The following is a 71,505-nucleotide window of genomic DNA, read 5'->3' as shown; positions in this document are numbered from 1 at the left end:
TTTTTAAAAACGGTGTACGAGCTAGAGGAGGATATCCATTCAGGATAGATGTACTCAGAAAGCACTTTTGATAAATATAAGAGCAGCACCTTCACACCGAAAACCATCTTCACTGCTGCTGTTTTTAATTCAAATAAAAAAAATTTAAACGCTGTACTCTTTTAAAAAATTAAATAAATAATCGATCTCTAACATTTTGATAATATACAGAAATAATTATCAAATAAACGGTGAATAAACTTTCTCATCTCATTGAATATTTATGAGGTGCTTAAGTTTTCATTAATAAAGCCTACCAGCTCCGTGTGCGAGTATGATACTGCTGTGTACTTGTGAAAAACGATGTAAATTAATCTAATAAATTAATTACAAATTTTACTAACGTTATCATGTGATTTACGATATGAATCAAGTTACCTGTGTGACTTGTTGTTAATATTTATTATTTAAATAAACATTTAATTATACACTAAACCGCAAAATTAACGCATCACTTATACATTTCCACTTATTTTAATTGTCATCAATTATCATCAATGTAAGCATATATTTTGATATGTAAGCATATATTTGTATCGTATTTTTATGAGTGATAAATATCGCATTAATTATCGTTAAAAATGAATAACGATATTTTTTGAGTTTCGATATTATTCGATACGTTCTGATAAAATATCGTTTTAGTTTCGAAACTTTTTGATGTTTTACAATATTTTTGTGTTAGATATAACTAAATGTTAAGTTAAAAACCTTATTTATGCTTATTTTGCAATATATTATCTTAATCTATTGGTTAAAATACTGATAAAAATTTAAAATCGCCTATTTTCTAACGCCATTTTTTGGACTAAGTTGCTAAAAACGGCTCATCTGGTTAGGGAGACAATTCAACTGCTTGTTTATTTTTTTAAATAAAAACAAAAGCACTCAAGAAATTTTTTTGATTTTTTAAAAATAAAGAGATTTTTTTTCTTTTAATTGTAATAGCAATTGTAGTTAAATTAATTAAAATTCAGTCCACTTTTTTGATCTATAATATGATTCCTACAGAAAAGCTTAACGCTCAATGTCGTTTCGTCATTAGTTACTAGGCTTTGAAAGAGCGCGTTCTCTAAATTAGGGGGGGGGGGGGTCCAAAATTAACAATTTTTTAGATTTTTTGTAGTTTAACAACTTTTTCGTAATAAATTTTTTACGCTGATTTCGAATTTCACTTTTTTTTTACTTCATCATCAACATTTAGCTTTCTACTTCAATTTTTAAAAAAGTGATTATTTTCACTAAAGAATTTACTGTTAATTAAATGAAATCATTATTATTTTCAAATATAAGTGATGTAAAACACATAGTAAATTTTTTTTTCATTTTATTAATAAAATATGTAATCATTATGCCTAGTTATAAGTAACACAAAAAATTAGATATTGCACATCATCAAGATAGTCTAATATTAATAATAATTTGTTTCGATCTCTATTGAAAGTGCAAAATAACTTTGTGGAAGTCATCGTTGCTATGAGTTCCACACTGAAGCTCAAGTTCAATATTATTTGTAACTATTTTATCAACTCCAACAACTTGATTAAAAATGTAATACTCATCAGGTAACCGATCATTGTTTCTTTCTCCAAACCCATAATGCTTTCCTCTTTGTTGTTGAAGAACTATAGCTAAACTTTGCCGAACTTTATTTGCAAGAATAATGCAATCATCAAAGTTCTTTGATGCGTATTTTCGAACTACATCCACAACTTCAAAGCCATAATTTTCTTTAATTTGAGATTTTCAAATAGTCTCTTTGATACTCCTTGAACACATGAATCTTTAAATTCAAAGAATTGTTGATTTATGACATCATTAGATAAGCTTGAATGCATCTTGCTAAAGAATATTTGCAGTTTAGAATGCGTGGTTTTACCTTTAGTTTTACAGAAAAATGGTGAAATGGCTTGCATTCCAAAAGCTGCTACCACGACTAAAGTAACTATAATGTAATCGAAATTCATAGAATCTCGGACTAAACAAGCAAGTTTATTTGTAATATATTCATGTTGGTCTAAAAACTCCTTAAACTCATCCCAGTGAAAGCAAACAGTAGAAGAACATTTCGAAAGACATTCAAATCGAACATCTTTAAATTCAAAAAGAAAAATATCTTTGTTTTTACGCTGCATAAAAGTTTTAAATTCTTTATGATAATTCCATGGTTTTTGAATCAACAAGTGATACCACCAAACAAGTTTAGTACCCGTGAGAGAAAGGCTAAGGACAACGTTTCCGTACTTTTTATAATAAATATATCTAACAGAAAGCCTTTGAAAAGGTTATCCATATTCATTTCATTTTCAATTTGATTTAGAACTTTTTCATAAGCTCTGTCAAAACCTAAAGCTGTATGTGAAGTGCAAAACAGTTGACCAGCAGGAATTTCTCTGTCGAGTATATCAGCTGTGATTTTAGATATTCCTATATTATGAACAGTACTGTCAGTCATATGAACATCTACCTTCTGGTATAGTTCTTCTGAGGTGTATTTTGAGGCTTCCTGTAACATTTCGAATGTTGTTTTTATTCCATCTGCAATATTTGCTGTAGTTTCTAAAGCAATTGCTAACGTAGGCAAAGGAAAATAATATTCTCGGTTAATATGTAAACCAGAAGGTGCAAAGGAGACTTTCTAAAGGAGTTTGTTTATTTTGATTTAAAACTAGTTTGTTATTACGTCTTGTTACAATTTTTTTCATTTTAATTGATATCTAAATTTAGTTAACAATAATAAGCTATTTTTTAAGTTTATATAAGTTTAACGTTTTAACAAAAAAATTTTATTACTTTTTTTTTAAAACGCAACTATTATTCATTTTAATTCAAATTTATCCAATCAAAATTTAAAATGCATAAATTTTAAAATAAAGTTGCGTAACTTAATACGCAAAAAAACCGCTGCAAAGATTTTTCTTTTATGTTTTTTTTTTATGTATCTTTAAAAATATTTAAATAGGAGTAGAAGGCCAACCACAAAAAATAGAAAAAACTGAATTATTTTTCAAACTTTTCTAAAAAAATTAATTAAAAATAACTGGTTAAACAAAATATATGGAATTTTGGACCCCCCCCCCCCCCTTATCTAAATGCACGCCAATGATATATATTAACAAGATGTCTGAACTTCACATAACTTCCGTAAGAAAATGTGAAGCAAGTTTTTGAAGGTTATAAAGCCGGTAGCCGTATCAAAGAAGAAAATTTTCTGGCGATGTTAACTTTAAACATTGGTTATATTAATATTGAACATATTTATTAAATGTAGGTTAAAAGTAATATCAGTTACTTTTAACCTACATTTATAAAGTTATCCAATACTAAAGCATTCCACAAAATTATTCCAATTTGACTAAATTTTTGCACACGTTTATTGTTTGCATATATGCTTTTTTGATATGTATGTGTATGTGGTAATGAGTGCTTTATAGTTGTTTTATCAATGTGTTTTTATAATAATGTTTTTTTATTGTTTGTGTATGTGTTAATATGTGTTATATAATTGTTTTAAACATGTATATAAATTATATATTTTACCTTATATACATATTTAAATACATTTATTGTGTTTATAGTTGGTACATATGTTTACATTATGTTGTTTCCGTGTTTTCAAAGTGCTGTGACTTGGTAAACATCTACCTGAAAATCAAATAGTGTATTTTAGAGAAGTAGAAGAACAAATGGCTTTAGATTGTGCAGCTCAACGTGATACCCACCTAACGGCATGGTTTAAGTTAAATACTGAAAAAGAAAGAGCACATTGCTATTCATATGTAGACATTCTTTATCACTTTATATTTGATGATAAACATTGTAAATGGAAGGTTAGACAAAGAGGTGGTAATAAGGTGTTAGTAAGAATGTATAAATTGATCCACTTTTATTCTATTTTAACTTTCCACCATTTTTCTAACGTTTTGAACAGCTTCCCCTGCAACAATAAAAAGAGAGCGGCTGAATCTTTTTCAATCGTGAACACTGCTTGTCTCTTTCCGGATTTCGCTTTCACATGAGGTAAATGTTTGGCAAATAAAGTAGAACGCATTAAGAGTTCTATTTTAATAAACTTCATAAAGCTCGACTTAAATTAAAAACTTTTGTAGAAGCTTCTACTTTAATCGCAATTATTCCTTGTTAACGGAAAAACCAAATATTGAAGCTTACATTGGGAGCTTTCATTTCCTTCTCAAGTGTTTATATCTTTTTAAAAAAGCGGTTTTTTAAGCTTTGAGAAACACACCAATCAGGGCAGTGAATCAGTTTCTCTTTTAACTATTTATTTTTTAACTAAATATTTGATAAGAAGTGACATCTTTTTTATTTAAAAGGGAAATCAAACTGCGCACATTTTGGTCTTTGTTGAACTATTTGGTTCCAATCACAGATTATTAACACAGATTTAAAATTAGCTGAGCCAATTCAAGATTGTGAGTTTTCTAAAGTTCTGAACTTAAATCATTAGATGCTTTTAAAAATGAAATAAGTTATAAATATTAATTGCTAGTTTCCTTAGCTGCCAAAGATGATTATATGTTGCCTGATTTCTAGAACAGGGTGCTTTGCGCCTTTATACCGATTTGATTTCTATACAAATCGATTTCATTACTTAAAACCTCTTCTGTATATAATTCGTAATTTTCTTCACACTCTTTACTCGTGCGGGATTCTCTAATAGTCTAAAAGAACACTTCAAACTCTTACACGTTTCGCTGAACAACTTCATATCGTTACCAGTTTTCCCATCACCCAATTTAAGAGATGATAAACTGCGATTTAAATGGTGCTTGAAATAGTTTTTCTCGTCAAAAAACTGAGTTGATTGATCTTGAAAATAAATTACGTTCAACTGAACGTCCTCTAATCGCACGTGAGATTATGTTTAACTTTATTTTTTTTAAATGGTGTCGTTGGAGATAAACAGATCCTAATAGCTTCACGAATAATTGATTTATCTTCTCGGTAAGTTGCTTATTCAGTTACTTATAAAAAGTTAAATTGTTTAAAATAATAATATTGAAAAAATAGATTGCACTCAGGTATTGGTACCGATCGGCCTTTTTAGGTGATCTTCGCAGGTTCTACGTACTTTATATCCATTATTGGAAATTTCCAAACGATAATGTAAAGCAATTACTCATTGAGAACTTATTTTTTAAAAAGTAAGTTTGCGCTAAAAAACGTTTCTTTGAAATCAAGCTTCTGTAATATTGACGTCTTCAAAAGTTTTTATAGCCAATGGAATTAAATGTTACAATTCTTGATGTATCCTGATAAACAGTTTTAGTTTCTGAATATGAAATTACTCATTAAACAAAATTAAAAGGAAGGGTTCATTTACTGCTTATACATAAATCAGAACGTAAAATGAAATGTTTATGATTGAAGATTTAAGTTTATAATTGAAGATTTAAAACGGGCCTAAACTGATTTTTCATTAAAATTTTTGACGCTGTGAATAGAGATTTTGCTTTTTTCCTTTTATGGTAAAATGCTGACCTTGGATTTTTGCTGATACTTTTTAGTTTTGCTTTTTTCAGTGAAGAATTTTATTTTAAAAAAAAACTTGTAATTTTTTTGTAACTCTGTTAACTCTGTAACTCTGTAATTTTTTTTATTTGCATAAACTACATTTCATTTACAATGAAAATTTTAAATAAAAACTGCTATTTTGTTGTTTAAAGAAAAAAAACTTTTTGTAATCGAAAAAAATAAAATAACGTTAAGTTAAAAACAAAAAAGAAAAAAAAAAATTGAAAAGAATTGTCGTATACATTTCTGTGTAAGACATAAAGTTAAAATAAAATAAGTTAAAGTTATTGTAATATTTGAACGATATCAATTTTATCTCCATGCCGAGTTTACCCGCCCTAACCTAAAGGTTTCACAAGTTTCATCAAAAACATGAAACATGCTTAATTAGTTTGGAGTAAAAATTGAATCCATCGAAGGTTTACTGAAGAGCTGTAGCGAGCTCCTTCAACTGAAGTTGGATACATCTTGTCGTCGCATTGGTATGACCACCAATTGTTACATGAAAGAAACTTTGCTCCTTGCGCATAAAATCTATCGAACTCGTAGGCTAAAGGGAAAAAAAAAAAGAAAAATACTTTAAACTTTTATTGAATAATATAAAAATGCGCAAGTTTAACAAAGATGCCTGAGTATCTTTCTAATAAGATATGCATATTTATCCTTTTCTTGTAAAACAAAACAAAACAAAAATCTTTTGTTCTGATAATTATAGATTTTTATTTTACAACACGATAACTTTATTTAGTGGTTTTCATACAATAAAAAGACTCCTGTAAGAGTTGCGGTATTCGCTGAGCTGTGTTCAAAAATATGTGTAGTTTAAATTAAAACTCATTAAGTTTATCTTATATTTATTTTTTAACAAATTGTAGGCCTAGATGCTTACTTACATACGTACTGACTATTTATTATTATCGGCCTGGTTATTGTCTATATAATTAAGATAATTAAGTGGTTAATACTATATGCTTATCTTGTTTTCAATTTCAGTTTATGTAATTCAAAGTAAATATTTGATAAAGAAAATGTCACTAATTAAACCAAAGAAAAATGACATTGAACAAACCAAATTAAAAAAGTCGGTAAAAAAGAAATACTTGAAAGTATTGAAGTCAACTAATAAAACATGGTTGGTTGGATATCCGTTAGAAGATTTAAAAACAAGCTCTTTGCCCACTACCAGGAATGTTTATAAATTTTTCAGGTTAGGCTTAATACTGTATTAAGACTGAAGTTATAACTTTATGTTTTTGAAAGTTTATTTAAAGTTTTAAATTATTTGCATCATCCATTTCAAGGTATCACTTGCAAGTTATTGATAGCTCTTATGAAGAGTTTACTAAAGTTAGGGAGGCATTAGTTAGCTCCATTGCTTACTATCAAATCAGTTTTGGGATAAGGCTGGCATTCCTTATAAACAAGACAAGTACAGTATTGACATTATTTTAAGGCTACATGACAAATGGGGGTTGCTTGCAAAATCTAAAAATAGGATTTCTAATACGAAGAGTTTACTTGAACAAAACTTTATTCAATCATTAGATGGCATTTTTGATATTAGTTCTCCTAGTTGGAAAGATGACATTAGAAAAACCAGATCAGCTAAGGATGCAGATGAAGATATTGCCTGGTTTACAGCTCTTAAAAATGGAATAAAAACTGGAGGAATTGGTGTAAAAGATAGTTTGCTACATTCTAATGTTAGGAGAGAAAAAGAAAGAATCGAAAAGAAATAGGTGGCAACTGAAAAAGAAAAAAGAAGAAAAATAGATGATGAAGAAACTGTTAAGTTGGTTGGTTATAGTAGTGACTCAGATGAATATTCTCATATCACTAAATCTAGTCATTCTATGAGTTCTGCATCTCCAAACTCTCCTAAAAGTGATCCTGAGTTTAATATTTCTAAAAAGCAGCAAGGAGAAAAAAAAGATGCCGGATCAGATAATATCACACTGTTTTAGCCAAAAAACTTCATTTCTCACCCAATGATAACAGCAACTCCAGATAGAACTAAGTTATCAAATCCTCAGCTGATAATGAATACTTCTGCAATTCTAGTTTTAGGTTCGTTTTTTATTAATAAATGAACAAGATTATTGTATACAAATTTAAAAAGAAATATATATTTTTTAATTTTATACAAGTGGTGTTAAACCTGACGATGTTAGCCTTTCAATAAATACTATAAGAAGATCAAGAAAGCTAAATAGGCAAGTAATGGCAAGGAAAATAATAACAGAATTTCAAAATAAGATAAAATCAGATTATTTGACACTTCATTGGGATGGAAAACTTTTAAAACAAATCTCAGGGCAAAGGTTTGAGTATTTAACTGTTTTAGTCAGTGGTTTTCCTAATTGCGTTGAAGGAAAGATATTATCAATAAAACCTATAGTCTTACAGGACTTTCTATTTGCAAAGACTTTCTATTTGCAAGGTACAGGACTTTCTATTTGCAAAGACTTTCTATTTGCAAGGTACAGGACTTTCTATTTGCAAAGGAATCTTGGAAGACTTAGAGAAATGGGATTTCAAAGCCAACATTGTTGCGCAGGTTTTTGATACGACTGCATGTAATACAGGAGTTAAAAATGGAGCTGCAACTCTTTTAGAGGATTGTAAATCAATGAAAACTCTTCTTTGGCTGGCTTGTCGCCATCACATTTAAGAATTGATCTTGGGAGCATTTTGGAACTCCTTATTTAAAAACGAAAAAAAAGCTAATTATAATATAGATTTCAAAAATTTTCAGCAAGAATGGATTTGCGCAGAGAAGGCTCCACTAAAAAAACTAAACAGGTTTATAAATCTTGAAAATTCATTCCTTAAAATGAAAGCAGACGAAACTCTTGTGTTCTTAGAGAAACAAGTAAAATGTAAGCATCGCCGAGGTGGTTATAAGGAAGCTGCAGAGTTAGCACTTTATCTTTTAGGCGGACCAGAGCCTAAAATCTGGAAACCTGTGGAGCAAATTATCATGCCAGATGGATGGCACACTTGTTATATGCACAAAAGATGTTCATCTTTAAAGAAGATTTACTCGATTCTGATGTAGCAAAGTTAAAAATCTTTTTGACTTTCAGCTCAGTTTTATATGTTAAAGCTTGGTTAGAAGCAACAAAAGGCTCTGATGCACCAATTAAAGATATTCATTTATACAATGATCTAGGCGTTCTGGGGCAGATCTCAGGCTTCTCTAATGCAGCTCAGAAAGCTCAAGAAGTTCTTAACAGGCACTCATGGTATCTAACTGAGGAGGTGTCAGTCTTCAGTCTCTTTTCTAATAAGGTTTCTGCTAAAGAAAAGACTAATAATGCGTTAAAAATGATAAAGCCACTTGCTATCAACTTTGGAAAACCTAATCTTTCATCTGTTCACAAGAACTCAGAAATATTGTCATATATTGGGAAAAGATCTTCGTTGCTCTTTCATAACTTAAACGATAACGGTAAATGGCTCAAACTTCCTCCTTCAGAATGGGAGGAAGATGGAAACTTTTTAAAGATGAAACATTTTATTAAAACAGTCAAGGTTATAAACGATGTTGCAGAGCGAGGAATCAAGTTATGTTCGGATTATCTTCAGATACTCACAAAGGTGAGACAAAGGTATTTTAAAAAAGTATTTAAAATTTTATTCAAATGTTTTATACAGAATGTTTGGCTAATTTTTGGATGAGGAAGTACGAAACGAAATAATAGAAGTCGTTGAAAATCATAGAAAACTTGTAGGTAATTTAAATAAGAAAGAGTTACTCTCTAACTTTGTTCAATTCAAATAACAATTTCCGTTAACCATGCATCACTGCACCAGATAGCACCTTGGTTATATAGAATAAATGATTCGTTTTTTAATGTTAAAATATATTTTGTGTGATAATTAAAGCATTTTAAACATTTGGAATAGATGTTAAATGTTTCCCAATCCCACATCACCTAAATATTTGTAGCGATATTTTTGCTTAAAAGCACGAATCTTTAAATAAAATGCGGCAGTACTTAGAAACATCCTATAAAACTTTTTTTTTTGCAATAATAATTTTTATATGGTAAGGAACAACTTTTTATGCAGCCACAGGTAATTTTCAAATTTTTTAGATTTTGGCCAACCCTAATATATATATATATATATATATATATATATATATATATATATATATATATATATATATATATATATATATACATATCTGTACCTCGGAGGGATACAACACTATGTCCATTATTTTCCATATTGACTTTATTACAATGTTAAAATCAGCTTTTCTCATATTTCTTAGAGGAATAGAGCACTATGTCCAAAACCAGTTAAAACCGGATATAGCATGTTTTAAAACAACACCAAGTCCACTTTCATTTAGAGGGATAGAAAAAAAAAGTTTAAAACTCCTCTCCTGTAAAGTTGTGAAAATGGACATAGTGTTGTATCCCTCCGAGGTAAAGATATATATATATATATACAGTACTGTGAATAAGTTTTAGCCCATTATAATTATTTTTGATTTTATCGTAAAAATATGAAGGACTTATGAAGTAAAAAAAAATCAAGTTTATAGACACATATATTAGAAACAAAAATATCTAGAAATAATTTGATAAAATATGACACAAAAAGAAAGAACAATTAATACTTCGTATGTCCGCCTTTTGCGTTGATCACAGAAGCGAATCTCCTGGGAATTGATTCATATAAATTTGTAATGAAATTTTGTGGAATATTGTCCCGCTCTCTTTTTAACATTCGAAAACATTCTTCGACATTTTTGGGGTTATATTCAGCCTTTTTTTTATCCAAATAATCCCAAACATGTTCAATAATGTTCAAATCTGGACTTTGAGGAGGCCAGTTCATTACTTCGAGAACTCCCTCCTCACACATGTCCTGTAAATAATTTTTGGCCACTTGGGAACAATGTTTGGGATCATTGTCTTGCTGTAGAATGAAATTAAGACCAATTAGTCTCATTTCAGATGGCATTGCATGATGTCTTAAAATTTCTTTATACTGTTCTCCTGTCAGTTTGCCATCAGTTCTGATTAAATCACCTACTCTAGATGATGAAATACAACCCCAAACTAAAACAGAACCTCTCCCATGCTTGATTGTTGGATGAAGACAATCAGGGCGATAAGCTTCTCCTACCCTTCTCCTTACATACTGTCGTCTTCTGCTACCGAACAATTCAAATTTTGATTCATCTGAGTATAGTACACGGTTAAACATTCCTTGGGTCCAATTATTATTCTGTTTCGCATATTTAAGTCTTTTTTTTATTGCCACGACGTAGTAAAGGCTTTCTAACTGCAACACACCCTCTTAACCCAGCTTTTAGCAGAAGGTCGTCGAATGCAAGATGAGGAAACATTTGTCCCAGTCGTAGCCTAAATGTTTTGGGCTTGTTCACTGGAGGCTTTATTCCGATTTTGCAGAGACACATTTTTAAAATACTTTATGTCATGTTTTGTAAGCTTTGGAGGTCTTCCACTTCGAATTTTATCCTCAAGAGATCCCGTGCTGTTAAATTTTTTTATAATTTCTCTAATGGCTGTCCTTAAATATTTTGTTTTTTGGACAATTTGTCGTTGAGAATAACCTTCTTCATGAAGCACGATAATTTTTTTACGTTCCAGTAGTGGAATTTTACCCATTTTATTACTTAATAATAAAAATAATAATACAAAAGAAAAAAAAAAACAAAAACAAACGTAAATAAGAAGTTTCGCTTTTAGAAAAACAAAAAATAATGTTAAACACACAGTATCTATGAAATATCTTTGTAAACTGTACTATCATCTAATATGAAGCCTTCACAGCAATAAATAAACAAAAATGCAAGAGCCAACTAAAAACAAATGAGCTGATACGAATTGGGTTCAGAACAGCATACAATAAAAATAAACACGTTAGATATATAACTACAAAAATCTATGTAAAATTTTGATAAATATTGCTTTTGCTTTTTAAAATAGTGTTTAGTATTGTTTGAAGTTAGACATTATTTTATATAAAGAAATAATATGAAGCTATTATTCAAAATCCGTTAAATAAACATGAGTTTTAATAAGTGGGCTACAACTTATTCACAGTACTGTATATATATATATATATATATATATATATATATATATATATATATATATATATATTCAATTAAGCATATATTTATGTATGTTATAAGTATGATTTGTGTTTACATAATTTTTTCTTCGCTATCTTTGAAAATCTATCTCTTTATTTCGTAAAATTTCCTTTTTTTTTGGTTTATAAAAATAGTCCAAAGAGGACGTTAACAAAGTATTATATTAAAGAATATTTACTTGAGTTAACAAATTTAAGCTTTAATCGGCTTCGTAAAACTAAACCTGAGTTATTCTGGTGTGACAAGAATAACTCAGGTTTATAACTCAGGTTAAAAAAGGTTTAAACAGAAACCGTTTTAAAAGCGAGTGTTATTAAAACTCGGTTTTGTTGGCGTGAATGGGGTATTACTGTGTTTCATTTGAGACCAGTTTAAGGCAACTTTAAGACGTCTTAAATGATGCAATTTGAAGACTTTTTAAATAAGATATATATATATATATATATATATATATATATATATATATATATATATATATATATATATATATATATATATATAAAGAGAGAGAGAGAGAGAGAGAGAGAGAGAGAGAGAGAGCTTGAAAGAACAGCGTGACATGACAGGACATTTGGATTAAAATTTGTTTCATGCTGCTCTTTCTAACTTTAAGAGATATTTTCTTTACCAATATTATTGTTCAATTTTATTCAGATCATCAGTTGATTATTAAAGAAAACATTGTTTGCGTAAAGAAGTTTTGGAAATAAAGTTTAAAAAAACAGCAACTTTTAAATGTCTCAGTTTTCCAAAATAAGTGTTTTTTTAATAAAACTTTTGAACTTTAAAAACAAAAGCTACATTTAAATCTCAACGTTTGCGATCTGGTTTCAAATTTTTACTTCGTTGCTCATGAAAAATGATGAGAAGAAAAAAAAGTTTCTTATGTGAAATTTAAAATGAATCAAACTTACATCCTCTTGCGTCAAAACTCGCATAAGAGAATTGGTAGAGATTCTCTTTAGTGTCAACTTTTATATCATTATAGATTGTGCTCTCAGTAATACCATCTATAAAAGAATAATCTACTCGCATGTTCGTTTTAAACACACTAGTTATTTTATAAAGGTTTTCCAAACCGATCCATTGTTGATTAACAAGACCAAATCCACTAATGTAAGCTTCGTAGCTTTTGTTCCAAATATCATTTTCCCAACTGGAATATCGAGTCATCATTGGAATCCAAACTAAAAACAAAAGCCTCTTATAGTTGTGGAAGCGCCACGTCTTATAATACTCTCCTTGAAAAAAAAGAAGTCAACCAAAAAAAAAATAAATGTTACACTCTTGCGGAAAGTGTGGAGTTTTCCTCCACACTTCCGTCCACATTAGTGTGTAGTCTTCACTCCTACACAGAAATGTGGACTTATTTTACACAGTTGTTGAATTTTTATTTCTCCACAATAATGTGGAATTAATTCTATTTAATAAGAGAACGGCTATTAAACTGCTTGTGGGTTTGCTCGACAAAAGTTTTTTTTTTTATGCATTACTGTTTGTTTTTTTTTTACGTATTTTTGTGATTTTTACACAATAATTTGCATTTCGTTCAAAGAGTCGATTTTTGCAAGTTTCTGTTAAGTCTTTTTTTACACATTATTGTGATTTTTATGCATTATTGTGTATTATGCATTTTAAGTTTCTTTAAATATTTTGAAGATTTTTTAATATTTAAAACTTTTTACTACAGTATATCGTAATTTATTGATTTTAATTTTTTTTAGCATTACGGAATTTAAAAGATGGGTTAACATTTTAAAGTCATAATATTAAATTACTGTCAATTCAACTGAAACAATTGATACATTCAGATGGTAACAAAAATCTAAAAACCGCAAATCTAAAAAGGCAAACAATTATAATCAATTATTAAATTAAAAAATAAATATAAATAGTTATCTCCAAATAAGAAATATACCGATAAAAGATCTCATCAATTAAAAAACAAAACAAATAAGTTGTCTTTAAATCCAACTGGGATTTAAATTCGTCATAAATTTCGAAGAAAAGTTATTTTGGTAAACAAATCAGCAACGGTTGCACTTTTTACAGTAATATTAAGTCCCATGACTTTCTCTAAAAAGCCATAAAAAAATCTTAATTCGGTCGGATATTCGACGGCGAAAACATAAAAAGACATAAATAAAAACTCTAATGCCTCCATAAAACAGCTGCAAAAAGCAAGTGATATAACTGTATTATCTGCTTTAATATAATATCCATTAGATATGCGCAACAGCATCGGTTGTTTGACTCCACGATCTTCCAGTGCTTTTAGTGCACAGTCAATTGTATCATCCTGCAATATGTATAAAAATATTTTTTTACATGTTTAAGTAACAGATAATAATATTAGCAATGAAAATAAACTAAAAAACTGGAAACGAGTTCTTTAAAAACATTAGTTAACAAAAAACAATACCTTGAAGTCAAAGAAAAGATTTTCCATGACCACATTTGGTAGCAAACGAGCCTTTTTAACTGATTTTTGTGGTGGGGTAGGAAGAAGCCAAACAAGACATTCAACCGCAAGCTCACTTTTCTTGTCTAACATTATATAAGAAAAAAGTGAAAAAAAGATAGACTGATATTTATTTGCAAGATTTGCAACTTTTTCAAATAAAAAATATGAGCACAAAAAGATTTTTATAATTTTTATTCAGGTAGAATATAATTTAAAATAGTGTTAAAAATAGTAAAAACTTGAATATATTAGTAAAGCATAATTTAATTTAAAAGTTAAATTACCAGTTAAAAATTTTGAACTGATTTTGAACTGATTTAAACGATTTTCAGAAAATAAGTATATTCGAACTAAAACCTATTACTCTGCTACTAAGTTTTCTAAATTTATTACAATTTTTAACTGGTAAAAGTTCATAATTTACCTTCATCTAATTCATTTGTTAAAGAAAACATTAGAGTATGCAATGACGGCTTTGATTTGGCATATTCCAAAATTTTAGGTTTGTATTTCTGCCACTCAACATGCAATCTTGTTTCTAAACAATTGATACTTTGGAATTCTTTAAGAATCTAATAAGAGTATATATTTACACACACACACATATACACAGAATAATTTTAATTATAATTTCATTATTTAATAAACAGTTTATAATTTCATTTTAATTTAACTGTTATTAGAAACAAAATAACTCATGTACTTTAAATATCAATATATAAGTTTTATTAAATAAATTTAAATATACTGATTCTGGCATGTCTAGTAGTCGCGGGTACTGGTTAACAATTTCCGTAATCGATGGGAACGATGTGTTAATCCATGATCGTCGATGGTTTCTTGTCATCTCCATGAGTTTATTTAGCTCTTCTTTGTTTTGAGCATTTGGTCGTTGTTCACGTAGTAATCGAATGGCACTTTCAATATCATCACTTGTTGTGAGACCTATTCTATTAGTAGCATGACTACCATAAAAAAAATTATTTAAATTTGAAACAAAGGGCTGACAACTATTATAACGACTTATTATCACCATTGTCATTTATTAAACGAAAGAACAGATCTAATATTTACCTATTTGATGGTGAATGTTTCCACAGTGTAGTTATATCTCTACAATCAGAACGCCTGCTACGAACAAAGTATTCCAACTTTCCACTAAATGATTTTCTATCAAAGAAGTATCCCTAAAGATAACACAAAAAATAACACACAAAGTTTAAAATAGCAGTTAATTAATAAATATATTACTCACATAGCCACTCGCTGTTCCATCGTGTAAGATAGGAAAACAGTCAATAATTGACTTTGATAAGTCCTGCTTCTCAGTAACATTTGGCCTGTCTTTTCTGAAATAAGGAAATAGAAACATTATTCTAACTAATTAAAATCCTATTAAATTTTTCATTATATTTATACTTACTGAGCACAGTTGTTCATCAGATATCGCCCACAAACTTTTGTTAGAAATAACATTTCTGATTTTTCAATCGGCACTCCTGACTTCAACTTTTGTGTTAATAGCTTACCACAAATAGGTCCATGCTGCTGCCTTTGCTCTGATATAATATTATCGATTCGCAGATTCTAATAAAATTAATGGAATCAGCATGTAACTAACATAATTTCATATTATTTCATTTTAGAATATAAGTACAATACAAAATATACCATGTCATCATTATTACTATTATTAATATTATAATTATTTTTTATTGTGACTTGTCTATATTATTTATGTCATTTTTGCCATTTCAGCAATCATATCTTAAGTGTTTGAAAACTAACCTTGAAACTGATTACACTAGTTGTGGTGCAGCTACTGATTCTGGGGGAGGCATTAACTGACTCACCAATACTCGGCAAACACTGTGGGGTAGCATTAACAACTGGAACATTAACAAGTGTTTGACCCCTAATCCATTCCTGCAGTAACCTTCTTTCTGCCATCCTAAATCCTAATTGAATAAGGTCTGCTTCTGTGGCTAATAAAAATGACCTTAGTGTAAAACCAGATTCTAAAATAAAACAAAATAATAAATAAAAATATTTTTATATGTGTATTGATTTATTAAAATTTGATTAATTTTATAATTTTTCTTAACAAAATAGTTTTTTGTTTAGAGTTTAATTAAATCATTTATATTAGGTGTGTTTATTTCAAGAGAAACTCAACATCTTTTAAAAGATACACATATTAAAAGAGGGAAACTCATACCCAATAAAGCATGTTGAATTTCATCAGGAAGAATGGATAACTCCAATACAGTGGCGAGTGTGTTGCTTAGACTCATGGTTTAAAAATATATAAACTAAATATAATCAAAATAATAATTCCAAATAAAAAAATCAAAAAATCCCAATAAAAAAATAATTAAGTTTTAAAAAACGCTTTTACTTAATTATTTGAACAAATGTAAAATTTTGAAGAAATATATTTTTACAATTTTTTTTAGATTTGCTATAAACAAAACATTGAAGAAACTTTAACCTTTATATTATTAAAAAAACCAAAACCCAAATAATAAAACCTTGCTATTGAATGATCTATATAAAGCAACTTAAGTTTATACTATTTACACAAGATATTACAAATTAAAAAACATGATAGGGCAATCGAACAAAGTGCTTCTTTTCAGTAGTTGCGAGCAAACTATGACAATAAAGTGGATGATAATCAACAAAATTAGAAAGCTTGAAAATCTGATATTCTGGTTGACAAAGAAATATTACTTCATAAGAATGAAGGTGATAAGTGAAATTGTTTGTCCTCACAATTTCTAAGACAAAATACCACTCCTCTCCTCTGTTCATATTAATTTGATTATCATTTGGGGTTGAAATAAAACATACAATTTTTCCAAAGTTTGGCAAGCCAGACTCCTTATCTATATTAATTGCAATGAAATGTCCTTGCTTGTATTCAACACTTCCTGCATGTAATGTTTTTGCAATAGCAATTACTTCACATGATTTAAAACACAGTGTATTACGTATAGCATTATAAAAAGGAAGCAAATTAGTAGATTCAATACTATATTTTACCGCTGTAATAATTTTGCGAATGTGTTTGTTACAGAGTTGTGACTCCAAAGCCTGCTGCTGATGTCTATGTGCTAGAGTGTGACAAATATTGGTAAAATTGCATACAATATGAGCACACCTTTTGAAAAATGAATTTTTTAATTCGTATGGCATACAACTCATGCCAACAAGTGGACCGGACTTTGTTATAATGTTGGGCAAATGGATAAGAAAATGATGCTTTGGACGTAACCTTACTTCATTGTTGCAGTATAACTTGCTAAACATAGATAAATGATCACTAATAACATGCTTCATATAAACAATCATTTCATGTGTAAAACATGGTGCAAAAATCAAATCAATTAAATGAGACAAGTGAAGCAGAAATTTCCAGTTTTTATTCTTTAGAGGGACAATTTTTCCTACAGCCATTGGTAAATACTTGAGCAGAGCCCACCATTGTACTGCTTTCATAGAGGGTGCAAGTACATGCCCTGGTTCTTGTATTTTGAAAATTTCTGCAGGTTTATGAGTCTTTTCAATAGTTATTTTTCCCCATAGTAAACAAATAGCTTTATTAATATCTGATAGAGTTAGGCACTTATCTAATATGACCAAACCATGAAGTATACAACCTAATTCTGTAAGCACAACTCCTTCTAAGAGAGTATGCATAATATCTATACACCAATTATCTGTCACATGATAACCTTTTATTTTATTGAGTGGACATTCAGTCTTTACACCTCTGTAGTGATTTTTCAATTTATAATTGTTCTTATTGCTTGCCCTACTTGCTTCTAAATTAATTAGATCTGTTTTGTAGCTATGCACAGTACGCATCTGAAACAGTTCATCTTCAAATTTATTTTGAACATCAGTTTTTGTTGCATAGCAAATTGTACAAAAATGACTGCCAGAGAAAGACTCAAGAAATCCAAGCAAGCCATTAAGAGCCAAGTTATCACAAGTAACTTGGCAAAGACTTGCATAAATTGTACAACTACCTAAAACTGGAAATACTCCTTGTAATCCAAGAGTGCTTAACTCCTGTATCTCATCAACAAATTTGCTTAAAATTGGTCCATGACCATAAATTGCAATATCATGTGTGTAACCCATTGCTAACAAGTGCACATTGCCAAAACAAGAGTTAAATGCGTGTGGAAGATTTTTTATAGTATAATAAAAGACACCAATGTTATGAACTGAGCCTTGACTTCTCAACGGATTGGTTACACCTAAACCATCATAAAACAATTGGATCATTAGGGAAATTTTAGAGACATCACTAAAGAGGTAATGTTCTTTAAAACGACTTCCGTCTGAGAAGTCTGTTAATACACCAGGTCTACACTTTTTCTCGAGAATTGCTTTTACATAGGCCTCATTCTGTAACAAATTAAATAAAGTTTTTTTGATAGAAACATATTGGAACTGATTATATACAAATTTGCTATGCCCACAATGAGACTCTAATCGTGGCATATAACAAATACCTTCAGGTTGAACCATAAGAGGATGCCCTGCAAAATAAGAGTCAATGCGATAACGCGTTGATAAAAAATCAAGAGGATTATTGCATAGTTCCAATTTGGGTTGCATTTCTTGAAAAATTTGGTCAATAACTGCACGATCAATACCAGCTAATAATAAACTTTTATTAAATTCTTCTTTAAAATAACATGATAGTGATCCAGCCATATTATTATATGACTGGACAATTGTCGGTATGATACCATAAGGTATGCTACTATTTGCACGAAGTTGTGTTACAAGTGATGCTCCTTCAGCTTTAACATCCTGCAAAAAATCTAAACTATTTACCGACGAAACAACATCTAGATTAGGAGATGAATCTTGTATACGATTAATAGAAGGAGAGTAATTATCACATACAAATAAACTTTCTGGTGTTTCTTCTATTAACGCAGCTGCATCACTAACTCTCACTGTATTTGTTTGGTGATACGAATTTAAATGTCTAATAAAATTAAACAAAACCGAAAACGAACTTTTGCACTTATCCTGACGACAACATATTGGTATAGATAATTGTTGGTTGTCTTTATGTCGTTGCAAATGAACCCTTAACTCAGAAATATTATTATAATCATTATTGCAAAGATAACATATAAACATTCTTAAAATATGCAAATTTTTTGAAAATAACTATTACTTTTGTAACTATAAATGCTTGAAATGGCGGCTTAAATTATATCACGCGTTTCTTGCGCATTAATTTACTCCACATTAATGTGCAATGTTTCAGTTTTTAAAGAATTTACACTCGACTAGCTTTTTATGAAATAATAACTCCACAAAATTGTGCAAATTACGGCCTCTACACTTAGTGTGGAGTTTTATGTCCACACTTTCCGCGAGAGTGTACCAACAAAGAGAACCATTTCTTATTCGGCATATAATACAGCGGCATGTATAGATGATTGTATATGTTAGGGTGTCCGTTGGAACCCTGATAATATAACTATAGATATACCTAAACTGCTGGACATGGTTGGTGAAGGACTCAACGGTTGAAAAATGCACGAAATGTATCTAGATTCTACACCTGTAACATATTGATAATTTGAATAGCCTAAAACACATTCGCACCATATGTTTTGAGGTACCGTATTTACTCCAAGTAAGTAGTAATTGTAGTATATATTATATTGATTGTCTGTAAATCTAAATTTACATTTCTCAACGCATAGCTCTTTTGAATAATGTTGTGCGCTAACAGTGATTCCAGTTACCGTATAACTATCTGTTTCATATTTGCAATGATACTGCTGACCGTTTGAATCTGTAAAATATTTAAATTGAACCTGTACAAATCAAACCACTTTTTACATTTTAAACAAGAGATTTAAATATGACTTTAATTTTACGATGATTTTTTAATATCTATAAATAGATATTTAAAAATTGCTGAAGATCCCATTCAATTGAATAAATTAAAAAATATTGAAGTTGAATAAATGAATAGTTGAAGGACTTTGAAGTCGAAACAAGGAAATCTCTATATTCCCTTAAACTTTTCGTGGTTTTACTCAAAACTTTGTAAAATCAAAAAAAAGGTTATTAAAAAAACTTTATTTCAGAGAAGAAATTCTTCTATATTTTCAAATTCATGAAATTTTCTAATGCTCTTTATTCTCTACGATAAGATTAATAAATAAAAGATTGGTTGCCCAAAATTCGTATATAGAATCTACGTTTTAGCGAAATGCTTTTTAAACGTATATAAAATTGTTTAATATATATATTTAAATATGTTTGATAACCACCAACTCTTGCTCAATGATATAGTAAAACAAAAAAATTGGATTTGCATTTGGCTATTGGTAAAAAGAGAGTTTTATTGGAGCATGAGATTTTTCCCATTCATTAAGTTTGTCTCATTGAATGGGGAAAACATAAAAGAATTAAAAATGAACGTGTTTAATTCAATCATTTTTCAAATAAGTTTATTAATTGTAAATGTAGTTAAGTATATAGATACATACATAAAGACCGCACAAAAATATTTTTTAGTTTAAACTTTTTAACTCTAACTAAATTTCAATCAAAGTAGAACTTTCTCAATTTAGAATATTATATTTAGTTATTTTTATTTAAGTGAAATATTGCAGTATAAAAGTGTGTAAATAATACCCATTACCCATGGGGGTAAAAATAAGGGACTGCAGCATCCCTCTGCTGAGCTGTAAATACTACTTTATTAAATTCATTCAATAAGTAGTATTTTTTCCGATTCAATATGCGCATCACTTTATCCAAAAATGATTAGTCACACCACAAACGCCATTATTTAAGCTTCAATGTTTTACACACTGTAGTACTAGAAACTGCTATCTATTTAAACAAAGAATTTTATTTTCCATAACTTCAAAAATTGCTGCAAAATTAGAAAAACAAAAACATTTTTAAAAATTACTTTTTACATCCAAAAACACCTTAACATCCAATGTCATTACAGTCATAGCGCAATTAGCGAATTTTTCCGTTGTTCGTCTTTTCAATAATCAACTTTTTTATCAAGATTAATAATTAACTGCAGAAGTGTTGCATAATGTTCCTAAGTTGAATGAAATTTATGCAAGATTTTTCACTTTAATTGCCTTTACTTGTTGGTTTCGTTCTTTTTGCTAAGTTTTAAATTATTTTGCTAAATCTCTTCCACGCATTTTGTTTTGTAAAACGGTTAAGTTTGATGATGACATCATAAAGAAAAGTTATTTTTAAAAATCAGGGTGTAGAAGACACATCTTTTTTTTCTGTTGAACATTCTCTTTTTTTATTTATTTTTCTAAGTTAACAGATGGTGACGCTGCTTAAAGTCTTCTTATTTTTGAATTATTAGGTTGAGGTACAAAAAGTCAATAGAAATAATCGCACATTTTACCAAATATTCGATTTTTTTGTATCGTTTAAGAATTTTGCTTTTGGTTTGTCATGAAGAATGATTTCTGACAAATTAAAAGATAAAACTTAAAACATTTATTCTTAATAACAAAAGAAAAGTATACCAAGTCTGCAGAACGTCATGTAAATTGAATTTTGATTGCCGATTGATCCTTTAATGCATTCACAGTTGCCATATATCATTTTAGCTATGTTAATTTCACTTTTCCCGCTATAAATTTCATTCCTACAAAACGTGGTGCAGTCATCCATGAAGTAAAAAAGATTAAAGCTATGATAATCACTACCGTGTACAACTTGGGAGTTGACAAACGGACACGCTGACACTAAATAAATAAACGTTGATTAATACCGAGTAACTTATTCAAACTTATTTCCTCGATAACATGGATTTTTACATGATGTAACCTTTTTTTACCTGCAATTTGTGACTGGTTTTTGTTCATTTCGCACAATGTTGAAATTGAAGCATTGCCGGTAGGATTTATTAGGTAGATTCCTGTTCGGTTAAATCCACTTTGATAGTGGCTTTGACAACTCTTTTTCTCTCCAGCAGCTTAAAAGAAGTTGTTACAAGCAGTTTTTCTTCTTACGTGCTATGTTTTAAAACATAACATGGAAGAAAAAAGTTTACTACTATTTGGTCTAGGAATTAATTCGTGCGGTTTGACAAGGGATTACGAAACTAGCTTGTCTCAGCGTTTCGTTTAGCCACGCATGCGTGCGAAGATCACTGTTATTGCGCATCATTTTCATTATAAATCATTTGATTTAAGCGTAAACAACACTATTTTTAATTTAACTGATAATGTCGATTTTTGTTCCTGATAAAGTGTTTTTGCGGGGGATTCTTCTTTATTACTTTAACATGAAGAAAAGTGCTACCGAAAGTCATCGTATTTTGGTTGAAGTTTATGGTGACCATGCTCTAGCTGAGCGAACGTGTCAGAAGTGGTTTGCACGGTTTAAAAGTGGTGATTTTTGTTTGGAAGACCAAGAGCGACCAGGCCAGCCGAAAAAATTTGAAGATGCAGAATTGGCAGCATTGCTCGATCAGGATTCTTGTCAAACGCAAGAGGACCTTGCAAAATCGTTAGGAGTTGAGCAATCAACAGTTTCCAGACGCCTCAAAGCCCTGGGTATGATTCAAAAAATGTCTCATTGGGTTCCACATAAATTGAAAGACAGAGACGTGGAAAGAAGAAATACCATTTGTGAATTGCTGCTTGAAAGACAGAAAAGAAAGAGATTTTTGCATCGTATCGTTACTGGTGATGAGAAATGGATTAATTACGAGAATCCTAAACGAAAAAAGACCTGGGTAAAGCCAGGTGAACCAGGTCCATCACAACCCAAACGGAATATTCACTGTGCAAAGTTTATGCTGAGTATATGGTGGGATATGAAAGTTGTGGTGTACCATGAGCTTCTGACACCTGGTGAAACTATTAATGGAGAACGTTATCGACGACAATTAATGCATTTGAAGCAAGCTCTGGTCATAAAACGACCAGATTGGGGTAACCGACATGATAAACTCATTTTTCAGCATGATAACGCTCGACCACATGTCGCAAAACCTGTCAAAAACTATTTGGAAAATGTCGGATAGGAAGTGTTACCCCACTCGCCGTATTCTCTGGACATTGCTCCTTCTGACTACTACTTGTTCGATTGCATGAATAACGATTTGATTGGACAGCGCTTCACTTCTTCAGAAAATATCGAAAAATGGGTCTCTGATTGGATCACTTCTAAGGATGAAGCATTTTTTCGACACGGAATTCGTAAATTGCCGGAAAGATGGGCAAAAGTAGTGACTAGCGATGGACACTATTTTCATTAATGTATTCATCCATTTAGTTTTTGAAATAAACCTTCAATTTTTAATTAAATACCGCACGAATTAATTCCTAGACCAAATAGAATAACAGCAAACAAATTTTTTTGTAACATATTTCCTTATACTTTATGTTTTTTCCGACATAAAAACTCTATTTTTAATTTAACCTCGGATCCTCATGAAATCGTTTGAAGTTCAAGATTTAGAGAATAAATAAAAAACCTTCGGTGCAGTTACAAATATGCTGCCTTCTATTTCTTCCAGAACATGACAGCTGGCATTTACACTTTCCGCAAGCATCTTTTTTTAAATTGCAGCTTTGAGAACAGCGAGCCTAAAGGTATTCATACTTTTAAGTCGATAGAAATGAAATTAAACTGTATAAAAAGTTAATGAAGAGTTGGATTTTCAAACTTACTGCTTTTTTTGTGACAAAGAAGTATCCACTTTGCTTTATTGTTGTAGGTGAGTCTTGAGAATATCTTTTACAATCGATTGTTTTGTTGTCGATGATCTGAAGACCAACTGATTTGCAGGAAGAGTCCGTTTTTGGGCAACTCTGTATGCAGTCCTCAAAAGAGTGCAGAGTTGTGCTAGATATGTAGTTAGTGTCCGACACTCTTGTATTTTTAAAAACGGTGTACGAGCTAGAGGAGGATATCCATTCAGGATAGATGTACTCAGAAAGCACTTTTGACAAATATAAGAGCAGCACCTTTACACCGAAAACCATCTTCACTGCTGCTGTTTTTAACACAAACAAAATAATTTAAACGCTATACTCTTTTAAAAAATTAAATAAATAATCGATCTCAAACATTTTGATAATATCCAGAAATTAGTGTCAAATAAACGGTGAATAAACTTTCTCATCTCACTGAATATTCATGAGGTGTTTAAGTTTTCATTAATAAAGCCTGCCAGCTCCATGTGCAAGTATGATACTGCTGAGCACTTTTGAAAAATGCTGTAAGTTAATCAAATAAATAAATTACAAGTATTACTAAATTAGACATGTGATTTACGATATGAATCAAGTAGGCTGTGTGATTTCTTATTAATATTTATCATTTAAATAAGCATTTAGATATACACTTAACCGCAAAGTTAAGGCATCACTTATACATTTCCACTTATTTTAATTGTCATCAATGTTACCATATATTTTGATATATGTTTCGGTATAATTTCATATTTTTGTATCGTATTGTTGTTAGCGATAAATATCGCATTAATTATCGTTAAAAATAAATAACGAAATTTTTTGAGTTTCGATATGATTCGATACGTTCTTACAAAATATCGTTTTGGTTTCGAAACTTTTTGATGTTTTACAATATTTTGTATTGGATATTTCAAAATGTTAATTTAAAAACCTTACTTTTACTTACTTTGCTATATATTTTCTTAATCTATTTATTAAAATATTGACAAAAATTAAAAATTGCCTATTTTTTTAACGCCATTTTTTAGACTAAGTTGCTAAAAACGGCATAGCCGGTTAGGAGAACAATTCAACTGTTCGTTTATTTTTTTTAAATAAAATCAAAAGCACTCAAAATTTTTCTTAATTTTCTAAAAACTAAAAAGTTTTTTTTCTTAAATTAGTTATAACCATGTAGTTAATTCAATTAAAATTCAGGTAAGTCCTTTTTTTTGATAATGATAAATACTTGTAATGAAATTAAAACATAGTCTAGCTAAAATATTGCCACTTAATGTAGAGAACGAAAATTTTCGGCTTCGGCATCGGTTTTGGCCGAGACCGAATCAGAAATTTGTGCTTCAACAACCTTTTTTCTTTGGATATATAAGAGATGGACGTGCTACAAGATTGTTTTTTTTGCAACCAATGCTCGTTGCGTATTATTACAAATCTTTTGTTTTAAACAATACAAACTAAATTATATTAAAGTCTGTCAGATTTGTCGAAAAGTTTTGGCCTCGCCTAACCATTCACATCAACTTCCTTTTAGTTTCTTAAGATAACAGCAATAGAACTAAGTTTTAAGTTTAATTTTAAATAGATAGACATTCTTAATATTTTAAGAAATAATATAGAAATTGAGATCATTTACTTAACTACTTTAGTACATGTATAACTAGAGATATAATAAATAATACAAAATATCAAATAATTTTTTAGCTACCTAAAGCACAATGGTTTCCTGTCCAGGGAACTTCTCCATCTACTATATTGCTGTAGACTTCTAGTTTACGAATATTATATAATTTTCTATTTTTATCTTTAACAGCAGAAATATATACAGTTAAGGATAAATAACTTATGCATAAAATGAATGTAAATACAATAAAGAAAAAAATAATTGGTCACAGTTTTGAACATTTTTAGCAAGGTGGGGCAGTTCCCCCCCCCCCCCCCTGGAAAAGCAAAATAACAAATTTTGATATTCACAAAATTTCTTTTTAATGTTTTTTTCGATATCTTATCAATTTAACTCATTTATAGTTTACTCACCGTAATGTAAATGACAACAGTTAAAATGAAATATTACTATCAAATGCAATGACTTCCACGATGGCGGAAGCTTTTTATAAAGGGATATTTTATATTTTTAAAAAAAGATGTTTGAATGAAAGTTTTTAAAAAAATATGATAGAAATAGATCATAGAAAAATAAAAAAGGAATAAATAGAAAAAAACAATCGATAAAGGAGAACTATAGAAAACAAAAAGAAGAGAGGAAGAAAAAAAAGGAAAATAAAGGAAATAATAAAAAAAAGAAGTCAAATTGCAATAACAAAGTTCTTACGCAAACAAATAAACTTCGAACTAACGAAGAAAGAATTGGATGCAGTGATCAAATTTTTTAAATTATTTTTTAATGTGTCAGTTTCATTTACTTTTTTATGCTGTTGTTTTTTTGTTTGTTGGCAAAATGTTTCTTGTTTGTATTGTATTCCTATTTATTTTTTTCCTATTTATTGTGTTATATTCATTTTAATAATACTATTACCTTATGTTTTCTGCTAGCTAAATGTTGATTATTATAATTGTATATATTTAATTTGATTAACTTGAATTAACCTGCTGCATTTTAATTTTTGTTTTGTTTTTTGGAATATGTCTAATTTGTATTTAATAAATCAATGTTTTTTAACTAATCATTATATTATTATATAATTTAGCATTACTTGGTATAATTTAGCATTAATTAGCATTTTGAGCGTTTGTCTGGGCTTTGCATGCTGAGCGTGCATCGTGAAAAAATACGCTCCAGAAAATCTGACTTTATGGAACAAATTATAAATAAGTTTGGCAGTGAACGCAGAGGACAACAATTTCTATTTACTGAATAACAATGATTTAACTCTTGTGTTTTTATTTTTACATTTTCTTTAATTTTCTGTTGTCACTGGTCTAATAAAATGACTTGATTAATTGATACATTTTTGTAGTTTTTGAAATATCACTTTTGAATTTTATTTTACTCCCCCTTGAAAAAAATCCTCCCAGCGCCCATGCATTTACATAACATGATTTACCAGCTATATATAAACCAAATTTAGTGTCACAAAAACTAATGGGTTGTTATGTGCTTTTTATGACAAATGAAGCAGTGTACGAAATATGAAAAGCGAAAACATGAAATATCTGGCCCCATTTTACAAGATAAATATAAATTTGAATAACTTTTTAAAAGGTTTTGCTTTATCAAATGAATTATAAAAAAGCCAATTAGAAAATACATCTATAAAAAATAATGCATAGTGGAATATATCTTTGGTCCCCGGTAAAAAGGGCATAAGTCAATTTGACCAACTTTTTGAGACAGCAGTATCAATATTTGAAAATTCCTACGAGTAAGTTCATTACATCCTTACATATTTAAGGTATTTTTATATTGTATATATTATATTTTTAATACATGTAGCCATTAAAATTCTTGAAATTCTTTGAATATTTAACGAGATAACTGTAGTTATGTCCTTTTGATCTCACTAGTTTTGACTTAAGCCCTTTCTACCCGGGACCAAAGATATATTATGCAGCTTATAGAGTAGTCGAGGCAAAAAATGGCGACATTTCGGAAAAAATATTAAATATATACACAAAGTTAAGGTTGGTGAATGAAGGACCAAGGAATTGAATGAATCCAGATCTTGACAAAAAAGTTTGTTTAGCCTTTTTTATATTTCGCTATACTTTTTTTAGCCATTTTAAAATTATCTTTACTGGTCTATTTTATCATTGACAGACTTTGTTTACACGAAATAAGTTCCCGAATTTACAAATGTTCATCTTGAAAAAATGATGAAAGTCTGTTCGTGCCGACAACTAATTCCCTTTACCTCGGCGTAATTTGTTTAGTAAATTGTCATCGCGTGAATTAGTTACTTTATCCTGAACAGTCTTATTAAACAAATGCTATAAAAGTTTAAACTTATACCACGTAATCAGAGTTTCTATTTTAAATCTGTGGGCAGCCATTTTGATAAATTTTTTTGTTGACGGGTGAAAATTTAGAGTTTGTCGGAAACTCGCATGGCTCGCTGATTTCTGCTGCCTCTTTGATGTTAAACAATGAGTTGCACGTCCATCTCTTATACGTCCATCTCTTATACGTCCATTCTTCAGTAAGACGTCTTTAAACAGTCTTGATTAAAACGTCTTTTCGACGGACAACGTAGACCTTTTTAAGATATCTTTAAATAGCTGCAAAATATGTTGCAAAATAAGTAAACGTAAGGTTTTTAACTTAACATTTAGTTATATCTAATACAAAATGAAAATTTGTGTGAGATCAGTCCTTTATATGCAAACATTGAAGAAACACATAGATATTAAATGTAAAAAAAAAAACAAAGATTCCTTTAAGAACAGTAACGCAAAATAAGAACCAGAGGCAGTCGATTATACGAAAAATGTAGAAATCACGATTGGATAATTGATGATGAATCTTATTTCACTTTGAAGCATAGCACCATTAACGGAAACCAAAGTTTCTACTAAAGTAACACTGCTTTGACACCGCCAAGCGTAAAACATGATCCAGTTGAAAAATACGAGCAAAAAGTGTTGGTCTAGATTTGCGTTTAAGCTAAAGGTATTTCTATACCTTTTTTTGTACCTTCTAAGCAATCAAACAAGCAAGAATTATATCTGAGCGAGTGCATCAAAAAAAGACTTGTTCTTATTTTGTTATATTACCTTCTGTTAAGTAATATATAGCCATCAGAAAATACCATGCTGGTTTTAGCTCTTTGACATGATTTTGGCATTGTAAATGTTATATATCATTAGACCTGCCTTCATAGCAGATAAGTGTTATATCCTAATACTTTGCCAACGACAAATTTTTTCAACTGCTAATTGCACTCTTAAAAAAGTTCCGGTAAAATCACGGAAATTTCAGGCAAAATTCCTGAACTACTTCGTGCTGTATGAAACCAGACGAATATTTAGGTGAAATACCTGAACCTGAACTGGTTCAAGATTTTTACCTGAACCTGAACTGTTTCGGTTCCGGTATTATGCCTGAACCTGAACCAGTTCAGCTAAAATACCTAAACCAGAACCAGTTCATGTTCAGGTTTTTTACCTGAATGTTCGTCTGGTTCCATACGGTACGAAGTAGTTGAGGTATTTTGCCTGAAAAGAATAAACATTCAGTAAAATTCCAAATCGCGATTCTAAATTATCTTGGTTTAGGCATAAATTCGAAATTAGATTTTATTAGGCCTGAAGATATTAAATATTCAGTAAAATGCCAAACTGTGATTATAAATGAACTCGGTTTAGACGTAAAAACGATATTTGATTTTCAGAAAGTCAATATATTTAAACTTATAATTATTACAAATTTACGCTTAACAAAGCACTTTAGGGAATAGTTATTAAAATATAAATGTTTCAGCACTTTAAAATTAATTAAGTCTCTTTTGTCTATGGTAAAGCGACAAGTCAATGGCTCCTCTCGATAGATGCGTTTCATCTTGGTAACCTAACACGGTATGTTGCAAAAAGTACAATATATGGCTAAATTGTTCTGCATACTCCATGTTCATTAAAAAATAAAGTTTAATTAACATCGGTATCATGGTTTACCGAGAACTTCGCTTAACTCGAAATAATCTTAAGTCAGAATATCTTTGTATTCCCCTTCCTTTGATAGTCCGATCTCAACGGGGCATTTTTCTGTATAGCAATGTTAATAACATGTAAAGATATTAAATATAGAGTACAAATTTTTTGGTCAGTATTTATTATGAATCGGTCAGTATTTTTTGAAATAAATGTTCAGTATTTTTTGGTCAGTATATATAATTTTGGGTCAGTATTTTAAAAAAATGGTCAGTATTTCATTTTAGTTTTGTCAGTATAAAAATAAAATTGGACAGTATAAAAATAAAATTGGTCAGTATAAATATTAAAATTGGTCAGTATGAATATTAAAATTGGTCAGCATAAAAATTAAATTTGGTCAGTAAAAACAGAAGTTGGTTTGTAAAAACTTTATTTATACAGTTTTGAAAAATATTTGATCTCCAAATATTTAACATTATGAAAATGTGATCAGTCTCTTAGTAATGCTTTAGTAGTTTTTTTTTGGTCTCCCAAGTTTTCTTTTTTTTAACAATAGGAACATCTTTTGCTGCCAGTGGGGATTTACAATACTTCATTCGAATTGCAAAACCAACAATATGTTTGCACATTAATTTCTTAAAGAAATCTGGACAATTACATACATTATGTGACCAATTTTCTTCATTGTTGATCATAGTTAAAGTCCAGACCTTAAAAGCTTTTTGTTTAAACTGATTAAAAGTCTTCCATTTCATTTCTTTAATGAAATCTATTTCTGTCTGAGTAGTTTTTATTTCATCATTTGCAGGTAAATAATATTCAGTTGATTCACCTATTTGCTTGGATGAAATTGATTTGTTGTTCTGGCCCACTGATAAACTTTTCTCCACAAATTTAGTGTAATTGTTGGTTCTTGGCTGTATTTTTTCATGTTTGTTGAATATTCATTAGACCATTTTGCAACCATCTCAAACGCAACCTCTTTAAATCTTGAGAATGGAAGCCTTTCCCTTAAGGTATCTTCATCTTTCACCACCCTAATTAATGATTCAAGAGCATTATTAGTACTTGGTGTGAAATGTCTAAAGCCTTCATACCAAGTTTGATGAGAATTCAACCATTCTGCTTCAAAGTACCTAGAAAATTCTGGTTCAAGTGTTTTCCATTTTTTTTAAAAACAAACCTGAAGCTTTTTTAAAGATCTCTTTATTCTAACATTTTTGCAATATGTCTATATTCTCAATAAGTTTATCTTGATGGCTTTTGTTCACCATTGCCTCAGCCTTTTTATTAACATTCCGATGCATATGCGCCCAACACATCACCATACCCTTTTTGCCGAAAACATTAGAAAATGTATTTCGAATTGAATCAGCACCATCTGAGAGTAATACTTCAGGTTCATACCCTCCCTTGTTGATTTTTGCCAATTCATAAGAAAAGCTTTCAAATGTAAACTTGAAATCTGCAGTTTTTTCATTAGAACACATGGCTATTCTTAATACATGAAAATGGCAATCCATATCAGTGGTCCCAACTAGTAGCACAGGGAACCCTTGCCAATTTAATTTGTACGTAGCATCAGCATGTAATTTATCTTTTCCTGAAACTTGACAGAAGAGTCTTTTTGTTGATACAAAAATTCGAAATTTCGAATTGTCTTGGAAATCATCATTTTCTTTTTCGACATCTGAACCATCAGAGTAAACTATTTTGTAGTTTACTATGAAAGGTTCATCCTAACTTTTGGGAACATTACTATTGTTTATGCACCATCGTTCTAATTCACCAAGAAAAATTGATGTACTGCCATATTTTTTCTTTTTGTAAGCAGTTATATAGTTTTGAAGTTGTTTCATTTGGATTTGGTGGCTATTATCAACAAGGATCTTAAAATTCTTTTTGGTTTCATAAGCAAGTCACACATTTTGTTGATTTCAGTCTTTAGAACGTTTGGAATGACTTCTTTGGACATGTTGTTACAGTCATGTTCATGTCCAATTTTAGTTCTGTAAATGATTACATTGTAACTTGCTGAATCAAATAACAGATAAAATGCAGCATCACATTGCTCTTTGCGTCTTTGAATGGATTTACAACTATAGTATGATTTTTTCCATAGTTAGTGTAATTGGAATAATGATAACTCCAATGATCTTCTGCTGTTATTGCTAAAAAAATATTTGAGAAGAAGTAAATAAAAAGAAGAGGAGGAAGAAAGAGGGAGAAAGAGAAGAAAAGGAAAAGAGAGTTATAGGAGAGAGGAAAGAGGGGAGAGAGCAAAACAAATCTCCTCTCTTTCTTCTCTCTCCAAATGCGCAATGAATCTATGTTTGTAGACCTAAATGGCTTTTAAGCCTAAAATTTGTTGACCTAACTGTAAGGGACCTAACTGTCTGAGACCTAGCTCTCTGATGACTTAAAAACTGTTTACCTGTAATTGCATCTTTCTTATTCGGGTATGTTTCACATCTTATCCATTCACGTTTTCGTTTCTATTTCCTTGATTTCAATGATGTTTGCTCTTCTATTGTCTCAATTTCTTCTTCACTAGAGGACTTGTATTCTGGAATAAAGTTTTCCATTTTTTTAAACTTTCTTTGTTCAGTGCTCAGATAGAGATGGCAGTCTTATTTGTAAACTTTATCTAATTACTTTGGTCAAAATTCATAATACTTTAGTTAAGTTACAGATCATTTTATATAAGTTATAGATCATTAAATATTAGTTTAAAATACAGATCGTTTAATTTAAAGTACAGATCATTTTAATTAAAATACAGATCATTTTAATTAAAATACAGATCGTTTAATTTAAAGTACAAATCATTTTAATTAAAATAGAGATCATTTAATTTAAAATACAGATCATTTTACTTAAAATACAAATCATTTTAATTAAATAACTGACCTCTTGGTTAAATTACTGACCATTTAATTAAAAACTGATAGCTAAACTAATTAACTGACAGTTAATATATAATACTGACCATTTAGTTAAAATACTGACCATCTCAATAAAATACTGAAAATTAAAAAATACTGACCGATTCATTGAAAATACTGACCCATTAAATGTCACCCTTAAATATATATTATTGGGCATATTACTACAAACTTAATATTATACTTAATATATTAGAAATAATATTAAGTTTGTATGCACAATAATATATTTAATAACTTTGCATGTTATTCAAATTGTTATACAGAAAAATGTATATGTATAAATTTATATCTACTAAAAATCTATTATTCCTAGGGATTCCAATCCCGGAGGTCTTTTTCAATCCCGGGATTTCGGGATTGAATAACATCAATCCCGGGATTGAAAAGCAGATCCAACATCTATACAATATTAAGCAGAATAAAAACAGTACATTTAATTAAAAATATATTTATTAAATGAATTTAATTTAACATATTAATTAAATTTCACAAGATAATTAATGTTAAACAATTGTTAGAAATAAGGAGATACGTATTTTGTGCTTCTAAATGCGACTTCAGGAACCATAACGCGTCCAAAGTTTCATCGCCCAAACGGTTACGAATTTTTGTATTGAACAGTCCAGCGGAAGAAAATGCCGGCTCAGTCTCGACACTTGTCGGTTTCACGGTCATTAGAAAAGAATAAACTCTTTCTAAATAATCGTCACGTGTTCCCCTATTTTCAAATAGTGTCATTTCTTTTTGAATTTTTGATGACAATGTTTCATGTCTAAATGGTTGTATTGGTGATTGTCCTTCTTTAATAACAAGATAAGTTCCTCTTCAGTACTTAAAGTATTACTTTAAGACTCAGGTACCATTTCAGGTTCCTCAATCAAATCCAGCATGTCAGACTCAACTGATGCTCTTACTAGAGCAGGATTGGAAGCATTTAATCTTTCTAGCAATTTTACCGAAAGTTTTCGACATTTAAATGAAGAAGGCACTGTAATTATTTCTTCATCAACTTCAACGGGGCTTCGACCGTTATGCAGGTATTGCAGAAGTCCAATCATATCGGTTCGGCGTTCATGCATACGAAACATTGTTTGCATTATTGTCAGCATCTTTTAATTTTGTAAGCATGAAATAAACAGCAACGTCGGCTGTAAATAGGTTAGAATATCGACGACCTACTGCTTCAACCGTTGCTTTAATGGGAACTAAAGTTGTAGTAATCTCTAATAACATTGTCACTTCATCATCTAACAGAGCTATAGAATTATCTTCCACTGAGTAAATATCAATTAATGACTTTTGTATACAATTTTTTACTTTGTAAAATCGTTTAAGCATTAACAGAAGGCTGTTCCACCGTGTCTTGCAGTCCATTATTAAAGACAGCTGTTTTCCAAATTCAGCCTTAATGTATTTTTGTAAGATATCGTTCTTGGTAGGTGATCGTCTAAATTTGAGTATTAGTTTGCATACTTTTTTAATGACTGGCCCATAATGAACTTCATTTAGTTCAATTTTAGGTCTTACATTTTCATGATTGTAGTCCAACAAATCTTCCTCAATGTCCTCATTCTCGGATGAATCACTGTCAGAAAATTCATTGTTAAAATCTGGCTGATTTGCATCGAATTCTCTCTTTTTACAAAGAACATCAATTACAGCAAGTTGTATGCCGTGAGCAAAGTATAATTGTTGGTTAGCGGGCAGCTTTTTTCATAACACTAGCTCTTTCGGTCATTATAGCCACAATGTCGCAGTATAGATCAAGACTATGGTCTTTAAGTCTTTTTTCTAATAGCTCAATTCACTTTTCTGCTGGTATTAAATCTGTTATTCGCACTAAACCTAAACTCAAGAACTGAGAGTTTTGTCCATGAATGTTAATATTCATGTAGCGACAATTTCGAAGTGACGTCCATTCATCAAAAGACAAAGAAAATCTCTCTCCTAAACCGAATTCCGTTTTCTTGCGCACTTCAATTTGATGAACTAAACCAACTAAACCTAATTTAATTTTTTTCCTGTACTCTACTACATGATTACGAATTGTGTTTACTGACGTTGGTAGATTTCTGAATCCCATAGCAGTTAGAGCGGTACGTAAGTCTGTTGAAGAACAAACCACATTAAATGAAAGCCCGTCAGACGCCGTTAAACGAGCAAGTGTAGCACGAAGTGTTTTATCTTCCCTTTCATAAATCGAAAAGTATTCTGTTAGTGGTTTAGATTTCTTTTTTGGTGGTTTATTTGGTGTGCATTCTCCGGTAATATTAGGTTGGGTTGGAATTTCGACCTTCACATTATTCACCGACAACATGTGTGTATGAAGTTCTTTTGTTGACCCACCACCAATTTTTAAAATCTTTTTGCAGTTTCGCAATTTACACATGGCTGTTTGGTCTTTTTCATGCCGTAGAAAATATTTCTAAACAGCTCAGTTACTTTTAATTGTAAAATCCACATACGACATGCTGATTTAATTTTTAATTTTAAGATTCTACCTTACAAGAAACGCGCTTTTCTTCGGTTTGAAAAAACTGACAATAGTAAATAAGCTATTAAAAATTATTAACAATAGTAACTAAGGTATTAAAAAATCTAACTAATTTAACGCGAATATTTTAAAAGTGTTTACGTAAATAACTTTTTAGAAGCAACGTAAATTTGTATTATATAACGAATTATTGTAAAGTAAATATAAACCGTAATATATGATACAAAGTCTGGGTATCACAAGCAGGCATATTATAATAATATTTTTGATTTTTTACAAATCTATTATTTAAATTAGATCGTATTCAATTTTTAAATAGTGTATATGCTAACCAACATGACATAGTGCGAACATTTTCACTTTTGTTTTCTCTAAATCAATGCTTTTCGATTTAGTATTTTATTGTACAACTGAAAATACAATACTTTTTACAATTTTATACTAAATAAAAATTATTTTATTGATAGGCAAAATTGTTGTTATTTTTATATATTCTTTCATAACGCTTTGTTTTGTTCGATCTTATGGGAAATCCCAGGATTGATGTTAAACAATCCCGGGATTTCGGGATCATAAAAAAGGCCGGGATCCCGGGATTTCGGGATCCCGGGATTGCAATCGCTAATTATTCCAATATACCGGATAAAATTGAATGAAATGTTCTGCAACTTCAGCAGCTGATGCACAACTTTTATTCTTTGATGGCACTTTAATTATAAAGGGGAGTAATAAGAATACAAAATCCATTTCAATTCCTGTTTTAAAAAAACAAATTTGTTAGTAAAATCCTTTTATTCATTTATAAAATATTATAATGATTTTACATATCAAATACACCCTGCCATATTGTTTTATAACACTAAGATACCTTAGAAGGGTTGTCTTGCATATCAAGCTCAGCTAGAATCTGCTTCACCGTCAAATTTGTCTTTTGCCTTGCCCAAGAGATAACATGTGGCTTTATTTGCTCCCAATGAGCCAAAAAAATCATTTGACTCTGGGAAATTGCAACAGAAATCCTTCTGAAACTAAGATAAGAATATAGTATAAGACTGCTTGTAAAATCATTTTCTTTAATTTTACTTTAGCAAAACCTAAGAATACTTTAGCCAAACCTATATGACAAAATAATATTTAAAAGTTACAAGATCATCTTGTCATTTTTAAATATTTTTTTATCGTATAGGTTTTGCATGTATCTTGTAATTTAAAAGATGTATCTTGTAATTCATACAAGATGCATCTTAGATATATCTTGTATGAATTACAATAAATTTAATTTTTGTGATTGAATAATTTTAAATATTTTTTGATGAAAAATTTTAATGATAATAGGGTGATTTTTATTCTTACGTGTATGGGTAGATCTTTTAATGGCGGAAATGTTTTGAGTAAATTATTAAATGTTGGCCTACAATTCACAATTCATTTTCGATGAGAGCATGAAGTTTTTTCCATATAGTCCAACTTTCTTTCATAGCCTAAGTCATCAAATCTCAACTCTCCTATCATACTTAGTTCTTCTTTGGAGAAAGGTGCTATACAAAAAATATACGTATTATTTATAACACCTAAATTTAATTTGATAAATTTAAAAAATTGTTTTTCAATATTTATATAGATATAAAATGTTTATTTTAGCTGATTGGAATATGCATACAATATCATTAACATTGAGAAATACAGACAGTTCTTTACAGCTCGTCATCTATGATTTTTGATTCTAATGCAAGTAATAAACTATTTCTAACATTTCTTAAAGGAGCCATTTTTAAATTTTTTTTGTTTATTTCAAGATGTTTTCTTTTTTTTGAAGCAGAAATTCCTAACTAATTTTATTGGAATACCGCAACTGCAAGTCGCAACCGCTCGATCCAGACCTTTGTCGTCTCCGTTGCCGTTGCAGTTTTCAGATCGTAAGCTCTCTAATAACTCTCTTTCGACGAGCTTGTACATGAACACCAACATTTTTACGCATAGTTTTCAGTCTCTCTTCTATGTGGCCATGAGGAGTGACCTTCTTTTTCTTATTACCCACTATATACTCTGTATATGGGCTATATTAGTTTTTTTTTTATAACATTAGATTTTATTAATTCATAGACAACTCAACTTATAATTAACAAATTGTGAAGATACTACTACTAATAAATATTATTCCTTGACTGAAGTAGCTTCTTTGGTGTTAGTGAGAAAAAAAAGGAAGGAAAAAAAAAATTAATAAAATGTCTCAAATAGTCTCACATATCCAAGTTTTCCACCAGAATGTAGCTTTGGAAAGGCAGTGATAATAGCTTTTGCAAGATTAGATTTGGTTTTTGTGGAAGGATACCTAAAACATATATTTAAAGGAAATATTTGTATTGCCAAATTTATATTCAGCAAATGTTTGATAAATTTTCATAAATAACTTTATAAATAATTTTTATTCAACAAAAATTGCCAAAACAAGCTTACCTGTTTGATGTTCATCAAGCAAACTACGTATGTTCTACATAAAAAGAAGGTCTTAATTTATATAAGTTGAAAGTTTAATTTTTTTTTTTTTAATTATAAAAGGAACTTATTGCTGCAAAAAATGTCGGGGAATCCTGGTTTATTATAATTTGTTTAAAATAATGAACAAAACACTTTGAAAAATTACTTTTAAGGTATACTTACAAAGTCAATGTTATCCAATCTTAAAGCAACCTGTAAATCAAAAGTAGAAACATTTAATTTAACCTTTCTTGACTCATTTAAAACGTCAGGTGAAGATTGAATTGTCGATTATAATGTCGGTGACAAAGCCAACTCATCAGAGCTGTTTAAAGTTTCAGTTAAACTGAAAGTTGTAGATGTTATATCATTTTTCTACAAAAAAAAAAAAAAAAAAAAAAAATCAGTTTATATTTACTTCTCAAGCTGTTTATTAAAGGAGTAAAAATGTACTTGTTCAAAACAACAAATGTGTGTGCGTGTATATATATATATATATATATACACACACACATTTGTTGTTTTGAACAAGTATACATATATATATATATATATATATATATATATATATATATATATATATATATATATATATATATATTATATATATATATATATATATATATATATATATTTATATATATATATATATTTATATATATACATTTATTGTTTTGGACAAGTTATAGTGGGTTATAAATACTTTTACATTTAGTTTAGCAAACTACTTATATTATCAACTCAATAATAATCTTTTCTTTAACTGCTATCATAAGAATTTACATTTAAGCAAAATATACAAATTATTAAAAAATAAAAAATCATTTTAATACATTGCAATGATACAAATAGTGACGCAAAATAATATGCTCGTATATACATGTAGGTTTATTAACAATGAACAGCATCAAAAGGTTTATAATCTGCTAAGTCACTTGGTTTCAAACATATATGCTCTGAATCAAGAGAACAACAATACGATAGAGTTAGATGACAATACATGTGGACATGCCACTTAAGTCCAATGAAATAAATTACATTTTGATGAACATATATTTGTTCAATTTTAACAAATGACGGTTCACCTTCATCACTAATAGAGTGAAGTACAGACATCTTAGTTTGGTACTTTTGACCAAAAATGACTACTTTTTTAGTCATAAACACATCTATTTTTTCACCAATAAGAGGTAAAATTTATGACTTATCCCTAATATCTGATGATAAAATAATTGTACCATTTCCAACAACTGAAATCCCTTTTAATGGACATCTAGTCATCCAAACAAAAGAATGAGAAAGATGGTGTCTCCTTGCAAGAGAAAACGCTATATTTTTAAAGTTACAAACGATATGAGCAAGATGCTTAGAAAACTTATGCTTTGCTTCAAACCGCATTACCATCCTATGTAAAAGTGGTCCACTATTTTCTATTATAGTACCATAGTGAACCATTCTGTGATGTTTATATAAAAGTCTTTTATCAGGATAACAAATTTTAAATAACTCATGATGCTCTGATACAAGATCTTTTAGGTGTAAAACATGTGACAGTACAGACTTCAAACGGAATTACACCTTCGAATAAATCATGCATTAAATCGGCTGAGTCATTACAAGCATGATGGTCATAGTTCAAATTTTTTAAAGTTGATAGCTGCTTGATGCCACACTCTTTACATGAAATGGTACCATTTTTAAGCTGCTCAATATGTTGCTTATATGATTGTTGTGTCCTCATTGTAAGAGAATATTCACAAAATACTTTTTGCATCTCATCCTGAGTCGCCATACAAAAGTCGCAAGCAAATAAAGCACTGCTAAAATTTTACATGTATCCAAGTATTGCATGCAGCCCTAAATTATCACCAACAATTTGTGTTAAAAAACAACGAATATCTCTTTTCCATCACAAAAAACTGTAAAAGCCTCATTGTGTAAGTCTTTTAACTGTTGAACAATAACTTCCATAAAAGGATCAGTGGTGTACCATTTAATGTCTTCCGAATGTGCTAAGGCCAACAAATGAATATTGCTTAACGCAGAATTTACAGCTGGTGGAAAGTTTTTTATTGTAAAATAAAATGCACCTAACTTGTGTATTCTAGTTTTAGATCCAAGGGGATTTGTTGTCTCAACCTCATCAAAATAAATTTGAATAAATACATGAATACTGTTAGGAAAATAATGTTTGGCATATGTTTTTAGCTGTCTGCCATGCTTATTATCTAACCAATCATTTGCTATATCATTTGCTGACTCATTCTCTCTTTTTAAAATTTTCCAAGTCTCAGGTTGTTTCAAAACCAATTTCAAGGTTTTCTCAATTGCTATAAGGTAAAATTTATATTTCACACACACCTGCATTTGTTGCTTTGTTGATCTGTCTCGCTTAACATCCCACCGATCTCCTATTGAATGCGCTTCAGGTTCAACATAGAGACCTTTTAGTTTAAGATAATTCAACAGTTTATAATGAGTATCAATGCCCTTAAAAGGATTTTTCCAGGTGTTAAATTCTTCTGAAAGAGCATTAAGTGTTGCGGTACCGCATCTGTATGTTTTTAACATAACATCTGTCTTGGTAAGCAGATAATTAATAATATCATTTAGCAACTCATTTAAACTATTCATTATGAACTGAGATGTGCTTAGAGAAATGGAACTAGAAGATTGCAGAGACATCAAAAATTTTAATGCTGCCTGTGAAATACCATTCTCGCCAACAATAGGTGCAACAAAAACACTTTCTTTTGTAACGCTTTCTTTTGTTAAATTTTCAAAATATGAAACCTAATTGTAATCTTCGGCTAAGTATTCGTTTTCTGTATTTTGCATAGTTATATCTGAATGGTTAAAAACTTCTTTCAAAGTATCATGACACACGAGTTTTTTTAATGAGTTTACGTAACACTTTATAAAGTCTGAATGTGCGAATGCAACCATTAAGATTGTATCGTAAAAAACAAGGTTCAAACAACAGGTGCGTGTTTCGTAAATGATAAGTATAATCATAGGTGGTTTGAAAAAATTTCGTGCACAAGTAACAACTCAGTTGTAAAAAACCCTATAAAATATCATGTAAAATATAAAAATAATGTTCACTTTAATTATCATAATTTATATATATAACTAAAATAATATTTTTAATAAAAACTAAAAAAAAATTTTTTCTGCGGTCTATATTTTATTATAATCATATTTTATTAAATTGTTAACCTTTTTTTCCTCAATTATGGCTTGAATTTTAATGGCCTGGCCCATTTTGATGCCCATTGCATGCAGCAATAATGCGTTTAACTTCAAAAAAGCTAACTCATCAATTTCTTCACCTAAAATAATAATCAATAGTATATTTAATATAAAAACTAAGCATTTGTATTTCAATAGAGTTAAGAAACCTTTTCGTCTTATTATGGTTTATAACAATTATTTTAATCAACAATTTAATAAAATAGCAGGATTGTACATCTATTACTTATTTACTTTAATTATTTACTTTTTTTACAAATTTAAACTTAGTTGAACTAAGTTAGACTTTGTAAATTTAATTGTATGAGCACCTTTTTATTTATAAAGTTTTTAGATTATACACATCACATACCACATAACTTATATAATGAACACCATATAAAATGTGATGTGTAAACATCACATTCTATATGGTGTTTATTATAAAAGTTATATGATATGTGATGTGTATAATCTATAAACTATTTTTAATTAAAAAATATATGTTAATAATAAAGATATCAATATAGTATATCGATATGATAAATATATATATATATATATAAATATATATATATATATATATATATATATATATCTATATATATATATATATATATATATATGTATATATATATGTGTGTGTGTGTGTGTGTGTGTAAGTTTTACACCCATTTTTCCATAAAAGTGTAGTTTGGATGGTTCTTCATAATGACATATGAAAGAGTTGAAGTAATGTTTTACAACCGGATGCCCTTCCTGACATTAACATGAAGCAGGTTGTACTGGATTACATGTTACCAGTAGCCTGCTAATGGTAACCTTACTTGACATAAGGATAACCTGACCTGACAATATTGGTAAGTCCCTTTTCAATATTATTCTTTTTTGAGCTATTTCATATATCATACATATACATATATCCATATATATCATACATCCAGATATATCATGATATATCATAATACGATATAATTTATTATATATGCTATGATATACTATGATATAGTAGATTATATATACTATGATATTTTATATCATAATATGATATAGTATTATAATACAGTATATTATAATATTTTATATTATACTATATCATATTATGACATAGATTATCATAGTATATATAATATACTATATCATAGTATTTCATAGTATATATAACATACTATATCATATTATAATACATCATAATATGATGACTATATTATGGTGTTTATCATATAGACTATATTATAGTGTATATCATAATTTTATGATATATAGTATATCATGTTATTAATATGATATACTATATCATATACATATATCTTGACTTCTTTATATCTATACACTCATACATATATGAATATAATTCAAATACGTATACTGTCTTGTAAACAAGAGATGTTTATATCAGCGTGGTCCAGATTTGTGTGGCAAAAATTCAAAATATGTCTAAATTCTCTCCACAAGCCTAATTTTGTTCGACTATGCTTAGAGAAGAACCATACAAAAAATTGGACCAATCTGAACAGTTTTAGAGGTCGCTATTTTTTCATCATTTTTTCGACAATACTCAATTTTTAAGAATTTATACAAATTTTTGTGTAATTTTTGCATAATTGAAGATCTATCTCAACATTGGTAAATAAATTGATCAGATGATCTATATTCATTAGATACTTTGCAAGCATTCATATTTACCTGATTTAAATTGTTAGTTTCTTTAATTTTTAAATTTGATATTAGATAATAGTAAAAACTTAATTTTTTTGATTTTTTATCAGTGTTCAAAAAGTCAAAATTTATAGCAACCCCTAGATATTATCAGATTTGCTTCAAATTTGGCTACAATATTGCAAATATTAATAGGAACAAAGGCAGCCTTGTGGAGAAAGGAATTTCAATAGTTTATAATTTTGGACCACCCTAGTGTATATACATTGTGTATATATACATGTGTATAATTACATATGTATATATTACATTTACATACATATATTCGTCGATTGAGAATTATAGGGTTCTATGTGATGTTTTTTTAGTATAGAGAAAATCGACTTTAAACTTTTGTATCCTCTTCCCATGGAAACATTAATAGAATTTCGGACAAATTTTTGTCCAAAATGATTGTATACTTTCTCTAATACTATAACTAAGTTAAAAAGGAATTAGACGAAATATTTTGTAAACTAAGCAATACTTTCGATTTCAATTAGAACGTTTTCTACAATAGTAACCTATTTTTTGTTTGAATTAAAAGGTTCTAAAAGAATTATTTGTGGGATATAGGCCATATTTAAGAAAAAAAATAAAGCAAGAGACAACATTAAAAAACTAAAACATTGAATATTTTGTTAATAATAAGAAAAAATAAGAACATCTGAAAAAATAAAGTTTAAGTATCTAAATATTTTAACAAATATTTATAACATTTCATAATATTCCTTATCTTGTAAAGACATAAACTTTAGCATGTCTTTCAGATCATTCTTTTATTTTCTGTAATGACACTTTGATTAAACTTGAAAAAAATACCTGGTTTAGGCAAAGTAAACATAATATTCTTTTTAACTTCTTTATCTTTTTTTCTAGTATATTTCTCAGGTGGTTCTACATTGGTTGTATGAAACATTTTATTTGAATAAGAAACTTTATACCCAACAAGAGGTGCACATTTAATTTGGAGTGATGTTATATTTGAAAATGGCACTTTTTTAAATAAAAATTTGTTTGCAACATTTTGGAAATCTTTAAAATCCTCTGACTGCATTTGAATAATTGTGAATGGTTTTTTCCTGTTTACTGTAAGTAAAAGTCTCATTAATGAAATTGGTGAGTAAAATTCAGAAGACTGCAGCTTTTTTCAATTTGATTGTGCATGTTATCAACGTCCTGAACTGCAGAATGCCCTGGTACACTGCACTTCATTGTAATATCTTCAACTAGTCGGTGCTGAGTCAGAAAATAAATCATGGCAGTTGTCATAATTGAGATGCGGTTTTGAGGAACACAACTATCACTCCAAGTAATGTAATGTTTAGCTTCAGGAAATGTTTTTGCAACATCATCAAAAACTTTAATAAGTCCGCTTGCAAGATCATTACCTGTTCTTCCTGAAGTTACTTCTGGCCAAACAACACAGTACTTCTTAATAGTTTTGTTAGATTTAACATGTGCTGTCAGATTGTAAACATTTAGTTTTCTTTTGTAGAAAAAGCTACTTATTTCAGCTTTCGGACACTGAACAACATTTTGAAGATCAAAACTAATTACTACTAAATCAACCAGCTCATTGTTATGGTCATATGTTTTTTCTTCACGCATTGCTATTTTTTCCTGCAAATGAACATGCTGTACCTCTTCCATAGTGTTATCAAGTTTATTATTTTCTTTTGCTACTTTATAGGCTTCACAAGCATCACACCTGTCCTTTTTTGGTTTATGGAAACTTAAATTAAACTGAGTATTAAATATAAATCTAAAGTAAGACTCTTTAACTTTTTTGGTTTCTTCCTCACTATTCGTTTCGATGTACAGCTGATACATCTTTTTTAAATTCAAATTTGAGGGTAAGTACTGTCAAGTGCTTGAAGACCTGCAATAGTGACTATCAACTGTTGGAAATGAACTTTTGAAGTGAATTACTTTATTTTTTATTTCATCTGTAACCACTCTTTTAGTATGCTTACCCCTCATATCTGCTTTTGGCGCACCAGTCAACGGATCCTTCTTTTCATGCACACTGTAAATAATTTTTTGACTAATTCATAGTGTTTGTATCCAAAAAGTTTTGCAAACTCAAATTTCTTCATTTGCTACAACAAAAAAATATTGAAAAGAATATTGTCTTTTTGAAAAACCTTCTTTAGTCTGACGAGCTGTTATATTATGTCTTGTAGAACTTAAAATGAAAAAGTTTTGCCTATCTTTGTCCATATTGTAGTATGACTGTTTAATAAAAATTCTCTGCTCAAAGGTAAGTTTAGCGTTGCATTTATACTTGCAGTTTTCTTTACATGTTTTTAAAATCTTTTTTGATGAAATTATCTTTTTAGTACTGCTAACATAAGACTCTCCAGACTGGCATAATTTCTTACGTTTACTCATTTTCCATTTTTCTGGTTGTCTTGATCTCTTTTTATTTGATTTTTTACTACTTGTTACGAGAAGGCCATCTTTACCAAATCTATAAAAGATATCATAATGTAGAAAAGACAAAATTTTGAAAATTAACTAAACATTGAGATTATAAAAAGTAACCTTTGCAATCAAGAAAACATAATTTTGACAATAATCTTGAGTATTAAGTTATAAATTACACATAAATGACAAAAACACAATATAAAAATACCAATATAGTAATACACCAGATAAAATTGTTATGGGAAAGGTGTACTCTTAATGATTCTTTTTATTTTAACTTACCTTGCTTTTTCCGTCTGATTATTTGGATGCTGCGGAGACAAAGAAGATTCCAGAGAACAAGCAACGGTGTTGAACAAAATACCTCTACTGTATAACAGAATGACATACAGTTAATGACTATAGAAAAAAAATAAAACTTAAAAACAGTACAAAAAAAAATAAATTTGTACTTTATTCGGTAAAAAATTATAAGATTATTCAAATTTAAGCATTTGTGGTCTAAATTCGATCTCTTTTTATTTATAAGTAAACGCTGTAATTAAATTAAATTTATAAAAACTTTACTCATTTGACTCTTCAATATTGCAATTTTCATCATTTGAATCATCATTGATATTGGATGAAAAATTCTGATTAAAGTCTTCATTAATTGCATTTAAAACATCTTGCAAAGATAATTTCTTATTTTTGCGAGCAGCCATCTTTTATTTAAAACTTGAAATAAATTGGTTGTTTATGCCAATAGAACCTTCTAGCACAAACAATTTCTGAGGAACTTTATAATCCTGAACGATTGCTACAACGATTACTATTTTTTTCCTAAATGTCAGTTAGAACCCTATAACTCTCAATCGACGATATGTGTGTATATTTTTTGTGAATGTACGTAAAAGAGATGTGTTTATTATAGATACATCTCTTTTACATACATTGGCAAAATATATATATACATTTATATATATGTAAATGTAATATATATATATATATATATATATATATATATATGTATGTATGTATGTATGTATGTATGTATGTATGTATGTATGTATGTATGTATGTATGTATGTATGTATGTATGTATGTATGTATGTATGTATGTATGTATGTATGTATGTATGCATGTATGTATGTATGTATCTATGTAAATATACATATATAAATATGTAAATATACTATATACACATCTCTTTTACGTACGTTTGCAAAAAATATGAAAAGATAGCTTACTTTTAAGCTTTTCTGTAGCATCATAGATATTTCTTTTGATAATAAATATTCTCCCAGATTTGACTCTGACAACTTTTTTATGCTCATTTTTAATAAAAAATTTTAAAATAAGAGAAAGCAAGCACATGCGACCTTTTATTGTTGTTGACGCGGAAAAATAATTTTGCTGTTGCTGTTGACGCGGAAAAATAATTTCATATTTTCAGGCGATTTACTTGATGTTTCCGGTAAAACAAATGGGGTCACTACTATAAAACTCATTCCGATCGGAATTCACGACCCTTTTATCTGAAACCCGCTGAAATGAGCGGATTGTTACTATAAATATATTTTTCTGTAATTTCCGCTAATTTCAGCGTAAAAACCACTGATCTCTATAATAACTGGATAGCGCAACTCCGTGCAAAACTTCTTATTTTTTGACGCCAAAATCGCCATATTGGAAAGCCCCAAAAATTTTAATCCCGTAAGCTTTAAGTTCTGTTTTTCGGCTTATCGCTTTATCGCTTTATCGCACATATCAGATTTCATTGTTCTGGGGCTTTCCAATATGGCGATTTTGGCGTCAATTTTGATATTAGAGATGCGCTATCCAGTTATTATAGAGATCAGTGGTAAAAACCCAATTAAAGTTTACGCGATCTTTGTGTAGCGGAAATCGTAAATCCGATAATTTGAGCTAGCTTTTTTTTTTTTTTTTAACCAGTTTCTTGTTTTGAAAACAAAAACAGAAATCAAACTCAATTTCTAACATTTCTCATTGACAAAATTAGAATAATAAGTTCTACATTTCATTTTTCACTGTCCACCTCGACAACAGATAATCAACAATGGGTAAGAAATTTAAAATATGAACTTGGGCACGAATAAATTTCTTACTTTTTTCAGACCAAACTCTATTTTTATATGAATTTCTCCACAAATATCAAACACCAAGGTTATCATTAAATATTATTTGCAAAAATAGAGACTATTAAGGTTAGTGTCACTAATAATGAAAGAAACTGCTTTGCCAATTACAAATACTTTTATCTAGATTTCTTTATATTACAGCAGAACACACTGAATTTGAATGTAAAAACTTAGAATTTAATTCTAGAATAGTTGTACTATATTCTATAAAACTATTTGAGTCTAATGTCAAAAACAATTTCATCCAGTGGTATTAGCTTTTGACTCCACATACTACTTTTGTTAGAATCTGTCACCTTCTTTGTAGTCACTTGTTTGATGTTGTCCCAGAAGTCCTACATAGTTAAATAATACATTTTAAGTTTGTAACATTTTACAACATTGATTACATTCTATACTATGATATTGCATTATTGCAGTGTTTTGCACCGTCTAGGAACCATTTACACCTTGGGCAATAGGTCACTTTTACTATATTAAAATATTGTCAGGTAACTAAAACTGATGCCTGGCAATTTTTATTTTAGTAAAAATGACACAAATTTTTCAACATACAAAATGTGTAAATGGCATCTAAGGGTCAACATAGACAGGTGAAACTAAAGCAATACTTTTTATAAATGAAAAATTATCAAGGATGTGATAACCACCGACTTTCACTAAATAATTAAAAAGAGAATTAAACTTTTCAGGAGGCAACAAATAAAGTTTTCGATTGGTCAGAGCAACCTTGATTATTACTTTAATTTCTCCTAAAAAAAATTTTAAATAAATGGAATTGAATTGTTCAATTTTAGTTTGCTAGATCAACTTTTAGGATACTTTTTTATGCTTTTTAAAGGTATTTACTGTTATTTATAGTGTAATAGAAGTGGCGAAGGCTTCCTTTTAAGGGCTTATAATAAGTTGCATTTAAGACCAATACATTTTGTCTGGTCAAAATGGATCCTGCTTCTAACAAACCAAACTAACATCTAATGTGAATAAAACTTGGTAATCTAGTTTTAAACTTGGTTATACTAGGGAATACTTTTGGAAATGTAAAAAAATTATTACATGTCTTAGGTAGTAGATGTTTGGAATTGGGAGTCCTTTTGCAACAGCTTTAGAATAGGTAGCCTCAGATGCCCAGGTTTTTTTCAAGATTGGTAACCTTTGGTGTTTTTGAGCCATCTGTGACTTTTCACCAAATCTTCTCATTAAAACATCTTTAAATTGTTTAATACAGTCTGTAAACATTTTGTGACAAACTCAATGACACTCCAGCTGTGTAGGCATCTTTTTTCTGTACCCTTAAATAAAAAACATTAAAGCACATTAAATATAATGAACTATGAGTGAGAATAGTATTATGTATAGGGTCAACACAAACAGGCAACAATAACATTAAAGAATAACTTTGATGTAATCTGATGAAAATTATTTAACATGACATAATAATTTCACTACTTTAAGATTACTGTTTAATTGTGGCTGTGTGCCTGTTTTTTGTTACGCCTTAGAAAAAATTTTTTTTTTATTTGAAGTTTTATGACATATAATTATTGCCTTTGTGGTATGTCTATAACATAGGAAAATTACAGTGAAAAAATTACTTATAACTATTTAATCGTTTTAATCGTTTAACAAAATATTGATTAGCTGGCCTTGTAAATTGAAAAAAAACGTCTTAAAACTCCTAAAAAATATGAACGTAGGACTGTGGTAGTTGCACAGAAAAATTCATAATTGGAAATAATTATAATATACATTTAAGATAAGGATATTGGGTTTACTTACATTTCTTTTTTAAAATTTATTTTTCTTGCGGCATTTAGTTGAAAGTTTGCACAACTGTCCATAATATAAACAAAACAAAATGTAAAAAAACAATGGATAAACTAGATAATCTTTTTGTTTTTCATGAATCCGCTAACATTTTCGTCGGAAAGTTTTTACGATACGAAAAAAAATGTTTATAGTAGAGGCAATGGGGTTTACAATTTTTTTAGTTCCGATCGGAATGAGTTTTATAGTAGTGACCCCAGGTAAATTTGTCGACCTGAACCATTCCGGACAGAGTTTGCCTGAACTTTTTTAAGAGTGTGGAATGCTAATGAAAAAATAAATATTACGAAATTATACCAATATGCTTTTAAAATGACAAAGATGAAAAAATCTTTTTATAAATGTTAATTTTTTGTACGAATTCGGCATTTGAATTTTAATTATGATACTTCATTTGTAACACGAATGCCACTTCATTCGACGATTAATTGTTAATTTTTCGTTATTGCAAACTTAATAAGTAACCCAGCTAGCCAGCCCATAAGGTACCCGGGTGGTTCCCCGCCGGGCCGCAAGACGGGGCCCGTACTGGTAATCTAGACGTAACCCGCCGTTTTTTGTCCGCGGGATCCAGACGGAGCCCGTCCGGGATTCCCGCCAGAAAACACAAACGGTTTTTTAGTTGGTTTTTCCGGACTAATTCGATTTTTGATTAAAAAGATATAAAACCGATAGTTTTTGATATTTGAAACTCTAAGTCTGATATATCAGTTTATCTTTTTTAGGGGTTACATACATTTTTAGTCTCCAACTTATATTTTCATGTTAAATAAAAAAGGAAATAACAAAAGTATTTTATTATAAATAAAAGTAAAATAAATACTCCAGAGGTTCCATTCCCCTCAAATGCAGAATGAAGGTTCTGATGCTAAAATAGGTTTTTAACAATATGTGGCTATGAGAATAGCTGTTTAAAAGTTGCTTATCAATTATAGCTGCACGATTTAATGATGTTCCTTGATTTCTTTTCTTAATACGAACCGTTACTCTTTGACTTCCTAAATTTATTTAACAACAAACATTAAAATTTTAAAAAGTTTTGTTATTGTAATAAATAGTATAGTTTAAGATAAACACTATTTATTATAGAAACTATCTATCAAATTCTAATTCTAATAATTATACATCCAAGAAAAAACTGTATTCACTGTAATAAATGTATATAATTGAAATATAATTAAAATTTTCATTCTAAACATGTCTCAGCAGTCCTTATGTGGAGCAACATTTAATATTTACAACAAGCCTTTAAGAATTGCACTATGCATCACTAAGTAGAAATAGGACTTTAAACACATCTTTGAAGAAAACAAAAATATGGCAAAATTGAGTCAATTTGAGGCCAATTGATGCAATTTTTCCTCAAACATAAAAGTTTGGGATTCTTATGTTTCAACTTTTCTAACAATTAGCTGTTTTGTTTTTTTTTCGAGCATAAAAAAACATACTGTGTTGATTATGTGAAAAGATTTCAGAAATATTAGATTGGCTACCACCAGCACCTAAAATGTATCATTAATAAAATTAAACAATACCATTAAATATTTAAATTTAAAGATACACATAGCTTTCTCCAATATTTACCTTAAGAACAGTTGTCAGCTTAATCTTCTTGCAGTATAGCTTTGTACCTCTTGCATTTTGTTCTTCTTATAGTATAGGTACATGTCAGATGCCATAAATAAATAATTAGCTGTATCCCTAGTATTTTTAGCAAAAGAAGTTAAACATGCATGACCTACTCGTGCAGGCTTTTTTCCTGGCTTCAATGGCACTCTCAGACAAAGAACCTATTGAATACTTAAAATATTTAATAAAAGAAACACCATGAACTACCATTCTATGCAAAGACTGTGACATTGGAATGGTTTTTAAAAACTGATCATCAGAAATGAGACCAAACAGACATTCAGATTTCTGCTTGAAAATTTTCACTCTTGCGGTTGTACTATTCATATCAATGAGCAAGTCCCTTAATAGTTTGATCATAGTGGTATTCAAATTTAAAATTCTTCCAGTCACAGATGGATTACTAAAGAATTTTTATGCAACATTTCCAGTTTGATGTAACACTTCCCTTCCTGACAAAAGATACCCTTATTTTTAATTTTATTTTGAATAAGTGCTGGAATTTTTTTTGTTTTCAATAAATTCTTGGCTATTTTTGGCTGGAATTTTTCTTCCTTGTTTCACTGCTGGAAGTTTGCAAGCAATATTAAAAAAACCCACTCCATGCTGCATAACCATAAATGAAGACTACAAATTCCAAAAGTCAATATATTCTTGTCTACATTTTTATCTTTATTCCAAATGGTTTCCAAATTAAACTCCTTAGGACTTGCTTGGCATACATGACAGCACTGAGATGCTATATTTTTTAAAAGCATTTTTGATATTACAGCATTAAGTGTTTTACCAACATTCATTGTGGTATAAATAGTTGACAAACTTGAATTTATAACAAAAGTATTGTCATGAAGTGTAAACTTAATATTCTCTAAAGACAAAATTTTATTTTGTAAATGTTCAAACTTCTCTTGAATAAAACTAGCAGTCTTTTTGGAAAAACAAAACATAAGATGATGGGTTGCATCTGGACTATTTGGATTACAATTTTTCCATAGTATCTTTTTTCTACTTCAACTCTCCAACAGTACAAACACTTAAATATTCACAGTGTGTTCATCCACACCTCTCTTCATAGTTTCTGCATTCTGAAACTCAGATTGGTCACTCTGAACATCACCACCGACTTTGCAAATAATATACATGTTATCACGTTCCTCCTGTGCTAAAACTTTAATAGAATTATCTTCATCCTCCAAAAGATACTCAAACTCTCTAGAAACTGAATGTTTGATCATATTGAAGAGACTACATTTTAATTCAGTTTCTAAATATTTCACCTGCTCTGAAAATGTATGTGTTAAAAGTTGACGAAGAGTGCATTTGCCATTTTGATAATTTTAAAAGACCATCGCAATAATCCGGTCAAAATAAACATTTCAATTTACAATAATTCGCATAAAGCTGAAAATTGGTACATACCTTTAGGATATTATTACAAATAAAATATTAAAAGTCCCCACCGATCCCAATCTGCAAAAAAAGTTATTAAAGGTTAAAGGTTAAAAAAAATAGTTTTTTCTTTTTTTCCAATTAATAATAAGTTTTATCATAATAAAGATCTAACAAAAGTATTGCATCATGAAAGTATTTAATAAAATTGCCTTTATACATTTTTATAAGAATCGTTATTCCTGAGATATTGCAATGCTTGCGAAAATATATTGCGAGAAGATATTGCAAGAATATATTGCGAGAAAATATATAGCGAAAATATATTAAGTATATGGCGATTTTATATAAGATACATTGCTAGAAAAGACATTGCAATTCTTGTGAAATTACGAAATTAATATTCATATAATATAATATCAATATTACAAAATTAATATACATATAAATAATATATATATAATATTTGCATTTATTATATATTATTAAATGCATATTATGTATTATATATTCGTATTATTGTGATATATTATATACATTTTCTTCGCTTTCTTCTTCTTCGTAGTCATCTTCTTTTTCAAGGTGGATATGTGAAAAAGATACATCAATTGTCTCCTCATTGATAGCATCAAAATCATCATTTATTTATTTGATCCAACGTTGGAGCAAGACTGGCGTCGGCAATTAGTACACACCGATGAACATAATAACCTGACTTTTTTACAGCTACATTTTGCATTACAACCCTTTTTGCAATTGCAGAAGAGGGTGTTGAGAAGTCTTTCCGGAGCTGGTGGAAGTAAAGTGTCCATCGGCTCTAATGTATTATCTACTAATTTCCAACCCCAGTCAGATGGGTTGATTGCCTAGCCATACTTGAACTTGATAATATACTCGATACAAGTGTTGACTTGAAGAAGCAGATGTTGTAGGTTTATGATTATCCTCATACATCAAAGTGTCATTGTAGGATGCGCATAAACCAAAAGACGAAAAGATTTGTATAACAAGTTTGGAACCGTCGATGGAAAAATACTGAGAGACCCAATTGCAATTTTGATTTAAAACAGACATAATGCTGTGGCTGATACTTGTACAAACTAATTTTAAATGTTCTAATTTAGATCGTTTATTTTTCAAAATAACTTGCTCTAAAAAATAAGTCAATGACTCTGGAATATCGCTGTTAATATCTTCAAACATTTGACTAGGCAAGGGATAATTGGTATTATCAAATACCAATGATTGAATGTCCTCTCAAATCATTGCTGCCGCAGTTTTTAAAATTCGAAATCGTTCTTCTTCTTTATTTTGGCTTTTCTTCTCATACCAAGCTTGGTTAAGAATATCGCTTTGATTGTCAAAAAAAAAAACAGATAAACGCTAATTTTCCCGGTTTTTCAGTGATAATAATTTTATTACCGAACTTCAACTTTAATCGTGTCTTAATTGTTCTGTTATCTAAATGTGGATTTTTGGAAATATTTTTTAGTTCTTCTAATTAAAACTGGCAGTCATCGCTATTTTCAATGTATTTAAATAGTTCTTCCATCGCAACATTTGTAGATTCATCTTGAGGACGACCGATTTTACACCCATTGGTTGGTCTCAAGAAAGAATTATAACAGGTATTATGATATTTAGCCTCAGCAGCAACTAAATCAAATTCATATTCAATGCGTGCAGTAACCTTTTTTGCTTCTTCGTCAAAACGACTCCATGCTACCTTCAGAATTGATTCTTTAAGTTCAAGTCGCAACTTTATGAATTTTACGCCGAACTTTATGAATTTTTACGTTGAACTTTCTTCGCTTTCTTCTTCTCGGCCTCCTCGTTTGCTTCATCGCCGCAAAATAAGCAACATCTTTTTAAACAAAAAAGTGATTCACTTACGCGCGCTCTGGTACGAGGTGGACTATTTTCAGATGTGCTGACTTGATCTATATCTTGCTGTCTTTTTATTGCAACAATAGTACTCTTCCGAGTATACTTTTTACGGCACACCACATGAATCATTACAGACTTCAGATCTTTCAGGTATTCATAAAAACCGTCACTTCTTTTAACACTTGTATGAATCAAAGTCTTCATTCCACGTACAACAACAACAGTTTCACTTGCTATTAAAAGTTTACTACATATAAAACATAGTTGCGACATTTTAATAAAAGTATTAAACGGTTCCAATCGTTATAAAAAATACTGCTCGATACTCTTAACTGCAATGGAACGTTCAACGCTAAAAGTATTTCATCGTTCGTAACTTTGTTCCAAGAATTTTGGGAAGTCAGACGAGAAAAATCAGTTGAAAAAACTAGTTGAAAAAAGCATTTTTCATTGTTCTTATACAAGTTCAAAGAAAAGCCGACGAAACAGTTTATTCAAAAATGCGTTTAAATGCTGTTCGCTTTTGTTTGATCTATTTTTATGATAAAAACTTTTCTTTTTTTTTTTAAAAAAAAAAACAAATTTTTTTATACCTTAAACCTTGAATAACTTTTTTTGCAGATATGGGATCGATGGGGACTTTTAATACTTTATTTGTAATAGTGTGCTCAAGATATGTACAAATTTTCAGCTCTATGCGAATTATTGCAAATCTACCACTATTTTTATGTCTATTTTGACCGGATTACAAGGTAAAACTTAATTAAATAAAAACTTACCGTATGTTATTGAACTACGGAATTTTCATTTACCTCACAGAATTTAGTCGGTATTTGAAGAAAACTCACAGTAGTAAAAATGATTTTTAAGCATGAGGTCACAGAGGTCGCCTCAATTTTTTTCCATGGCAGTAAAGTCGATTCGCAGTAGCTATATTTTATTCAAAAAAAAACGAGGCGACCTCTGAGACCACATGCTTAAATCAATCAATGTTTAAGAAATCAAAAAATCAGCAAAAAAATGCTATTGAAAAATCTTTTTTTTTCCAATTTTTGTTTTACATTCAATTAAATACATTATTATTTTAATTTTGCATAAAAATAATATAGAAATTTAACTCTTATCATATACTTTGAAAGGATTTTAACAAAAATGCGAGTTTTTTAAAACCTTAAAAAAAACCCTTAAGATGTCAAAAGTTTTAAAAAAACTAAAAATAATTTTTTTTTTATAGAGAATTAAAAACTGAATGCAAAAAAAAAACTTAAAAAGTTTAAATATGAAAAATCACTAAAAATTATGTACAAAATCCTATTTCCGCTAAGCGATGCATAGTGCCACGTAGAAAATTACCTCTCAAACATCTCCTTGGTTGTGTCCCTAGTGGCAAAGTTTTGTTTAGCAGCACCTAAATACATATAAAACAATTATGTTGATGCCGCAGTATACATGTTAAATTATTTTTATTATTATACCATTTAGCAAGTATTACTTTTCTGGGCTAAATGTTGTGATCTAAATATATAACTCAAGATTAATATGTTGCTGTTAAATGTGGGCATACAATTTTGAAGTGAATACTTACTAAACAAAATCTGAAAGCGTTGCAGTGCTCAAAATTTAATTTTGCTTCGTTGGCCAATCAAGTTACACTGTCGCGCTTGCTTGGATCTCATTAAATAGGCCATGTTTTGCTTGATAAATTGTGCCTCCACCATTACTGACAAGAACTAGGAAAGACAATGCTACCTTCAAGTTCTACAATCGAATCAAGAATTGGCCAGAGAGAAATGTTTGAGCTGTTAAATAATCATCATACCATCAATATTTATGTGAATCGTAACACCATCGGAATTGGAATCGGAATACCATCAATATTTCATCAGAATACTATCAATACTTATGTGAATCGTAAGCTGTGTAATATCAGATAAAATTGAAGATTTATTTAGGAAGCAATATCAGTTCTAAGAAGTGTTCTTGCATCTTTAGGCAAACCTAAATTTGATTTCTGCAAATTCTAAAGCAAATTATTTATAGCACTATGAGATGTTAAATGCAATCGTCCGTTGCTTTAATTCATCTGATACACTTTCATTCACTTTTGTTACGCAATTATTGTCATCAATATCATCACTGTCTAAATTATCATGCAAACAAGCTTTCCATTCGATGTTATCACAAGATTCTTCAAAACTAATGATAGAGTTAGTAAAAGGTAAATTTATATTGTCATCCGACCAGCATTAATTTTCGGGAATTTTAGGAGAAGACTCGGGTAACAAAGTATTTTTTTGCAATTGGACACATAAGCGTAGAGCGCGCTGGGGCTCGGACTTTTGCATGCTACTCAAACTACGCGCAGACGATCCTCTGGAACTGAAGAAATGGTTGAATCGTCCTGAGAAGCAGAAGTGTCTCTCGCCTGAAATTGAAAACAAAATCCTACAAGACTTTGCTCACACAACGCTTCGTAAGCTATGCAAAAGTATAAGGGAACCACAATTCTATAGTTTGATGGCCGATGAAACAACGGATATGTCCGCGAAAGAACAAGTTTCGATCTGCATTCGAAGTGTTAATTAATAATTTAAAATTGAGGAGCTTTTAATGGGATTTTAGCAAACCGAGAACCTCAAGAACTGTTTAATGGACGTTTTGTGTCGATTTAGCCTGTTGATTCAAAATTTTCGAGGCCATTTACCCGTGGATCTCCAAAACGATTGGTATGTTTCAATAAATTTTGAAATGTAGAGGATCTAGAAAGCGGAACATCACTGCGGCCATTCTGTCCCACTCGATGGATCCTTAGAAAACCGTCCATTATATCTATTAAGAGTAACTATTCCGCCATTTTCAACTGGTTAGAGGATTTTGAAAATCATTCTGATAATTCAGCCTAATTTTTGCGAAGCAAGAAATATAATCAACACGCTTAAGGGGGTGTTAAAAGAAGCCGGGGATGATACTCGCTTCAAAGTCTTATGGGATGCAGCCGTTTTAGCAGCAGAATGTAGTTTACTTGACAAACCAGAGATGCCACGGAAACGTAAAATTACTTCAAAATTTACTGGAAGTGGAGTTCCATACTTTGCAACGACTCCAGAGGACTACTACTACCAGTTTTACTATGCATCTCTGGATTGTGTTATAACGGGACTCGCGACCCGTTTCGAACCCACTGAGACCACTGAGCATTAAGCAAATATAGAAAAATTTCTCATTGGTCAGTGCTTGGAAGTTGGATTCGTTGAGGCTTTTTACAATGATGACTTTGAAGATTATAGAAGGCTACAGCTCCATTGCTACATATTTATGGATCATGCAAAATTCAAGAATACTCAACTAATTGATTTTGAATCAGTTTTGAATGAGCTTGTAAACCATGATAGTGTCCTTTCTCAATTAATTCCACTGATTCCCGAGTTTGTAAAGCTGGTAAATATTTTACTATGTATGCCTGTCACCTCATGTACGTGTGAGCTCTCTTTTTTTTGTCTTCGAAGGCTAAAGACTCATTTGCGTTCTAGAATGTCTCAGGAGCGATTGAATCATCTTGCTATTTTAAATTGCCATCGCGTTATTGCCTACACTCTTGATCTTGATCACTTGATCGATGAGTTTATGATGCGTGCCTCCATACTATGAACACATTTTAATTGAGAAAATAAATTACATTTTTATGCCGATTGAAAAAACTTTTTATTTCTTATTATAGATTTTCAACTTCTACGAAATAGTTTATGCCCCATCCGGGAAAACTAAAACTCTACGCCTATGATTGGACATGATTTAGAAGAATTAAACACTAAAATATTATTCAACAACTCGGATTCATTGCATGATACTTTTTTTACAATTCTTGCTATTTCAGCAGCAACTTTTCTACGTTTTTTTTTGTCTGAACATATAGTAAGGTTACTTACATCTTCGTAATTTTACTAAATATTTTTCTGTTATTTAACAAAATTAATTAATTAACAAACATTAAATAGATAATAATATAATAACAAATAATATAAAAAAAGTATATGGGTAATAAAATCTTATTAGGTTATAAATATTCCCAAATTACAAAAATAGTTTTATTATAAATTAAATGAAGATAGATTTTATAAATTACATGCGGTAAAAATTATTAACAACGTATATGTTGCTTTCTCGCGGCGAACGCAACGTTTCAACTCTACATTTTCTCTGCTAATAAAAAACTCCCATCCACAAAAAATTCGCCTTCTATTTAAACTTTACAAATCAACTCAAATATGTCCATAGAAATACCGCTTTAGTAAGAATGTATAAATTGATCCACTTTTACTCTATTTTAACTTTCCACCATTTTTCTAACGTTTTGAACAGCTTCCCCTGCAACAATAAAAAGAGAGCGGCTGAATCTTTTTCAATCGTGAACACTGCTTGTCTCTTTCCGGATTTCGCTTTCACATGAGGTGAATGTTTGGCAAATAATATAGAACGCATTAAGAGTTCTATTTTAATAAACTTCATAAAGCTCAACTTAAATTAAAAACTTTTGTAGAAGTTTCTACTTTAATCGCAATTATTCCTTGTTAACGGAAAAACCAAATACTGAAGCTTACATTGGGAGCTTTCATTTCCTTCTCAAGTGTTTATATCTTTTTAAAAAAGCGATTTTTTAAGCTTTGAGAAACACACCAATCAGGGCAGTGAATCAGTTTCTCTTTTAACTATTTATTTTTTAACTAAATATTTGATAAGAAGTGACATCTTTTTTATTTAAAAGGGAAATCAAACTGCGTACATTTTGGTTTTTGTTGAACTATTTGGTTCCAACCACAGATTATTAACACAGATTTAAAATTAGCTGAGCCAATTCAAGATTGTGAGTTTTCTAAAGTTCTGAACTTAAATCATTAGATGCTTTTAAAAATGAAATAAGTTATAAATATTAATTGCTAGTTTCCTTAGCTGCCAAAGATGATTATATGTTGCCTGATTTCTAGAACAGGGTGCTTTGCGCCTTTATACCGATTTGATTTCTATACAAATCGATTTCATTACTTAAAACCTCTTCTGTATATAATTCGTAATTTTCTTCACACTTTTTACTCGTGCGGGATTCTCTAATAGTCTAAAAGAACACTTCAAACTCTTACACGTTTCGCTGAACAACTTCATATCGTTACCAGTTTTCCCATCACCCAATTTAAGAGATGATAAACTGCGATTTAAATGGTGCTTGAAATAATTTTCTCGTCAAAAAGCTGAGTTGATTGATCTTGAAAATAAATTACGTTCAACTGAACGTCCTCTAATTGCACGTGAGATTATGTTTAACTTTATTTTTTTTTTAATGGTGTCGTTGGAGATAAACAGATCCTAATAGCTTCACGAACAATTGATTTATCTTCTCGGTAAGTTGCTTATTCAGTTATTTATAAAAAGTTAAATTGTTTAAAATAGTAATATTGAAAAAATAGATTGCACTCAGGTATTGGTACCGATTGGCCTTTTTAGGCGATCTTCGCAGGTTCTACGTACTTTATATGCATTATTGGAAATTTCCAAACGATAATGTAAAGCAATTACTCATTGAGAACTTATTTTTAAAAAAGTAAGTTTGCGCTAAAAAACGTTTCTTTGAAATCAAGCTTCTGTAATATTGACGTCTTCAAAAGTTTTTATAGCCAATGGAATTAAATGTTACAATTCTTGATGTATCCTGAAAAACAGTTTTAGTTTCTGAATATGAAATTACTCATTAAACAAACTTAAAAGGAAAGGTTCATTTACTGCTTATACATAAATCAGAACGTAAAATGAAATGTTTATGATTTAAGTTTATAATTGAAGATTTAAAACGGGCCTAAACTGATTTTTCATTAAAATTTTTGACGCTGTGAATAGAGATTTTGCTTTTTTCCTTTTATGGTAAAATGCTGACCTTGGATTTTTGCTGATACTTTTTAGTTTTGCTTTTTTCAGTGAAGAATTTTATTTTAAAAAAAAACTTGTAATTTTTTTGTAACTCTGTTAACTCTGTAACTCTGTAATTTTTTTTATTTGCATAAACTACATTTCATTTACAATGAAAATTTTAAATAAAAACTGCTATTTTGTTGTTTAAAGAAAAAAACTTTTTGTAATCGAAAAAAATAAAATAACGTTAAGTTAAAAACAAAAAAGAAAAAAAAAAATTGAAAAGAATTGTCGTATACATTTCTGTGTAAGACATAAAGTTAAAATAAAATAAATTAAAGTTATTGTAACATTTGAACGATATCAATTTTATCTCCATGCCGAGTTTACCCGCCCTAACCTAAAGGTTTCACAAGTTTCATCAAAAACATGAAACATGCTTAATTAGTTTGGAGTAAAAACTGAATCCATCGAAGGTTTACTTCAGAACTGTAGCGAGCTCCTTCAACTGAAGTTGGATACATCTTGTCGTCGCATTGGTATGACCACCAATTGTTACATGAAAGAAACTTTGCTCCTTGCGCATAAAATCTATCGAACTCATAAGCTAAAGGGAAAAAAAAAAAGAAAAATATTTTAAACTTTTATTGCATAATATAAAAATACGCAATACTCGATATATAGTGAGGCTTCTAAAATAGGAAATCTCAAAAAGTTTGCGGTCTCAATTCAACTGCAGTTCAATCTTTAACAATGTCATAAAGAGTGATATTTGTGACATGGAAGATTTTTGTAATTGGACTGTTATTTTAAGAATTAGAAAATTTATTCTTACTTACATAGCTTTTGAAAAACGTTTTTGTTATTGGACCTTCCCAAAACCTGATTTTAACATTCCAATTAGAAAGGGTGGTAAACATTTAAAATGGATAAAAAGTTTTAGAAATAAGTGCATTTTGGATAATAAATTTAAATATAAGATGGTCAGAAAGTTTGCAACGCAACACACCGTTCGAGAGAGAGAAACTTGACAACCGATTGGATTGCTTCTTCAGTCGCTCAGCTTTGAAATCCGATTTCAGAAAATAAAACAAAATAAACAAAAGAGAGGCGGAAAGAGAAGTTTTAATGACTTTCTTGACCAATTATTGTTTTATTCATTTTCTCTTTTTAGCAGTTGTCCAAAAGACATTATCGAAAGGAATCGGAGAAGACAGTCCATAAATTTATTCAGGGCATGTTAAAAAACGCACCAGCATCACGATAATCATAATAAAATTTTGTAATCATGTACTCTTTTTTGTGGTTGCTGTGAAATTTATTTCTATAGTATATCATGTCTCTTTTTTCAGTTATTGCATTTGGATAGTTCATATTTTCACACCTTTTTATTTTATGTCACCACCTTTCAGTCTCCTTCCAATAAAATATAAATATATATATTTATGTTGTATTGGCAGGACTGAAAGGTAATAGTACACACACACACACACACACACACACACACACACACACACACACACACACACACACACACACACACACACACACACACACACACACACACACACACACACGTCTTTTAAAGCCGTCTTTAATGCGTATTAAATAAAGCAACTATGGAACGTTTTAGGTAAGACGACAATGTGTTTCATTAGAGACCAGTTTAAGCCGTCTTTGCGTTAAATAATACTTTGATTAAACATTGCGCCGTTCAGTACTTTCTAACTTTAAAAAATTTTGGAAGTTAAGCAAAATCAATTTTTGTGTAGAGAACACAGTTTTGGTGATTAAGTTTAGGAACGTGTCAAAAACTCAACTTTAACGTAAAAAAATAACAACTTTTAAATTTCTCAATTTTTCAAAATGAGTTTTTTTTAATAAAACTTTTGAACTTTAAAAACGAAAGCTAAATTTAAATCTCAACGTTTGCGATCTAGTTTCAAATGACATTTTTACTTCGTTGCTGATGAAAAATGATGAGAGGAAAAAAATAGTTACCGATGTGAAATTTAAAATGAATAAAACTTACATCCTCTTGAGTCATAACTCGCGTAAGAGAATCGGTAGAGATTCTCTTTTGTGTCAACTTTAACATCATAATAGATTGTGCTCTCAGTAATACCATCTATAAAAGAATAATCTACTCGCATGTTTGTCTTTAACACACTGGTTATTTTATAAAGGTTTTCCAAACCGATCCATTGTTGATTAACAAGACCAAATCCACCTATATAAGCTTCGTAGTTTTTGTCCCAAAAATCATTTTCCCAACTGGAATATCGAGTCATCATTGGAATCCAAACTAAAAACAAAAGCCTCTTATAGTTGTGGAAACACCACGTCTTTTAATACTCTCCTTGATAAAAAAAGGTCAACCAAAAATAAATAAATATATGTCACTAACAACGAGAACCATTTCTTATGCGGCAAATAATACAGCGGCATGTTTAGGTGATTGTACATGTTAGGGTGTCCGTTGGAACCCTGATAATATAAATATAGATATACCTAAACTGCTGGACATGGTTGGTGAAGGACTCGTTGGTTGAAAAATGCACGAAATATATGTAGAGTATGAACCTGTATCATATTGATAGTTTGAATAGCCAAATACACATTCGCACCATAAGTATTGAGGTTGCGTATTTACTCCACGCAAGTAGAATACACTTTGATAATACGGGCTGTCTGTATATATAGACTTACATCTCTCAACGCATAGCTCTTTTGAATATTGTTGCGCGCTGACAGTGACTCCAGTTATCGTATCACTATCTGTTTCATATTTGCAATGATACTGCTGACCATTTGAATCTGTAAAATATTTAAATTTAACCTTTTCAAATCAAACCACTTTTTACATTTTAAACGAGAGACTTAAATATGACTTTAATTTAACGATAATTTTTTAATACCTACAAATATATTTTTAAAATTAGCCGAAGATCCCGACCGTTCAGTTGAATAAAATAAAAAATATTGAAGTAGAGTAAAAGAACAGTTGATGGACTTTGAATTCGAAACAAGGAAATCTCTACATTCCCTTAAGCTTTTCATGGTTTCACTCAAAACTTTGTAAAATCAAAAAAAAGGTGATAAAAAGATTTTATTTCAGAGAAGAAATTCCTCTATATTTTCAAATTCATGAAATTTTCTAATGCTCTTTATTCTCTACTTCGGTTAAAAAATTTTCTGCCATCAAAGAATGTGATTTTTGTTTTTTTTTTTGAATAAAAAACATAAATTAAGTGATAACATGTAAATAACCTGGTAAACATTTTTAATATTAAAAAAAAAACCTTAAACAAGCTTGTTAAATAAAAGATTGTTCGCCTTAAATTCGTATATAGAATCTACGTATATATTATCTCCTAAAGAACTTCTATCTCCTAAAATATTATCTCCTTAAAAATTTCTTTCTTCAAATGATTTGCTACTAATTTGTGATAAAATGCGCTCCTTTTTGCAATTTCATGAAGAACATTCTTCAACTTCAAATTAATCTACAAATTTTTGTTGTTATTTACATTAAAAAAACTTCGCAAAATTTTCAGTTGTTCATCTTTTCAATAATCAACTTTTTTATCAAGATTAATAATTAAATGCAGAATTGTTGCATTATGTTCAAAAGTCGAATGAAAATTATGCAAGATTTTTCACTTTAATTGCTTTTACTTGTTGGTTTCGTTCTTTTTGCTAAGTTTGAAGCTATTTTGCTAAATCTCTTCCGCGCATTTTGTTTTGTAAAACGGTTAAGTCTGATGATGACATCATAAAGAAAAAGTTATTTTTAAAAATCAAGGTGTAGAAGAAACAACTTTTTTGTATCGTTTAAGAATTGTGCTATTGGTTTGTCATGAAGAATGATTTCTAACAAATTAAAAGATAAAACTTAAAACATTTATTCTTAATAACAAAAGAAAAATATACCAAGTTTGCAGAACGTCATGTAAATTGAATTTTGATTGCTGATTGATCCTTTAATGCATTCACAGTTTCCATATATCATTTTAGCTATGTTAATTTCACTTTTTCCGCTATAAATTTCATTCCTACAAAACGTGGTGCAATCATCCATGTAGTTAAAAAGATAAAAGGCATAGGAATTATAACTGTGTACAACCAGGTTGTTGACAAACGGACACGCTGACACTAAATAATTAAACATTGATTAATGCGAAGCAATTTATTCAAACTTCTTTCCTTGCTAACAGGCATTACCCAGCAAACATTTAGTCTAAAAAAGACGTCTTAAATATGTCTTTTAGACGTATTAGACGTTTTTTATACCTCTAAAAGACATCTTTTTTAGACTCGATGTTTGCTGGGTAGTAAGTTTTTATGTATGCAATGTTTTTGTACCTGCAATTTGTGACTGGTTTTTGTTCATTTCGCACAATGTTGTAATTGGAGCATTGCCGGTAGGATTTATTTGGTAGATTCCTGTTTGGTTAAATCCACTTTGATAGTGGTTTTGACAACTCATTTTCTCTCCAGCAGCTTAAAAGAAGTTGTTATAAGCAGTTTTTCTTCTTACGTGCTATGTTTTAAGACATAACATGGAAGAAAAAAAATTGCTACAAGAATAACAGCAAACAAACTTTTTTGTAACATATTTCCTTATACTTTATGTTTTTTCCGACATAAAAACTCTATTTTTTAACTTAACCTCGGATCCTCATGAAATCTTTTGAAGTTTAAGATTTAGGGATTAAATAATAAACCTTGTACGCAGTTACAAATATGCTGCCTTCTATTTCTTCCAGAACATGAGGGCTGACATTTGCATTTTCCGCAAGCATTCTTTTTTAAATTGCAGCTTTGAGAACAGCGAGCCTAAAGGTACTCATACTCTTAAGTCGATAGAAATGGAAGCAAACTGTATAAAAAGTTAATAAAGAGTTGGACTTTCAAACTTACCGCTTTTTTTGTGACGAAGAAGTATCCACTTTGCTTTATTGTTGTAGGTGAGTCTTGGTAATATCTTTTACAATCGATTGTTTTGTTGTCGATGATCTGAAGACCAACTGATTTGCAGGAAGAGTCCGTTTTTGAGCAACTTTGTATGCAGTCTTCAAAAGAGTTCAGAGTTGTGCTAGATATGTAGTTAGTGTCCGACACTCTGGTGTTTTTAAAAATTGTGTACGAGCTAGAGGAGGATATCCATTCAGGATAGATGTACTCAGAAAGCACTTTTGATAAATATAAGAGCATCACCTTCACACCGAAAACCATCTTCACAGCTGCTGTTTTTAATACAATTAAAATAATTTAAACGTTGTACCCTTTTAAAAAATCAAATAATAATTGATCTCTAACATTTTGAGAGTATCCAGAAGTAAAAGTCAAACAAATGGTGAATAAACTTTCTTGACTTATTGAATATTTATGAGGTGTTTAAGTTTTCATTAATAAAACCCGCCAGCTCCATGTGCGAGTATGATACTGCTGTGTTTTTGTGAAAAATGATGTAAATTAATCTAATTAATTAATTACAAGTTTCACTAACCTAGACATGTGATTTACGATGTGAATCAAGTAGGCTGTGTGATTTTTTATTAATATTTATCATTTAAATAAACATTTAATTATACACTTAACCGCAAAATTAACGCATCACTTATACATTTCCACTTATTTTAATTGTCATAAATATTATCATATACTTTGATATATATTTCGGTATAATTTCATTTTTTGCATCGTATTGTTATGAGCGATAAATATCGCATTAATTGTCGTTAAAAATGAATAACGATATTTATTGAGTTTTGATGTGATTCGATACGTTCTGATAAAATATCTTTTTGATTTTGAAACTTTTTGATGTTTTACAATAACTTGTATTAGATATAACTAAATGTTAAGTTAAAAACCTTATTTATGCTTATTTTGTAGTTACTTTATCCTGGAACAGTCTTATTAAACAAATGCTTTTAAAGTTTATACTAATACCACGTGATCAGAGTTTCTGTTTTAAATCTGTGGGCAGTTATTTTGATAGATTTTTTTGTTGACGGGTGAAAATTTAGAGTTTATCGGAAACTCGCAAGAGTCGCTTATTTCTGCAGCCTCTTTGATGTAAAACAATGAGTTGCACGTCCATCTCTTATACGTACATTCTTCAGTAAGACGTCTTTAAACAATCTTGATTAAAACGTCTTTTTGACGTACAACGTAGACCTTTTTGAGATATCTTCAAGACGTCTTTTTTCATCTTGAAAAGGCGTCTTTAAGATAACTAAATTAGGTCTTTTGTTGATCCTTTTGCACCGGATATTGGAGATGGAGCAAGAGGTGATTTGATTCAATTTTATAAAATAAGTAAAAATATGGATAAATTAAATGGAATCATCCTCCTAAAATAATTAAATATGCAATAACAAGAGGTCATACTCAGAAAATGCAAAAGCAGTTTACACATTTTACAACAAGATTTAACTTCTTCACAAACAGAACAGTTAACAATGGGAATAATTAAACAGGAGAGATAATCAATTCTGATAATGTGAATTTCTTCAAAAACAAGTTTGATTGTTTTGAAAACAAACAAAAGAAAATAAGGCGCTACTGCAGTTTCTCCCCCCCCCCCCACCCCCCCCCCCTTCCTCCCCCCCTTTTTTTTTATGATTGATTATGATAGAAAATTTTATGCTGATTCAGAAAAATATAAAAACATAGACCTGAAAATTAGCGGAAAGTGCTCTAATTCGAAGTCAAAGTTTTAAAAAATCCCACTAAAAACACTTTCATTTTTAACGAAAATTTATTACCGTTGCATTGCGCAATAAACAGACCTGGTTTCCATCAGCCTTTGAATTATTGTTTTAAAGTATTATAACGAAAGTGTTATAACGAAATGAAATTAATGGAAGATTTCAAATAAAGGTTGAACGTAGAATGTGAGAATGTAGACAAATTGATGAATAATCATTATTGTATCGTACGCTGGTTTTTTTTATTAAAAAAAACGGTTTGAAGGTTACATTTTCTAAATTTTACATGTGATAAAACAACTATGAACTAAGTTTCAAAAGTTCTTCTTATAGGAAAAAAAACTGTTGTATTCTTTTTTAAATTTTATTACAAAAGTACATTACTTGCAATATAGTTTATTCTCTAATTAATCAAAAAAACGGCTATTTTGATTGCCACAAAAAATTGCTCAAGATAAACATACTTTAACGACTTTCTTAACGTAAAAACCATGCTTTTTATGTATTGCTTTTGTCAGCAAAAAGATCATTAACTTAATATTTTCAAAATAGCGAATATTAGGGTTTTTAGTGGGAATTTTTACAACTTTGACTTCAAATTAGAGCACTTTCCGTTGATTTTCAGGTCTATGTTTTTATATTTTTCTGAATCAGCATAAAATTCTCTATCATAATCAATCATAAAAAAAAAAAGGGGGGGGGGGGGAGAAACTGCAGTAGCGCCAGAAAATAAAAATATAAAAAAACAATGAAAAAAATGAAAAATTAAAATAAACACTTTTCCAAAGACTGTCAAAGTTTAACATCTACAGATGTTAGACTCACCACATTGTAAAACAGCCTCGGTAAAAATTTATTATTGCAGACATTATGGCTCGGCAAAGAAATAACGCATAGTTTAAAATAGCTCGGCAGCGAACGTGTTAAAGCGATTAGCCGAAAAACAGAACTTAAAGCTTATGGGATTTAAATTTTTGGGGCTTTCCAATATGGCGATTTTGGTGTCAAAAAATTAGATGTTTAGCTTAGAGTTCCGCTTTCCAGTTATTATAGAGACCAGTGGTTGCACCACTAAACATTTCTTTTGAGCATAACTTTTTTTGACAAACATTTATTGAAAAAGTTGTTGAAAATTAAAATATTTTTTTTTTTACGACGTTATAGGTTATGGCGGATTTTGTCTTTTCTGAAAAAGAAGAATATCTTTTAAAAAAAAAAAAAAAAAGGTCTCTATGCACAACTTTTCCAGTAATGTTCAGTCTAGATAATTGTTATTATCCACTTGTATAATTAGTGATTTGCGGTACGATCAGAAAATCCGACGTTTTTTATAAACTTCGTAACACGACTAAAAGAAGCAACCATCGTTAACTGCACTTTGAGCAATTAAGTCGATAAGCGTAATTAAGATTTTTTTTGTCGGGTGAAACCATGTGATCAAATTTACGTTTTATTTGACATGAAGTTTTAGATTTTAAAATAATTTGCAGCTGTTTCAAGCAAAAAAAAGAAAATAATAATAACTTTCTAGTTTGAATGTTTTACATGAAAATATGTTAAACCAGTTGTCTTGTTGCTATGTTTATCTTTTTGTTTTTGGTTTTTACTTGAAAATGAATTCAATGTTTTACTTAATCATTTCTAATTTTTATGATTCATTTTCTGTGTAATATACTTGGTATATGTTGGAGGTACATACATGCATACCTACCTACCTACCTACCTACCTACCTACATCCATCCATCAATCCATGCACGCATGCATGCATACATACATTTATACATGCATGCATACGTAAATACATACATTTATACATGCATGCATACGTAAATACATACATACATTCATGCAATCATACATACATACATCTAAGTTGTTAATTTTCCAATTACTACTACAAGTTTTGTGAAACTTTCATTTTTTAGCAAATGTAATAATGATAAAAAACAAGACAAGTTTTGAAAGTATAAGGAAAAGTTGCAAAATCCGAATGTTTTTCATCAATTATTTGTCTTTAGTTAACCTTGAAGTTTTTATTGGTGGTGGATCTAAATAAAACCTATACATATATAACAGAGAAATTTTTTTAATTTCTTCCTTGAATTCCGTTAAAAATTTTTTTTCATTTTATGATAACTACATTATGTGCATAAGCCAGTCGGCACATCTAGTTTCAATTTCGGAATTAAAACCCTTGTAGACACGTATTCGTCACGATCCAGGCGTAAACCAAGAACACGTAGATTTCACGGAATTTTACTCGAGTTTGACACGTTTTTTTATAAAGTTTTAAACACGTGTTTCTTGAGGTTTTAAATACGTGTCTTATAAGGTTTCAAGCACGTATTAAATGAAGTTTCAGTTTGGAACTTAAATCTTGATCAAACACGTGTACGCGACGGTTTAAGCGTAACCAAAAATACGTAGATTTTACGTGAGTTTTACTTATTCTGTCACGTGTTTATACTAAAGTTTCAATCAAGCAAACTTTTAAAATCATTTTAATTTATTAGAAAAACTCGTTCGTTTAAGATAATCATTTTCAACGTACAACTTATATTATAATAAAGAAAATAAATCATCATAAAGGAACATTAATGTTCCTTTCATTATTTACTACATTATATCACTAATGACAATAAAATTGTCGACAAAATCAAAGGTAAGTCGTGTGTTGATGACGGTATGAATGGTCAGCATATTGTTTGGCACGTGGTTATCATGGCTACCAAAAAATAAGGTTAAATTTTTTTTTGTACTTCTTCCATCATGATAGAAACTAAAATTGCATAACAATGCGCTTTTGCATCCTTACACACAGTTCCATTTGCATCAAACTTTCGTTTAAACTTTTATTTTATTTTCCTGAAGGTGTTTTCAAATTTTACTAACTCATTTATTGAGGTAACCTGTTCAAATGTCACTTCAAGTGCAAATCTTTAATGATGTAAATTCCATTTAACTGAAAAAGAGGACTATCAAATTTGTGATTTGGATAACATCCTTAAAAGAACTATATCATTTCTAAATTTTCTACCAGTTTTTTAAATAAACTATTTTATGATTTTCTGGTGTTGCCTCTATTGAACATCTTTCACAACCAAACTTTGCAGTGTGTCCCACTACACATTAAAATGCTTGTGCAAGCACATCACAAAAAAATAAGCGAACACGAAATGGCAATTCAATGTCATTAATAGAAATTCCACGCGGCCTAATTCCATCAGCCAAAATTCAAAATTTATGATTTATGTACATATAAGGTATCAATATTTATGCCCACTTCAACAGACCCAGTTTCTTTAGTGCTTCTTTGAAAAATTGATAAAATACCCTTTAGTAATCCAAGGTAAACATACTGTCAATCACATTTATCAACGTCTACATTACGAGGCATACGCAGTAAAGTGTGAGAATCTTTTGGAATGTCTTCTTGATGAAAACAACCCCTTATTTGTTTCAAGTTTAACAACTCATCAAAATACTCTCTTTGGAGTTTGTATTTTACTACCCATTTGGTAAGAATTGGTAAAAGTTCATGCACAGTTTGCTTTTAAACATGTATCTTCATTTTCTGAGCTTGAACTTTCAAAAGGATCAGTTTCTTCTGAGGAATCAAAATAAGAATGACTACTTGAACTTAAAGCCATCATTTGGGAATCATTGCGAGAACACTTCGAAGTATAACTCATACTACTTTTGATATTTCTTCTAAGAAATGAGTTTGAGAATGAGAGCTTGAATAAGATAAATTGAAAGCACAAGCTAAAGATATATTTCCAGCTAAAGCTGCTTGACATTCCTTCAATATATTCTTTTATATGTGATCAGTGTGTTACCCAGGAATAAAATTTATACAGCGCTATCATAATATTGGGAATTTTCTTTCGGCTGACGAGTAAAAAAAAAAAAAAAAAAAGGTCGTTCATTGCAAAAGTTTTTTAGTTTAAACGATTATTTACAAGAACCGTATATGGCTGTAAATACAAAATTCTTTCTAATTCTTTTAAAAAATTTTTAGTGAAAATAAATTCTAAAATAAAAAAATACAAATAAAAAAACAAGCGAAATGAAAAATCTAAAGAACAACTGACGTCAATTAAAAAATAACGCATTTTCTTTATTTTTGAATAAATTGCCACGCATTTTAAACGGCTTTGAATTGAATGATTTGCTACGCTTTTTCTTTTGTAAAGAAAGTAATTGTTTTTGATCAACTAAATTATTTTCTTCGTTTACTAAGTATTTCTACGTTTCTTGCGTAACACTTAAAATCTAATTCTGTTAATTAAAGGTCGTTTTTTTTAAATGATTTTATGTACTTTTGGGAAATTTTGAAAAATTGGGAATTCCGCGTTATACGCGGTGCCATCAGGCTAGTTAACACCCTGGTATATATCCATAATATTACCATATTACTGATATACACATTATCATTTTATTGAGAATATAATAGCATCTAACTATTGTTATAACATCCAACATATTTTTGCTTATATCCAACAAATTAATGAACATTATGGCAACAACAACAAAAAATATTTACCAGAAATATAGATATATCTAATATATTGCATAGGCTTGGTCTTAACTCTACATAAGGCAATAAATGTATGAAAAGCAGAAACATTAAAGTCTAATACATACAAAAGCTGTAATTACTTAACATGTAAATATATATTTAATAACATATTTTTTTGACAAATATTTTCCCAAATGTACTCTAAGTATACTGTTGAATCTTCAAGAAAATATAAAATGAAGCAGCTGTTGCTTTCTTGCAGGGAACACAACTTTGCAATTTTAAATCTTCTTTACTCATTAAAAACTGCTCTACAAAAGTCTCTCCTTCAATATATATTTTTTAAAATGGCCTAAGGCCACGGTTGTTATGGGTAATCTATCAAAGCGCGTTGAACGCAAAGAGTGATTTTTGGCAGGTTACTCCTTCCCAGGTTCTTGCATGCACATGAATTTTGTTTCAAAAAAATCAATGTATGTCTTAGTGTCTTTCAAAAACACTTAAAAAAACTACGTGCAAGTATTGGCCTAAAGAGATATTAGAGCTCAAAGTTAGGGTAAAATTTCAAATGTTGTGGTTTCGGACAACGATTTCTAGACAACTGAAAGTGTAATCATGTTGAATTTTTACTTTTACTGTAGAAATCTACCCAGATTAGTAAAAAAATTAAAAAGAAATGTTT

At 29.7% G+C, this 71,505-nt stretch overlaps 7 protein-coding genes, 1 long non-coding RNA gene and 3 pseudogenes across 15 annotated transcripts in view; 1 reads left to right on the top strand and 10 right to left on the bottom strand.

The window, feature by feature from the left end:
• Positions 1-396, bottom strand: part of LOC149892981 (uncharacterized) — a 9,193-nt gene extending 8,797 nt beyond the window's left edge. The window contains exons 1-2 of one of the 2 annotated variants that reach the window (XM_090096387.1): positions 297-396; positions 1-118 (exon numbers count right to left, since the gene is read on the bottom strand). The exon at positions 1-118 is cut by the window's left edge and continues 208 nt beyond it. In XM_090096387.1, coding sequence (XP_089952513.1) covers positions 1-107 — 107 coding nt within the window. In that variant the 5' untranslated portion in view covers positions 108-118; positions 297-396. The other variant, XM_090096382.1, reaches the window with a different exon arrangement.
• A 6,206-nt stretch (positions 397-6,602) lies between these two features.
• Positions 6,603-7,352, top strand: LOC149892980 (uncharacterized). The gene is given in 4 exon segments (XM_090067664.1): positions 6,603-6,781; positions 6,876-6,935; positions 6,937-6,963; positions 6,965-7,352. Coding segments are annotated over 4 exon segments (615 nt in total). The 3' UTR covers positions 7,314-7,352.
• A 6,125-nt stretch (positions 7,353-13,477) lies between these two features.
• Positions 13,478-16,604, bottom strand: LOC149892979 (uncharacterized). 5 transcript variants are annotated; one of them, XR_016445257.1, is made up of 9 exons: positions 16,399-16,604; positions 15,969-16,198; positions 15,604-15,767; positions 15,436-15,529; positions 15,255-15,367; positions 14,929-15,145; positions 14,605-14,718; positions 14,139-14,263; positions 13,478-14,015 (listed from the first exon to the last, which is right to left on the bottom strand). XR_016445257.1 is itself a non-coding variant. In XM_090067630.1 (9 exons), the coding sequence occupies exons 1-9, from the start codon at positions 16,472-16,474 to the stop codon at positions 13,707-13,709; spliced, it is 1,476 nt and encodes a 491-aa protein (XP_089923756.1). In that variant the 5' UTR covers positions 16,475-16,604; the 3' UTR covers positions 13,478-13,706. The 5 variants fall into 5 exon arrangements, 4 of the variants coding, with proteins under 4 accessions (XP_089923756.1, XP_089923762.1, XP_089923773.1 ...); XM_090067630.1 differs by having other exon boundaries at positions 14,605-14,752; XM_090067636.1 differs by having other exon boundaries at positions 14,605-14,752; positions 14,929-15,130.
• A 112-nt stretch (positions 16,605-16,716) lies between these two features.
• On the bottom strand, positions 16,717-19,349 carry LOC149892978 (uncharacterized; annotated as a pseudogene). Its single transcript, XR_016445267.1, has 2 exons — positions 16,901-19,349; positions 16,717-16,833 (listed from the first exon to the last, which is right to left on the bottom strand). The product of XR_016445267.1 is annotated as an uncharacterized LOC149892978 (transcript).
• Positions 19,350-19,663: 314 nt separating this feature from the next.
• Positions 19,664-24,424, bottom strand: LOC149892977 (uncharacterized). Its single transcript, XM_090067655.1, has 5 exons — positions 23,900-24,424; positions 23,704-23,815; positions 22,057-22,194; positions 21,743-21,964; positions 19,664-20,016 (listed from the first exon to the last, which is right to left on the bottom strand). Exons 1-5 carry the CDS (start codon positions 24,212-24,214, stop codon positions 19,664-19,666), a joined length of 1,140 nt encoding a protein of 379 aa, XP_089923781.1. The 5' UTR covers positions 24,215-24,424.
• Positions 24,425-35,748: 11,324 nt separating this feature from the next.
• Positions 35,749-44,340, bottom strand: LOC149892975 (uncharacterized). Of its 2 annotated transcripts, XM_090072607.1 has the most exons (6): positions 43,202-44,261; positions 40,670-40,782; positions 37,697-37,825; positions 37,430-37,463; positions 37,217-37,304; positions 35,749-36,000 (listed from the first exon to the last, which is right to left on the bottom strand). In XM_090072607.1, exons 1-3 carry the CDS (start codon positions 43,485-43,487, stop codon positions 37,742-37,744), a joined length of 483 nt encoding a protein of 160 aa, XP_089928733.1. In that variant the 5' UTR covers positions 43,488-44,261; the 3' UTR covers positions 35,749-36,000; positions 37,217-37,304; positions 37,430-37,463; positions 37,697-37,741. The 2 variants fall into 2 exon arrangements, with proteins under 2 accessions (XP_089928733.1, XP_089928723.1); XM_090072597.1 differs by lacking the exon at positions 35,749-36,000 and having other exon boundaries at positions 37,039-37,304; positions 37,634-37,825; positions 43,202-44,340.
• LOC149892976 (uncharacterized) lies at positions 38,958-40,396 on the bottom strand (annotated as a pseudogene).
• LOC149892974 (uncharacterized) lies at positions 43,157-46,243 on the bottom strand. Its single transcript, XM_090072584.1, has 4 exons — positions 46,040-46,243; positions 45,377-45,631; positions 45,092-45,178; positions 43,157-44,852 (listed from the first exon to the last, which is right to left on the bottom strand). The coding sequence occupies exons 2-4, from the start codon at positions 45,511-45,513 to the stop codon at positions 44,465-44,467; spliced, it is 612 nt and encodes a 203-aa protein (XP_089928710.1). The 5' UTR covers positions 45,514-45,631; positions 46,040-46,243; the 3' UTR covers positions 43,157-44,464.
• A 3,272-nt stretch (positions 46,244-49,515) lies between these two features.
• LOC145190125 (uncharacterized) lies at positions 49,516-51,762 on the bottom strand. Its single transcript, XR_016447522.1, has 2 exons — positions 50,363-51,762; positions 49,516-50,280 (listed from the first exon to the last, which is right to left on the bottom strand). It is a non-coding gene; the product is annotated as an uncharacterized LOC145190125 (long non-coding RNA).
• A 1,124-nt stretch (positions 51,763-52,886) lies between these two features.
• LOC149892973 (uncharacterized) lies at positions 52,887-54,189 on the bottom strand (annotated as a pseudogene).
• Positions 54,190-59,679: 5,490 nt separating this feature from the next.
• LOC149892972 (uncharacterized) lies at positions 59,680-64,922 on the bottom strand. Its single transcript, XM_090101245.1, has 7 exons — positions 64,505-64,922; positions 64,309-64,420; positions 63,947-64,084; positions 63,515-63,736; positions 62,093-62,398; positions 61,614-61,886; positions 59,680-60,188 (listed from the first exon to the last, which is right to left on the bottom strand). The coding sequence occupies exons 1-7, from the start codon at positions 64,817-64,819 to the stop codon at positions 60,022-60,024; spliced, it is 1,533 nt and encodes a 510-aa protein (XP_089957371.1). The 5' UTR covers positions 64,820-64,922; the 3' UTR covers positions 59,680-60,021.
• Positions 64,923-71,505: the final 6,583 nt, after the last annotated feature.

This window comes from Hydra viridissima, unplaced genomic scaffold (assembly GCF_058129835.1).
Source record: "Hydra viridissima isolate aposymbiotic clone 2 unplaced genomic scaffold, HvirCarnegie_v1 scaffold_1, whole genome shotgun sequence".
Classification (NCBI taxonomy): domain Eukaryota; kingdom Metazoa; phylum Cnidaria; class Hydrozoa; order Anthoathecata; family Hydridae; genus Hydra; species Hydra viridissima.
Note: the sequence above shows the minus strand (reverse complement) of the source record. Positions and strands in the feature narration are given on the sequence as shown.

Excerpts from the sequence above, each read along its gene's own strand:
- LOC149892979 (XM_090067630.1), bottom strand. The coding sequence starts at position 16,474 with ATGAGTCTAAGCAACACACTCGCCACTGTATTGGAGTTATCCATTCTT. Across the intron at positions 16,199-16,398 it reads AATTCAACATGCTTTATTGG|AATCTGGTTTTACACTAAGG; the intron begins GTATGAGTTTCC and ends GTTTTATTTTAG. Across the intron at positions 14,264-14,604 it reads AACAAATGAATTAGATGAAG|ACAAGAAAAGTGAGCTTGCG; the intron begins GTAAATTATGAA and ends ATATAATGTTAG.
- LOC149892977 (XM_090067655.1), bottom strand. The coding sequence starts at position 24,214 with ATGGTTTTCGGTGTAAAGGTGCTGCTCTTATATTTGTCAAAAGTGCTT. Across the intron at positions 23,816-23,899 it reads TCTTTGTCACAAAAAAAGCA|GCTCGCTGTTCTCAAAGCTG; the intron begins GTAAGTTTGAAA and ends GAATACCTTTAG. Across the intron at positions 22,195-23,703 it reads TATTTGTAACTGCACCGAAG|CTGCTGGAGAGAAAAAGAGT; the intron begins GTTTTTTATTTA and ends ACTTCTTTTAAG.
- LOC149892975 (XM_090072597.1), bottom strand. The coding sequence starts at position 43,487 with ATGAGACTTTTACTTACAGTAAACAGGAAAAAACCATTCACAATTATT. Across the intron at positions 40,783-43,201 it reads GTTTACTTTGCCTAAACCAG|GTGAAGAAATTGATGAGTTA; the intron begins GTATTTTTTTCA and ends TTATTATTTTAG. Across the intron at positions 37,826-40,669 it reads CCATAATTGAGGAAAAAAAG|AAAAATGATATAACATCTAC; the intron begins GTTAACAATTTA and ends TTTTTTTTGTAG.
- LOC149892974 (XM_090072584.1), bottom strand. The coding sequence starts at position 45,513 with ATGGCTGCTCGCAAAAATAAGAAATTATCTTTGCAAGATGTTTTAAAT. Across the intron at positions 45,179-45,376 it reads AATATTGAAGAGTCAAATGA|TAGAGGTATTTTGTTCAACA; the intron begins GTAAAGTTTTTA and ends TCTGTTATACAG. Across the intron at positions 44,853-45,091 it reads AATCAGACGGAAAAAGCAAG|ATTTGGTAAAGATGGCCTTC; the intron begins GTAAGTTAAAAT and ends TATCTTTTATAG.
- LOC149892972 (XM_090101245.1), bottom strand. The coding sequence starts at position 64,819 with ATGGTTTTCGGTGTGAAGGTGATGCTCTTATATTTATCAAAAGTGCTT. Across the intron at positions 64,085-64,308 it reads TATTTGTAACTGCGTACAAG|CTGCTGGAGAGAAAATGAGT; the intron begins GTTTATTATTTA and ends ACTTCTTTTAAG. Across the intron at positions 61,887-62,092 it reads AACCATGTCCAGCAGTTTAG|TTTGGATTCCAATGATGACT; the intron begins GTATATCTATAT and ends TTTTGTTTTTAG.